Below are 72,089 nucleotides of genomic sequence, written 5' to 3'. Positions count from 1 at the left end.
AATGCTTTATCTGCATCTGTTCAGAAGATCATATGTTTCTTATCCTTTCTTTTGTTAATGCGGTGTATCTCATTGATTGATTTGCAGATGTTGAACCACTGTTGCAGGCCAGGAATAAATCCCACTTGGTTGTGGTGAATAATCCTTTTAATGTACTCTAGGATCCTATTAGCTAATCTTGGTGAGAATTTTTGCATCCATGTTATCAGGGATATTGACCTTTAATTCTTTTTTCTTTTTTTACCTTTTTTTTTCAAATTTTAATTTAAATTCCAGTTAGTTATTATGTTCCTTGATGAGCGAAACCATATGGTAATTGCCTTTCTCTGCTTGACTTATTTCACTTAGCGTTATCTCCTCCAGTGCCATCCATGTTGCAGCAAATGTTGAGAAATCGTTCTTTTTGATAGCTGAGTAATATTCCATTGTATATATGGACCACATCTTATTAATCCAGTCATCTCTTGAAGGGCATCTCGGTTCCTTCCACGATTTAGCTATTGTGGACAATGCTGCTATGAACATTGGGGTGCATATGACCCTTCTTTTCACTACGTCTGTATCTTTGGGGTAGATACCCAGTAGTGCAATGGCTGGATCATAGGGTAGCTCAATTTTTAACTTTTTAAGGGACTTCCACACTGTTTTCCAGAGTGGCTGTACCAACTTGCATTCCCACCAACAATGTAGGAGGGGTCCTCTTTCTCCACATCCTCTCCAACAATTGTTGTTTCTTGCCTTGTCAATTTTCTAAGTAAGGAGGGCACGTATTGCGTGGTGCACTGGGTGTTATACGCAACTAATGAATCATCGAACTGTACATCAAAAACCAGGGATGTACTGTATGTTGACTAACATAATATAATAAAAATATTATTATAAAAAATAAATTCCAATTAGTTAATAACATACACAGCAATATTGGTTTCAGGAATAGAATTTAGTGATTCATCACTTACATACAATACCCAGTGCTCATCAAAACAAGTGCCCTGTTTAATACCCATCACCCATCTAGTCCATCCCCCACTCACTTCCCTCCATCAACCTTCAGTTTATTCTCTATCTTTAAGAGTCTCTTGTGGCTTGTTTCAGTCTTTTTTCTTTCTTCCCTTCCCATGTGTTCGTCTGTATTCTTTCTTAAATTCTACATATGAATGAAATCATATGGTATGTCTTTCTCTGACTGACTTATTTCATTTAACATAATAGACTCTAGCTCTATCCATGTCATTGCAAATGGCAATTCTCTCTCTTTTTTTAAAAAAACTCATCATGGTTTTATTTTTTTATTTTTATAATAATATTTTTTATTATGTTAGTCACCATACAGTACATCCCTGGCTTTTGATATAAAGTTCCATGATTCATTAGTTGCGTATAACACCCAGTGCACCACGCAATACGTGCCCTCCTTACCACCCATCACCAGCCCATCCCATTCACCCACCACCCTCCCCTCTGAAGCCCTCAGTTTGTTTCTCAGAGTCCACAGTCTCTCATACTTCATTCCCCCTTCTGATTACCCCCTTCCTTTTTTTTATAATAACATTTTTTATTATATTATGTTAGTCACCATACAGTACATCCCTTGTTTTTGATGTAAAGTTCCATGATTCATTAGTTGCGTCTAACACCCAGTGCACCATGTAATATGTGCCCTCCTTACTACCCATCACCAGCCTATCCCATTCCCCCACCACCCTCCCCTCTGAAGCCCTCAGTTTGTTTCTCAGAGTCCATAGGCTATGGTATTTTGATAGGGATTGCACTGAATGTGTATATTGCTCTAGGTAGCATAGACATTTTGACAATATTTCTTCTTCCAATCCATGAGCATGGAACATTTTTCCATTTCTTTGTGTCTTCCTCCATTTCTTTCATGAGTGTTCTGTAGTTTTCTGAGTACAGATCCCTTGCCTCTTTGTTTAGGTTTATTCCTAGGTATCTTATGGTTATAGGTGCAATTGGAAATGAGATTGACTCCTTAATTTCTCTTTCTTTTGTCTCATTGTTTGTTTATAGGAATGCAACTGATTTCTGTGCATTGATTTTATATCCTACCATGTTGCTGAATTCCTGTATGAGTTCTAGGAATTTGGGGATGTAGTCTTTTGTGTTTTCCACATAAAATATCATGTGATCAGTGAAGAGTGAGAATTTGATGTCTTTGCCAGTTCTGATGCCTTCTATATTTTTAGTTGTCTGAGTGCTGAGGCTAGGACTTCTAGTACTGTATTGAACATCAGTCTATCATTTATTTCTGCTCTAGTCTATTATTTCCCTTCTTCTGCTGCCTGTAGGCTTCATTTGTTCTTTCTCTAGCTCCTTTGGGTGTAAGGTTAGGTTGTGTATTGGAGATTTTTCTTGCTTCCTGAGGTAGGCCTGTATTGCTATATACTTCCGTCTGATGATCACTTTCACTGCATCCCCCAAATTTTAGACCATTGTGTTTTCATTTTCATTTGTTTCCATGTATTTTTAAATTTCTTCTTTAATTTTCTGGTTAACCCATTCATTCCTTAGTAGGATGTTGTTTAATCTCCACGTATTTGTGATCTTTCCAAATTTTTTCTTGTAGTTGACTTCAAGTCTCATAGCGTTGTGGTCAGTAAATATGCATGAGATAATCTCAATATTTAAAAAAAATTCTTTAGCCAGCATATATAGTACATCATACATTTTTGTTGTAGTGTTCAATATTTTTTTTTGAGATTTCATTTATATATTTATTTTTGAGATTTTAAAAGGCCAAATATAAAGAAAGAGCCTAGAAGACGAGGGGTTGGGTGGGGAAAGGATTCCAAGAAATTGGACTAGCATAAGCAAAGGCTCAGAAACATAAAAGAACATAATATTTTTTATAAAAGTATTTTATTTACTCATTTGAGAGAGAGAGAGAGAGAGCATGAGCGGTGGGAGGGGCTAAAGGAGAGGGAGATGGAAAAGCAGACTCCTCACTGAGCGTGGAGCCCAACACAGGGATCAGACTTAGCCCCCTGAGAGCATTACCTGAGCTGAAGTCAGAGGCTTAACCAACTGAGCCACCCAGGCACCCCAAAAGAACATGGTATTTTAAGATACGTTTATAAATAAACTGTTGATCTGCAGCTTAAAGTGAAACATATCCAGAAAGCTTTTTGTTTGTCATATGTAGATGCCTGCACAAATGTCCACACTAAATGCTCACGATTCTTTCCACTATTTCACTTTAAGCCACAGATCTGTAGTGTTCAATGTTTCATTGGTTGCATGTAACACTGTACTATATGTTGGCTAACTGAACATAATAAATAAATAAATAAATAAATAAATAAATAAATAAATTTAGTTAACATATAGTGTATTAGTAGTTTCATAGGTAGAATTTAGTGATCCATCACTTGCATATAACACACAGTGCTTATTACATCAAGCACTGTCCTTAGTGCCTTTATCCAGTTACCCCGTACCCCCACCTACCTGTCCTCCAGAAAACCGCAATTTGTTTCCTGGAGTTCAGCATCTCTTATGGCATGCCTCCCTCTCAATTTTCATCTTATTTTATTTTCCCTTCCCTTCACTATATTCCTCTGTTATGTTTCTTAAGTTTCACAGATCATTGAAATCATATGGCATTTATCTTTCTCTGATTGACTTATTTCACTTAGCACAATACCCTCTAGTTCCATCTACGTCTTTTCAAATGGTACAAATTCATTATTTTTGATGGCTGAGTAATATTCCATTTTATATACATACCATGTCTTCTTTATCCATTCCTCTGTCAGTGGACATCTGGACTTTTTCCATATTTTGGCTATTTTAGACATTGCTGCTATAAACATTGAGGTGCATGTGCCCTTTGAATCACTATGTTTGTATCCTTTGGATAAATACCCTGTAGTGCACTTGATGGGTTGTAGGGTAGCTCTATTTTTAAATTTTTTAAAGTTTTATTTATTTATTTATTTATTTATTTATTTTATTTTTTTAATATAAAAATAACTTTAATATTTAAAACAACTCAACCTAACATTTGTAATCATAAAGGAAAATGAAAGAAAAAAGAGCTATTGTCTTTTGATTTTATACCACCATTTGTTCTATTTATTATGATAATAAAAAATAAATGTTTCATATTTATTTATTTATTTAATTATTTATTTTTTTGATGTAAAGTTCGATGATTCATTAGTTGCATATTACACCCAGTACAACATGAATACGTGCCCTCCTTACTACCCATCACCAGCCTATCCCATTCCCCCACCCCCTCCCCTCTTGATGTAGTGTTCCATGATTCATTATTCGCGTGTAACACCCAGTGCTCCTTACAATATATGCCTTCCTTAATACCCATCACTGGCCTATCACAATCCCCCAACCTCCTCCCCTCTGAAGCCCTCATTTTCTTTCCCAGAGTCCATTGTCTTTTGTGGTTCATTCGCCCTTCTGTTTACCCCACCCATTCTTCCCTTCCTTCTCCTACCGATCATCCTGCTATTTCTTATGCTCCATAAATGAGTGAAACCATATGATAATTGTCTTTCTCTGCTTCACTTATTTCACTTAGCATAGTCTCCTCCAGTCCCGTCCATGTTGCTGCAAATGTTGGGTAATCATTCTTTCTGATGGCTGAGTAATATTCCATTGTATATATGGACCACATCTTCTTAATCCAGTCATCTGTTGAAAGGGCATCTAGGATCCTTCCACAATTTAGCTTTTGTGGACAATGCTGCTATGAATATTGGGGTGCATGTGGCCCTTCTCTTCACTACATCTGTATCTTGGAGGTAAGTACCCAGTAGTGCAATGGCTGGATCATAGGGTAACTCAATTTTTAACTTTTTGAGGGACATCAACACTGTTTTCCAAAGTGGCTGTACCAGCCTGCATTCCCACAAACATGTAAGAGGGATCCCCTTTCTCCACATCCTCTCCAACATTTGTTGTTACCTGCCTTGTCAATTTTTGCCATTCTAGCTGGTATAAGGTGGTATCTCAATGTGGTTTTGATTTGAATTTCCCAGATGGCTAATGATTTTGAACATTTTTTTCATGTGTCTGTTAGCCATTTGTATGTCTTCATTGGAGAAGTGTCTGTTCATATCTTCTGCCCATTTCTTGATTTGATTACTTGTTTCTCGTGTATTGAGTTTGAGAAGTTCTTTGTAGATCTTGGATACCAGTCTTTTATATGTAGTGTCATTTGCAAATATCTTCTCCCATTCCGTGGGCTGCCGCTTAGTTTTTTTTGACAGTTTCCTTGGCTGTGCAGAGGCTTTTTATCTTGATGAAGTCCCACAAGTTCATTTTATCTTTTGTTTCTCTTGCTTTTGGCGATGTGTCATGAAAAAGTTGCTGTGGCCAAGTCAAAGAGGATACAGCCTATGTTCTCCTCTAGGATTTTGATGGATTCCTGTCTCACATCGAGGTTTTTCATCCATTTGGAGTTTATCTTCGTGTATGGTGTGAGAGAGTGGTCAAGTTTCATTCTTTTGCATATAGCAGTCCAATTTTCCCAGCACTATTTATTGAAGAGACTGTCTTTTTTCCACTGGATTTTTTTCTTGCTTTGTCAAAAATTATTTGCCCAAAGAGCCGAGGGTCCATTTCTGGGTTCTCTATTCTGTTCCATTGGTCTATGTGTCTGTTTTTGTGCCAGTACCATGCTGTCTTTGTGATCACAGCTTTGTAGTATAGCTTGAAATCAGGCAACGTGATGCTCCCAGCTTTGTTTTTCCTTTTCAACAATTCCTTGGCGATTCGAGGCCTTTTGTGGTTCCACACAAATTTAAGGACGTTCGTTCCAGCTCTTTGAAAAATGTCATTGGTATTTTGATCAGGATGGCATTGAAAGTGTAGATTACTCTGGGTAGCATGGACATTTTAACAATGTTTATTCTTCTGATCCATGAGCATGGAATATTTTTCGATATTTTTGCATCTTCCTCAATGTCTTTCAAGAGCGATCTGTAGTTTCTAGAATATAAATCCTTTACGTCTCTGGTTAAGTTAATTCCGAGATAACATATAATTTTTGGTGCTATTTTAAATGGAGAACTTCCATACTGTTTTCCAGAGTTCCTGCAACATTTTTTATTCCCACCAAAAGTGTAAGAGGATTGCCCCTTTTCCACATCCTCGCCAACATCTGTTGTTTCTTGTTTTTCTAAATTTAGCCATTGTGACAGGTGTGAGGTGGTTTGTCACTGTGGTTTTGATTTGTATTTCCCTAATGCTGCATGATGTTGAGCACTTTTTTGTGTGTTTCTTGTCCTTTCTTTTATTGATGTGGTGTGTTGCATGATTGATTTGTGGATGTTTAATCACCACTGCATCCCAGGAATAAATCCCACTTGATCATGAAGAATAATCCTTTTAATGTAGTGCTGGATCCTATTAGCTAGTATATTGGTGAGAATTTTTGCATCCATGTTCATCCTGGATATGAGTCTGTAATTCTTCTTTTTTTGGGGGGGCATTTTTGGGTGGTTTTGGGATCAATGTAATGCTGGCCTCATAGAAGGAGTTTGGAAGTTTTCATTCCATTTCTATATTGTGAAATAGTTTCAGAAGAAAAGGTATTAATTCTTTAAATGTTTGGTAGAATTCCCCTGGGAAGCCATCCAGACCTGGACTCTTGTTTTCTGGGACATTTTTAATTACTGATTCATTTTGTTTGATGGTTATGGGTCTTTTCAGGTCTTTTGTTTTTTCCTGTTTTAGTTTCTGTAGTTCATGTTTGTAGGAATGCGTCCATTTCTTCCAGATTGCCTAATTTGTTTGCATGTAATTGTTCACGATAACAAGATCCTAGCTAATAGAATCCAGCAGTACATTAAAAGGAATATCCATCAAGACCAAGTGGGATTCATCCCTGGGATGCAAGGGTGGTTCAACATTCACAAATCCATCAGTGTGATAGATCATATCAACAAGAAAAGAGTCAAGAACCATACGATCCTCTCAATTGATGCAGAAAAAGCATTTGACAAAATACAGCATCCTTTCCTGATTAAAACACTTCAGAATGTAGGGATAGAGGGTATATTCCTCAATCTCATAAAAACCATCTATGAAAAGCCTACAGCGAATATCATTCTCAATGGGGAATAGCTGGAAGCCTTTCCTTAAGATCAGGAACACGACAAGGATGTCCACTCTCGCCACTATTATTCAACATAGTACTAGAAGTCCTTGCAACAGTAATCAAACAACAAAAAGGGATAAAAGGTATCCAAATCGGCAAAGAAGAAGTCAAATTGTCTCTCTTTGCAGATGACATGATACTCTATATAGAAAACCCAACAGACTCTACCCCCAAAATACTAGAAGTTATAGAGCAATTCAGTAATGTGGTGGGATACAAAATCAATGCTCAGAAATTGGTTGCATTTCTATACACGAACAATAAGACTGAAGAAAGAGAAATTAGGGAATCCATTCCATTTACAGTAGCACCAAAAGTCAGACGTTATCTCGGAATTCACTTATCCAGAGACGTAAAGGATCTATATTCTAGAAACTACAAATCACTCTTGAAACACATTGAAAAAGACACAAAAAGATGGAAAAATATTCCATGCTTATGGATTCGAAGAATTAACATAGTTAAGATGTCCATGCAACCCAGAGCAATCTACACTTTCAATTCCATCCTGATCAAAATACCAATGACATTTTTCAAAGAGCTGGAACGAACAGCCCTTAAATTTGTGTGGAACCAGAAAAGGTCCTGAATCGCCAAAGAATTGTTGTAAAGGAAAAACAAAGCTGGGGGCATCACGTTGCCAGTTTTCAAGCTATACTACAAAGCTGTGATCACAAAGACAGCATGGTACTGGCACAAAAACAGAAATAGCTATATGCAAAAGAATGAAATTTGACCACTCTCTCACACCATACACAAAAATAAACTCCAAATGGATGAAAAACCTAGATGTGAGACAGGAATCCATCAAAATCCTAGAGGAGAACATAGGCTGTATCCTCTTTGACATTGGCCACAGCAACTTTTTTCATGACACATTGCCAAAGGCAAGAGAAACAAAAGATAAAATGAACTTGTGGGACTTCATCAAGATAAAAAGCTTCTGCACAGCCAAGGAAACTGTCAAAAAAAAAAAATTAGAGGCAGCCCATGGAATGGGAGAAGTTATTTGCAAATGACACTACATATAAAAGACTGGTATCCAAGATCTACAAAGAACTTCTCAAACTCAATACATGAGAAACAAGTAATCAAATCAAGAAATGGGCAGAAGATATGAACAGACACTTTTCCAATGAAGACATACAAATGGCTAACAGACACATGAAAAAATGTTCAAAGTCATTAGCCATCAGGGAAATTCTCAACATTTGCTGCAACATGGACGACACTGGAGGAGATAATGCTAAGTGAAATAAGTCAAGCAGAGAAAGAGAATTATCATATGGTTCCTCTCATCTATGGAACATAAGAACTAGGAAGATTGGTAGTAGAAGAAAGGGATAAAGAAAGGGGGATAATCAGAAGGGGGAACGACACATGAGAGACTATGGACTCTGAGAAACAAACTGATGGCTTCAGAGGGAGGGGGTGGGGGAATGGAATAGGCTGGTGATGGGTAGTAAGGAGGGCATGTATTGCATGGTGCACTGGGTGTTATATGCAACTAATGAATCATCGAACTTTACATCAAAAATAAATAAATAAATAAAAATAAGAAATTTTTAAAAAAGGGAAATTCAAATCAAAACCACATTGAGATACCACCTTACACCAGTTAGAATGGCAAAAATTGACAAGGCAGGAAACAACAAATTTTGGAGAGGATGTGGAGAAAGGGGATCTCTCTTACACTGTTGGTGGGAATGCAAGTTGGTATAGCCACTTTGTAAAGCACTGTGGAAGTCCCTCAAAACGTTAAAAATTGAGCCTCCCTATGATCCAGCAATTGCACTACTGGGTATTTACCTCAAAGATACAGACAAAGTGAAGAGAAGGGCCACATGCACCCCAATGTTCATAGCAGCATTGTCCACAAGAGCTAAATTGTGGAAGGAGCCTAGATGCCCTTCAACAGATGACTGGATTAAGAAGATGTGGTCCATATATACAATGGAATATTACTCAGCCATCAGAAATAATGATTACCCAACATTTGCAACAACATGGACGGGACTGGAGGAGATTATGCTAAGTGCAATAAGTGAAGCAGAGAAAGACAATTATCATATGGTTTCACTCATTTTTGGAACATAAGAAATAGGAAGATCTTTAGGAGAAGGAAGGGAAGAATGAAGGGGTGTGGTAAACAGAAGCAGAAATGAACCATGAGATACTGTGGACTCTGGGAAACAAACTGACAGGTTCAGAGGGAAGGGGTTTCGGGATTATGATAGCCCTGTGATGGGTATTAAGGAGGGCGCATACTGCATGGAGCAATGGGTGTATGCGCAAATAATGAATCATTGAACATTACATCAAAAACTAAGGATATACTGTTTGGTGACTAACATAACATAATAAAAATTATTATAAAACACACACACACACAAATAATTGTATTTCTATGGTGTTGGTTGTCATCTTTCTTCTATCATTCATGATTTTATTTATTTGCGTTATTTCTCTTCTTTCTGAGACGTCTGGCTAGATTTTGAACAATCTGCTTGTTTTTATTTTTAAGATTTATTTGAGAAGGAGAGAGAGAGAGAAAGAGATAGCGAGGGAGTCTACGATTGGGAAGTGGGGAGAGGGAGAAGCAGGCTCCTCACTGAGCAGGGAGCCTGATGCTGGCCTTGGTCCCCCAGGATCATGACCTGAGCTGAAGGCAGACACTTAACTGACTGAGGACCAAGGCTCCCTGGGTTTTCTCAATCTTACTAATTCTTACAAAGAACCATCCCCTAGTTTTGTTGATCTGTTGCACTGCTCTTTTCATTTCTCTATCATTGGTTTCTGTTCTAATTATTATTTCTCTTCTCCTAATGGACTTAGACTTTATTTCCTGTTCTTTTTCCAGCTCCTTTAGGTGTAAGTTTAGGTTGTATATTTGAAACTATTCTTGTTTCTTGAGAAAGGTACAGACATATATTGCTATATACTTCCTTCTTAGGACTGCCTTTGCTGCATCCCAAAGGTTCTGAACTATTGTTTTTTTTAATTTAATTGTTTAATAATATTTTTAATTATATTATGTTAGTCACTATACAGCACATCCCTAGTTTTTGATGTAAAGTTCCATGATTCATTACTTGTGTATTACACCCAGTGCACCATGCAATACGTGCCCTCCTTACTACCCATCACCAGCCTATCCCATTCCCCCACCCCCCCCTCCCCTCTGAAGCCCTCAGTTTGTTTCCCAGAGTCTGTAGTCTCTCATGGTTCATTTCCCCTTCTCTTTATCCCCCCCTTTTTTCTTCCCTTTCTTCTCCTACCAATCTTCCTACTTCTTATGTTCCATAAATGTGTGATACCATATGATAATTGTCTTTCTCTGCTTGACTTATTTTGCTTAGCATTATCTCCTCCACTTTCATTTGCTTCCATGTATTAATTTCCAAGTTGACCGATTCATTCTTTAGTAGGATGCTCTTTAACCACCTTGTATTTGTGTTCCTCCCCAATTTTTTTCTTGTGGTTGACTTCAAGTGGTGAAGCACTGTGGTCTGAAAATATGCATGGTATAATCTCAGTCTTTTTGTACTGGTTGAGGCCTTGTTTGTGACCCAGTATATGATCTACTATGGAGAATGTTCCATGTGGACTTGAGAAGAGTTTGTCTTCTGCTGCTTTAGGATGAAATACTCTAATATATCTGTTAAGTCTATCTGGTCCAGTTTGTCAAACTTTGTTTGCCAAACTTTATTTCCTTGTTGATCTGCTTAGATTGTTTGTCCATTGCTGGGATTTGGGTGTTAAAGTCCCCTTGTATTATTATATTATTTTAAATGAGTTTCTTTAGTTTTGTTATTAATTGGTGTATATATTTGTCTGCTCCCATGTTATGGGGCATAAATATTTACAGTTGTTAGGTATTCTTGTTGGATAGACCCTTTTATTATGATATTGTGTCCTTCTTCATCTCTCATTTCAGTCTTTTTAAAAAATCTAGTTTGTCTGATATAAGGATGGTTACTACAGCTTTCCCTTAAATGCCTCTTCACCCTCTCACTTTCAGTCTGGAGGTGGCTTTTTGTCTAAAATGAGTGTCTTATAGACAGCATATTGATGGGTCTTGTTTTTTTATCCAGTCTGATACCCTCTGTCTTCTGACTGGAACGTTTAGTCCATTTACATTCAGAGTAATTATCAAAAGATATGAATTTAGTGCCATTGATTTACCTTAAATTTGCTCTTTTTGTAGATTGTTCCTTTCTGGACTTTGTTACTTTTGGGCTTTCTCTTCACTCAAAGGAGCCCTTTTACTATTTCTTGCAGGGGTAGTTTAGTGTTCACAAATTCCTTTAGTTTTTGTTTGTCCTGGAAACTCTATCTCTCCTATTCTGAATGACGACTTTGCTGGATAAAGTATTCTTGGCTGCATATTTTCCCCACTTAGCACATTGAATATAACATGCCAGCCCTTTCTGGCCTGCCAGATTTGTGTGGACAGGTCTGCCAACCTTATGTCTATACGCTTGTAGGTTAAAGACCTCTTGTCCCGAGCTGCTTTCAGGATTTTCTCTTTATCTTTGTAATTTGCAAGCTTCTCTATAGCATGTTGAGATGCTGACCTATTTCTGTTGATTTTGATGGGGGTTCTCTGTGCCTGTTGGACTTGAATGCCTGTTTCCTCCCCTAGAATAAGGAAGTTCTAAGATATAATTTGTTCAACTATAGCCTCTGCCCCTCTTTCTCACTCTTCATCTTCTGGGACCCCTATTTTCCAGATATCACTTTACTTTATGGAATTGCTGATTTATCAAAGTTTTCCTTCATGATCCAGTAGTTGTCTTTCTCTCTTCTTTTCAGATTACCTTCCCCCTATCATTTTATCTTCTATTACTGACTCTCTCTTCTGCCTCTTCATCCTCATTTTCCTAGCCTCCATTTTGGGTGGCATCTCAGTAATAGAATTTTAAATTTTGGCCTGACTAGATTTTAGTTCTTTTATTTTTACAGTAAGGGATTCTCTAGTGTCTTCTATACTTTTTTCAAACCCAACTGGTATCCTTATAATCATCATTTTAAATTCTATTTCAGACATCTTACTTATATCTGTATTGATTAAATTCCTGGAAGTGAGTACTACCTCCTGTTTTTTTTTTTTTTGGGGTGAATTTTTCCATCTCATTATTTTGTCCAGAAAAGAACAGATGAAAGAGAAAAGACAATAATAGCAAAAATGACAACAGAAAAAAATGAAACCAGCCAGAAAAAAACAAAACAAAAACAAAACAAAAAACTAACAAAAAACAGAAGAAAAGGACAGCAAACTCAATCCCAAAGAAAGAAAGAAAGAAAGAAAGAAAGACACACACACACACACACACACACACACACACATACACAAAAATAAAATGCAATGGAAGGAAACAAAAATAAAAGAAATATATATATAATATATATAAAATATGGTGATGAGTAGTAAGGAGGGCACTTATTGCATGGTGCACTGGGTGTTATATGCAACTAATGAATCCTCGAACTTTACATCAGAAACCAGGGTGTACTGTATGGTGACTAACATAATATAATAAAAAAACATTAAAAAAAGAAATATATATAATATATATAAAATATAAATTGAAAAGAATAATTAAATATTTGAAAAAATAAGAAAATAACTGAAAAAGTAACACTGAAAGACTTATGAAGAAAAAAACCCATGAATGCTATATACTATTTTCCCCAAGAGCTTTATCTTTGCAGTCCCCTATGATCAGTAAACTTGGTGTGATCCAGGTTTTTTTGCTGGTCTTCTGGCAGAGGGCCTGTTGTGCTGATTCTCAGGTGCCCTTGCCATAGTGGAAATGCGCTGCCCTTGCCAGGGACCCCAGTCAGTGTAAGTGGCTCTGGATTCAACTATGTGAAGCTCTTTTGTTCTGTAGGTCTTCAGCACTGATGGGAGGGATGAAATGGTGGTGCCCTACTCTCTAGCCCCAGAGCTGAAATTTCACACTGCCCACTCTTCAGTGAGTACTCACAGAAAAGCAGTCAATCACTCTTGTCTCACCAGTCTCCGTCCGAACTCTATATTCACCCAATCCTGTGACTGAGCACTTTTATCTCAGGGATGCAACTGAGTTTCAGAACTCCAAATTTTATGGACTTCTGCAGCACAGATCTGCACTGTTACTCCTAGTGGACAGAAGGTGAGGTCTCGCCACACTTCTGCTTTTTTCTGGACCCTGCCAGTAAAGTAGTTGCACAACAATGCAGTAGATCACATTTTATGGCAACACAGAGCAGAAAGCTGACACCTAGACTCCCTGTTTTCACCTGGCTTCCTCACTTCTATGCCTGTGAACTCTGCCACTCAGGCACCCCTGTTCTTCTTGTGACCCTGGAGATCCTGAGACCACACTGTCCCACCTGGGCTTCCACCCTGCCTCATCACCTGAGCACCTTTATGCCAGGGACATACCCTACTGTAGCAGACTTCTAATAGTTCTGATTTTGTGCTCCGCTGCTTATAATACTTTGCGTTAGCTTCCTTAAGCAGACTCCCTGCCCTCTGCCATATCCTCCAATATATCACCTGGGATTCAAGTCTCCACATCTCCTACCTTCCAAAAAGTGGTCACTTTTCTATTTGTAGAATTGCAGCATTTCCTTTCTCAGATCTGTTGGCTAGGGTCTTGTTGACTATTTTGGCATCCATATTCATTAGGGTTATTGGTCTGTGATTCTCCTTTTTGATGGGGTCTTTGTCTGGTTTTGGGATCAGGGTAATTGGTGGCCTCATAGAAAGAGTTTGGAAGTTTTCCTTCCATTTCTATTTTTTGAAACAGCTTCAGCAGAATAGGTATGATTTTTTCTTTGAATGTTTGGTAGAATGCCCCTGGGAAGCCATCTGACCCTGGACTCTTGTTTTTTGGGAGGTTTTTGATTACTGTTTCAATTTCCCTGCTGGCTATTGGTCTGTTCAGATTGTTTATTTCTTCATGTTTCAGTCTGGGTAGTTTATAAGTGTCCAGGAATGCAACCATTTCTTTCAGATTGCCTAGTTCTTTGACATATAGCTGTTGGTAGTAAGTTCTAATAATTGCCTCTATTTCCTTGGTATTGGTCATGATTTTTCCCCTTTTATTAATAATTTTATTAATTTGGATCCCTGATCTTATTAATTCTTTCAAAGAACAGGCTTCTAGTTTCGTTGATCTGTTTTACTGTTCTAGTTTCTATTTCATTGATTTCTGCTCTAACCTTTATTATTTCTCTTCTCCTTCTTGGTTTAGGCCTTATTTGCTGTTGTTTCTCCAGATCTTTAAGGTGTAAGGTTAGCTTGTGTATTTTGGATTGTTCTAAATTTTTGAGAGAGGCTTGGATGGCTATGTACTTCCCTTTTAGGACCACCTTTGCAGTATCCCATAGGTTCTGGACTGATGTGTTTTCATTTTCATTGGTTTGCATGAACTGTTTAAGTTCCTCTTTAATATACTGGTTGATGCACCCATTCTTTTGCAGGATGCTTTTTAACCTACAAGTATTTGTGTTCCTTCCAAATTTTTCCTTGTGGTTGATTTCCAGTTTCAAAGCATTATAGTCTGAAAATATGCAGAGAATATTCTCATTCTTTTCATATTGGTTGAGATCTGATTTGTGGCCCAGTATGTGATCCATTTTGGAGAGAGTTCCATGTGCACTCCAGAAGAATGAGTATTCTGTTGTTTTAGGATGGAATGTTCTGTATGTATCTATGAAGTCCATCTGGTCCAGTGTGTCATTCAAAACTCTTCTTTGTTGATCTGCTTAGATCATCTGTCTATTGCTGTTAGTGGAGTGTCAAAGTCTCCTACTATTAATGTATTATTATCAGTATAATTTTTTATTTTGGTTAGTAGTTGGTTTTTGTAGTTGGATGCTTGCATGTTGGGAGCATAGATATTTAAAAGAATTAGATTTTCTTTTTAGATAGACCCTTTAAGTATGATACATTGTCCCTCTACATCTCTTACTACAGTCTTTGGTATAAACTCTAATTTGTCTGATATGAGAATTGCTACCCCAGCTTTCTTTTGAGGTCCATTGGCATGATATATGGTTTCCCATCCCTTCACTTTTAATGTGGAGGTGCCTTCAGGTTCAAAATGGATCTCCTGTAGACAGCATATGGATGGGTCCTGTTTTTTTTTATTCAATCTGAAACGCTGTGCCTTTTGATGGGAGCATTCATCCTGATCACGTTAAGAGTAACTATTGAAAGATATGAATTTAGTGCCATCATATTGCCTAAAAATTGCCTGTTTATATAGATTGTCTCCTTAAATTTCTGGTCTATATTACTCTTGGGGTCTTTCTTCTTTTATAGAACCCCCCTCAATATTTCTTGCAGGGCTGCCTTGGTGGCCACATGTTCCTTCAGTTACTGCTGGTCCTGGAAGCTCTTTATTTCTCTGTTCATGCTGAATGATAGCATCACTGGGTAAAGTATTCTTGGCTGCATGTTCTTCTCATTTAGTACCCTGAATGTGTCTTCCCAGCCCTTTCTCACTTTCCAGGTCTCTGTAGATAGGTCTGATATTATTCTGATGTTCCTTCCCTTACTTATGTAAGAAATCTCTTCCCCTTAGCTGCTTTCAGGATAGTTTCCTTGCCTCTAATATTTGCAAGTTTCACTCTTATTCTGGTTCTTGGTCTATTTTTATTGATCTTGAGAGGGGTCCTCTCTGCCTCTTGGACATGAATGCTTGTTTCATTCCCCAGATTAGGGAAGATCTCAGGTGTGATTTGCTCAAATATACCTGCTAGTCCTCTAACTCCACCTCCTCAGAGATCCCAATAATCCTGACATTGGAATGTTTCATGGTGTCATTGATCTCTCTGTATGTTCTCATTGGCTTCTAGCTGCCTATCCCTATCCTCCTCTGCTTCCTTCCTATCAGCTATCTTCTAGATCACTAATTTGTTCTTCTGCCTCATTTACCCAGACTGTTAGAATACCCAGATTAGACTGCAACTCATTCATAGCATTTTTGGGGGGTTTTATTTTATTATTTTACTTTATTTTCATTATGATATGTTATTGCCCAGCAGTACCTCATTAGTTCTTGATGTAGTGTTCCATGATTCATTGTTTGTGTATAACACCCAGCACTCCATGCAATATGTGCCCTCTGTAATATCCATCACCACGCCAGCCCATCGCCCCACTCCCCTCCCCTCTGAAATGCTAAGTTTGTTTCCCAGAGTTCATAGTCTCTCCTGGATCATTTCCCCTTGTTTTCCCCCCCTTCATTTTCCCCTTACTTCTACTACTGATCTCCCTGCTATTCCTTATGTTCCACAAATGAGTGAAAACGTATGATAATTGTCTTTCTCTGCTTGACTTATTTCACTTAGCGTTATCTCTTCCAGTCCCATCCATGTAGATGCAAATGTTGGGTGATCATTCTTTCTGATGGCTGAGTAATATTCCATTGTATATATGGACCACATCTTCTTAATCCAGTCATCTGTTGAAGGGCATCTCGGCTCCTTCCACAGTTTGGCTATTCTGGACATTGCTGTCACAAACATTGGGGTGCATATGGCCCTTCTCTTTACTATGTCTGTATCTTTGGGGTAAATACCCAGTAGTGCAATCGCTGGGTCATAGGGAAGCTCCATTTCTAACTTTTTGAGGGACATCCACACTGTTTTCCAAAGTGTCTGTACCAACTTGAATTCCCACCAACAGTGTTAGAGGGATCCCCTTTCTCCACATCCTCTCCAACATTTGTTGTTTCTTGCCTTGTCAATTTTTGCCATTCTAGTTGGTATAAGGTGGTATCTCAATGTGGTTTTGATTTGAATTTCCCTGATGGCTAATGATGTTGAACATTTTTTCATGTGTCTGTTAGCCATTCGTATGTCTTCATTGGAAGTGTCTGCTCACTATGGATTCTGGGAAACAAACTGAGGGCTTCAGAGGGGAGGGGGGTGGGGGAATGGGATAGGCTGGTGATGGGTATTAAGGAGGGCATGAACTGCACGGTGCACTGGGTGTTAGACGCAAGTAATGAATCATGGAACTTTACATCAAAAACTAGGGATGTACTGTATGGTGACTAACATAATGTAATAAAAATAAAGGAATTGTCTGTTCATATCTACTGCCCATTTTTAGATGTAATTATTTGTTTCTTGGATATTGAGCTTGAGAAGTTCTTTATAGATCTTGGATATCAGCCTTTTTTTTTTTTTTTTTTGGATATCAGCCTTTTATCTGTAGTGTCATTTGCAAATATCTTCTTCCATTCCGTGGGTTGCCTCTTTGTTTTGTTGACTGTTTTCTTTGCTGTGCAGAAGCATTTTATCTTATGAAGTCCCAAAAGTTCATTTTTGCTTTTGTTTCCCTTGCCTTTGGAGAAGTGTCATGAAAGAAATTGCTGTTGCTGATGTCGTATAGTTTGCTGCCTATGTTCTTCTCTAGGATTTTGATGGATTCCTGTCTCACATCAAGGTCTTTCATCCATTTGGAGTTTATCTTTGTGTATTCTGTGAGAGTGTGGTCATGTTTCATTCTTCTGTATATAGCTGTCCAATTTTCCCAGCACCATTTATTGAAAAGACTGTCTCTTTTCCACTGGATGTTTTTTCATGCTTTGTCAAAGATTAGTTCACCATAGAGTTGAGGGTCCATTTCTGGAGTCTTATCTGTTCCCTTGGTCTATGTGTCTGCTTGTGCCAGTATCATGCTGTCTTGCTGATCACAGCTTTGTAGTATAGCTTGAAATCAGGCAATATGATGCCCCCAGTGTTACTTTTCTTTTTTAACATTACCGTGGTGATTCAGAGTCTTTTCTGGTTCCAAACAAATTTTAGGATTGTTTGTTCCAGCACTTTGAAAAATATCATTGGTATTTTGATCAGGGTGGCGTTGAAAGTGTAGATTGCTCCAGGTAGCATAGACATTTTTTTTTAAGTTGACAGTAAATTTTATTGTCTTAACATAAATTTTATATTATGTGTACTTTACCACGATTTGAAAATTCTGAGAAACAAACTGAGGGCTTCAGAGGGGAGGGGGTGGGGGAATGGGATAGACTGGTGATGGGTAGTAAGGAGGGCATGTATTGCATGGTGCACTGGGTGTTATATGCAACTAATGAATCATCAAACTTTACATCAGAAACCAGGGATGTACTGTATGGTGACTAACATAATATAATAAAAAAACATTAAAAAAAAGAAAATGTTTTATTAGATTAAAAAAGAAAAAACACCTAAACGAGTTCAGGATCACATTAACTCTGACCAGTTCCAATAATCTGACCAAGAAACAACTATGTGATCACTCAGATCCTGCTACCTTGTTTGTCTGGTAAGAATACTGAAACTATAAACTATAAAACTTTTCCCAAGGGGAAAAGACCAAGGAAGAAAAACTGGGAAGGTATTAGAATATAAATACAGGACCAGGGGAGTTAAGATGGCGGAGGAGTAGGGGACCCCTTTTTCAGCCGGTCCCCTGAGTCGAGCTGGATAGGTACCAGACCAGCCTAAATAACCACGGAATCAGCCTGAGACGCAGGATGATGCATCTGGATCTCTACAAATGAACATCTCCAGCGCTGAGTATTGAGGTACGAAGAGGGGAGCTGTAAACCGTACACGGATATCGGAAGATAAAAGGAAGGGGGAGGGAGCCGCCGCGTTTGGGCTCCGGGAAGCGGCAGCCACCTGCACAGGGGAGCGGGCGGACTCACAGAGGGCACCCGCGAGAGAGCGGACTGAGACCGGTGAGCCGTGAACGCGCGCGCCACCAGGCATCTCCCGGAACACCGGAATCCCGGTGTGCTCACGGGATCCAGACTGAGACCAGGAACTCCCGGAGCGTGCACGGGGCGGCTGGCAGCTGGCGGGCCACCTGCACAGGGGAGCGGGCGGACTCGCGGTCGGCACCCGCGAAACAGCAGACTGAGACCCTGAACCGGGTGCGCGCGCCACCAGGCTTCTCACGAAACTCCGGAATCGAGGTGTGCTCACCGGGCATAGACTGAGACCGGGAGACCCGGGAGCGCGTGGGGCGGCCGGTGGCTGGCGGCATTAGAAACACAAAGACAGAGACGCGCCGGCCCTGGAAGTGAGGGCAGGGACGCCGGGTGTGGGGCGCACATCCCGGGATGCTGCAGGGTTGAGCAGCACCAACAGTAACAGAGTTAAAGTGGCCAGAACATCAGTGGAGAACGGGCCGCAATCCCTCTGTTCTGCCACAATGCAGCCTCTGCTGCTCTGACCCTCAGAAGAGGCATAGCCAGCCGCCAGGGAAAGCTGCCAGAGAACAAAAGCCTGGAAATACCGGCTCAGAGAGTGCCCATCCCCATCCTCCCTTGCAGGGGACACGGAAACTCTAACCAAACAGGGTTGCCTGAGTATCGGCGCGGCAGGCCCCTCCCCCAGAACACAGAAGGCAGGCTGAAAAATCAAGAAGCCCACAACCGGAGGCGCCTGGGTGGCGCCGTCATTGAGCGCTAGTCTTCGGCTTAGGGCGTGATCCCAGCGTTGCGGAAAGGAGTCCCTCATTGGGCTCCTCCGCTGGGAGCCTGCTTCTTCCTCTCTCACTCCCCTGCTTCTGTTTCGTTCTTGCTGACTGTCTGTCTCCCTCTCTCAGATAAGTAAATAAATAAAATCCTTAAAGAAGAAGCCCACATCTCTAAGATCCCTATAAAACAAGGGGCACGGCCTGGGACCCAGTCAATAATTTTGGGCTCTGGAAACCCCGCAACCTCTCTTCATCAGAATGACAAGAAGGAGAAGTCCCCCCCAGCAAAGAAAAGACAGTGAGTCAGTGGCCTCTGCAACAGAAGTAACGGATATGGATGTAACCAAATTATCAGAAATGGAATTCAGAATAACAATGGTCAAGATAATGAGTAGACTTGAAAAAAGTATTCAGGAAAATATTACTGAGAATATAGAATCCCTAAGGGCGGAAATGAGAGCGAATTTGACAGAAATTAAAAATTCTATGAGCCAAATGCAGGCAGAACTAGAGGCTCTGACGGCCAGGGTCACAGAAGCGGAGGAAAGGGTTAGTGAATTGGAGGATGGGTTAATAGAGGAAAAAATAAAAATAGAAGAAGGTCTTAAAAAAATCCACGCCCATGAATGTTGGCTACGGGAGATTACTGACTCAATGAAACGATCCAATGTTAGAATCATCGGCATCCCCGAGGGGGTGGAGAAAAACAGAGGTCTAGAAGAGATATTTGAACAAATTGTAGCTGAAAACTTCCCCAATCTAGCAAGGGAAACAAACATTCGTGTCCAAGAGGCAGAGAGGACCCCTCCCAAGCTCAACCATGACAGACCTACACCACGTCACGTCATAGTGCAATTCGCAAATATGAGATCCAAGGATACAGTATTGAAAGTGGCCAGGGCAAAGAAATTTCTCACGTACCAAGGCAAAGGCATCAGAATTACATCAGACCTGTCTACACAGACCTGGAATGAGAGAAAGGGTTGGGGGAGCATTTTTAAAGCTCTTTCAGAGAAAAACATGCAGCCAAGGATCCTTTATCCAGCAAGGCTGTCATTCAGAATTGATGGAGAAATAAAGACATTTCAGAATCGACAGTCACTAGCCAATTTCGTAACCACGAAACCAGCCCTACAGGAGGTATTACGGGGGGTTCTATAAAAGTAAAAAGGCCCCAAGAGTGATACAAAACAGAAAGTCACAGCCAGTACAAACAAAGACTTTACTGACAACATGGCAGAATTAAAAGCATATCTCTCAGTACTCAGCCTGAACATTAATGGTTTAAATTCTGGCTTCAAACGCCACAGGGTTGCAGATTGGATAAAAAGAAATGACCCATCCATTTGCTGTCTACAAGAGACTCATTTCGAACCCAAAGATGCATTCAGACTGAGAGTAAGGGGATGGAGTACCATCTTTCACGCAAATGGACCTCAAAAGAAAGCTGGGGTAGCAATTCTCATATCAGATAAACTGGATTTTAAACTACAGACTATAGTTAGAGATGCAGAAGGGCACTATATTATTCTTAAAGGAAGTATTCAACAAGTGGATACGACAATTATAAATATATATGCCCCCAACAGGGGAGCAGCAAGATACACAAGCCAACTCTTAACCAGAATAAAGAGACATATAGATAAAAATACATTAATAGTAGGGGACCTCAACACTCCACTCTCAGAAATAGACAGAACACCCTGGCAAAAACTAAGCAAAGAATCAAAGGCTTTGAATGCCATACTCGACGAGTTGGACCTCATAGATATATATAGAACACTACACCCCAGAACCAAAGAATACTCATTCTATTCTAATGCCCATGGAACATTTTCAAGAATAGACCATGTTCTGGGACACAAAACAGGTCTCAGCCGATACCAAAAGATTGAAATTATCCCCTGCATATTCTCAGACCACAACGCTCTGAAATTGGAACTCAACCACAAGGAAAAATTTGGAAGAAACTCAAACACTTGGAGACTAAGAACCATCCTGCTCAGGAATGACTCGATAAACCAGGAAATCAAAAATCAAATTAAACAATTTATGGAGACCAATGAGAATGAAAATAGAACAGTCCAAAACCTATGGGATACTGCAAAGGCAGTCCTAAGGGGGAAATACATAGCCATCCAAGCCTCACTCAAAAGAATAGAAAAATCTAAAATGCAGTTTTTATATTCTCACCTCAAGAAGCTGGAACAGCAACAGAGGGACAGGCCTAATCCACGCACAAGGAAGCAGTTGACCAAAATTAAAGCTGAAATCAATCAAGCAGAAACCAGAAGTACAGTAGAGCAGATCAACAGGACTAGAAGCTGGTTCTTGGAGAGAATCAATAAAATTGACAGACCACTGGCAAGACTTATCCAAAAGAAAAGAGAAAGGACCCAGATTATTAAAATTATGAATGAAAAAGGAGAGGTCACGACGAACACCATTGAAATTGGAAGGATTATTAGAAATTTTTATCAACAGCTATATGCCAATAAACTAAGCAATCTGGAAGAGATGGAATCCTTCCTGGAAACCTATAAACTACCAAGATTGAAAAAGGAAGAAATTGATTTCTTAAACAGGCCAATTAATTATGAAGAAATTGAGTCAGTGATAAACAACCTTCCAAATAACAAAACTCCAGGCCCGGACGGTTTTCCTGGGGAATTCTACCAAACATTCAAAGAAGAAATAATACTTATTCTCCTAAAGCTATTTCAAAAAATAGAAACAGAAGGAAAGCTACCAAACGCATTCTATGAGGCCAATATTACCTTGATCCCCAAACCAGGCAAAGACCCCCTCAAAAAGGAGAATTACAGACCGATTTCCCTAATGAATATGGACGCCAAAATCCTCAACAAGATACTTGCTAATAGAATCCAACAGTTCATTAAAAGGATTATCCACCACAATCAAGTGGGATTCATACCTGGGATGCAAGCGTGGTTCAATATTCGCAAATCAATCAGCGTGATACATCATATCAACAAGAAAAGACTCAAGAACCATATGATCCTCTCAATCGATGCCGAAAAAGCATTTGACAAAATACAGCATCCTTTCCTGATTAAAACCCTTCAGAGTGTAGGAATAGAAGGTACATTTCTCAATCTCATAAAAGCCATCTATGAAAAGCCTACTGCAAATATTATTCTCAATGGGGAAAAGCTGGAAGCCTTTCCCTTAAGATCAGGAACACGACAAGGATGCCCACTCTCGCCACTATTATTCAACATAGTACTAGAAGTCCTTGCAACAGCAATCAGACAACAAAAAGGGATCAAAGGTATTCAAATCTGCAAAGAAGAAGTCAAAATGTCTCTCTTCGCAGACGACATGATACTCTATATGGAAAACCCAAAAGAAGCCACTCCCAAACTATTAGAAGTTATAGAGCAATTCAGTAACGTGGCGGAATACAAAATCAATGCTCAGAAATCAGTTGCATTTCTGTACACGAATAACGAGAACGAAGAAAGAGAAATCAGGGAATCCATCCCATTTACAATAGCACCAAAAACCATACGTTACCTTGGAATTAACTTAACCAGAGACGTAAAGGACCTTTATTCTAGAAACTATAAATCACTCTTAAAAGACATTGAGGAAGACATAAAAAGATGGAAAGATATTCCATGCTCATGGATCGGAAGAATTAACATAGTTAAAATGTCCATGCTACCCAGAGCAATCTACACTTTCAATGCTATCCTGATCAAAATACCGAGAACGTTTTTCAAAGAACTGGAACAAGTAGTCCTTAAATTTGTATGGAACCTGAAAAGACCCCGAATCTCCAAGGAACTGTTGAAAAGGAAAAACAAAGCTGGGGGCATCACAATGCCGGATTTCTAGCTGTACTACAAAGCTGTGATCACAAAGACAGCATGGTACTGGCACAAAAACAGACACATAGACCAATGGAACAGAATAGAGAGCCCAGAAATGGACCCTCAGCTCTTTGGGCAACTAATATTTGATAAAGCAGGAAAAAACATCCGGTCTGAAAAACACAGTCTCTTCAATAAGTGGTGCTGGGAAAATTGGACAGCTACATGCAAAAGAATGAAACTTGACCACTATCTCACACCATACACAAAAATAAACTCCAAATGGATGAAAGACCTCGATGTGAGACAGGAATCCATCAAAATTCTAGAGGAGAACATAGGCAGCAACCTCTACGACATCAGCCAAAGCAACCTTTTTCATGACACATCCCCAAAGGCAAGAGAAACAAAAGATAAAATGAATTTATGGGACTTCATCAAGATTAAAAGTTTCTGCACATCCAAGGAAACAGTCAGAAAAACTAAGAGGCAGCCCACGGAATGGGAGAATATATTTGCAAATGACACTACAGACAAAGGACTGGTATCCAAGATCTACAAAGAACTTCTCAAACTCAATACACGAGAAACAAATAAACAAATCAAAAAATGGGCAGAAGATATGAACAGACACTTTTCCAATGAAGACATACAAATGGCTAACAGACACATGAAAAAATGTTCAAAATCATTAGCCATCAAGGAAATTCAAATCAAAACCACACTGAGATACCACCTTACGCCAGTTAGAATGGCAAAAATAGACAAGGCAAGAAACAACAATTGTTGGAGAGGATGTGGAGAAAGGGGATCCCTCCTACATTGTTGGTGGGAATGCAAGTTGGTACAGCCACTCTGGAAAACCGTGTGGAGGTCCCTTAAAAAGTTAAAAATAGAGCTACCCTATGATCCAGCCATTGCACTACTGGGTGTTTACCCCAAAGATACAGACGTAGTGAAGAGAAGGGCCATATGCACCCCAATGTTCATAGCAGCAATGTCCACAATAGCTAAATCGTGGAAGGAGCCGAGATGCCCTTCAACAGATGACTGGATTAAGAAGTTGTGGTCCATATATACAATGGAATATTACTCAGCAATCAGAAAGAATGAGTTCTCAACATTTGCTACAACATGGACGGCACTGGAGGAGATAATGCTTAGTGAAATAAGTCAAGCAGAGAAAGACAACTATCATATGATTTCTCTCATCTATGGAACATAAGAACTAGAATGATCAGTAGGGGAAGAAAGGGATAAAGAAAGGGGGGGTAATCAGAAGGGGGAATGAAACATGAGAGACTATGGACTATGAGAAACAAACTGAGGGCTACAGAGGGGAGGGGGGTGGGGGAATGGGATAGACCGGTGATGGGTAGTAAGGAGGGCACATATTGCATGAATCATCGAGCCTTACATCGAAAACCGGGGATGTATTGTATGGTGACTAACATAATATAATAAAAAATCATTATTAAAAAAAAAGAATATAAATACAATTCATAAGAATGGACAAAAAAATAATCAAATTTTAACTGTGTTTATTCTTCTGATCCATGAGCATGGAATGTTTTTCTATCTTTTTTTGTCTTCCTCAATGTCTTTCATCAGTGTTCTGTAGTTTTTAGAGTATAGGTCCTTTACCTCTCTGGTTAAGTTTATTCTGATATATTTTATTGTTTTTGGTGCTATAGTAAATGAAATTGATTCCCTAATTTCTGTTTCCTCAGTCCCATTGTTAGTGTATAGAAATGCAACTGATTTCTGAGCATTGACTTTGTATCCTGAGTCTTTTGGCTTTTCCATATAAAGTATCATGTCATCTGCGAAGAGAGAGTTAGACTTCTTTGCCAATTTGAATACCTTGTATTCTTTTTTGTTGTCTGATTGCTGTTGCTAGGTCCTCTAGTACTATGTTGACCAGTAACGGTGAGAGTGGGCATCCTTGTCGTGTTCCTAATCTTAAGGGAAAGGCTCTCAGCTTTCCCCATTGAGAATGATATTCACTGTAGGCTTTTCATAAATGGTTTTTATGAAATTGAGGAATGTACCCTCTATCCCTACACTCTGAAGGGTTTTAATCAGGAAAGAATGCTGTAATTTGTCAAATGCTTTCTCTGCATCAATTGAGAGGATCATATGGTTCTTGACTCTTTTCTTGTTGATATAATCTGTCACACTGATCAATTTGTGAATGTCGAACCACCCTTGCATCCCAGGGATGAATCCCACTTGGTCGTGATGGATAATCCTTTTAATGTACTGTTGGATCCTATTAGCCAGGATCTTGTTGAGAATTTTGGCATCCATATTCATCAGGGATATCAGTCTGTAATTCTCCTTTTTGATGGGGTCTTTGCCTGGTTTGGGGATCAAGGTAATGATGGTCTCATAGAATGAGCTTGGTAGTTTTCCTTCTGTTTCTATTTTTTGAAACAGCTTCAGGAGAATAGGTATTATCTCTTCTTTGAATGTTTGGTAGAATTCCCCAGGGAATCCATGAGGCCCTGGACTCTTGTTTTTTGGGAGGTTTTTGATCACTGCTTCAATCTCATCACTGTTAATAGGTCTATTTAGATTATCAATTTCTTCCTGTCTCAGTCCTGGTAGTTCATAGGTTTCCAGGAAGGCATCCATTTCTTCCAGGTTGCTTAGTTTATTGGCATATAGTTGTTGATAGTAGTTTCTAATGATTGTTTCTATTTTCTTGGTGTTAGTCGTGATCTCTCCCCTTTCATTCATAATTTTATTAATTTGGGTCCCTTCTCTATTCTTTTGAATAAGTCTGGCCAGTGGCTTATCAATCTTATTGATTCTTTCAAAGAACAAGCTTCTAATATTTTTTTAAAGATTTTATTTATTTATTTGACAGAGAGAGAGAGCCAGCGAGAGAGGGAACACAGGCAGGGGGAGTGGGAGAGGAAGAAGCAGGCTCCCAGCGAAGGAGCCTGATGTGGGGCTCGATCCCAGGTCCCTGGGATCACGCCCTGAGCCGAAGGCAGACGCTTAATGACTGAGCCACCCAGGCACCCCAAGCTTCTAATATTTTTGATCTGCTCTACTGTATTTCTGGTTTCTAATTCATTGAGCTCTGCTCAAATCTTAATCAGTTGTCTTTCGTGCATGGCTTAGGCCTGTTCTTCTGTTCCATCTCCAGCTTTTTAAGGTGTGAGTATAAGGACTGCATTTTAGATTTTTCTATTCTTTTGAGTGAGGCTTGGGGTTGCTATATATTTCCCCTTTAGGACCACCTTCACAGTGTCCCATAGGTTTTGGATTGATATGTTTTTGTTCTCATTGGTTTCCATAAATTGCTTAAGTTCTTTAATTTCCTGGTTTACCCAAACATTCTTAAGCAGGATGGTCCTTAGTTTCCAAGTGTTTGAGATTATTCCAAATTTTTTCTTGTGATTGAGTTCCAATTTCAAAGCATTGTGGCCTGAGAATATGCAGGGAATAATCTCAGTCTTTTGGTATCAGTTGAGACCTGTTTTGTGACCCGGTATATGGTCTATTCTGGAGAAAGTTCCATGTGCATTTGAAAAGAATGAGTATTATGTTGTTACAGGGTGGAGTGTTCTGTATATGTCTATGAGGTCCATCTGGTCCATCGTGTCATTCAAAGCTCTTGTTTCCTTATTGATTTTCTGTTTAGATGATCTGTCTATTGCTGAGAGTGAAGTGTTGAGGTCTTTAGCGTAAAATCTAATTTGTCTGATATGAGAATTGCTACCCCAGGTTTCTTTTGAGGTCTGTTGGCATGAAAAATGGTTCTCCATCCCTTCACTTTCAGTCTAGATGTATCTTTATGTTCAAAATGAGTCTCTTGTAGACAGCATATGGGTGGGTCATGTCGTTTTATCCAATCTGCAACCCTGTGGTGTTTTATGGGAGCATTTAGGCCATTCACGTTGAGAGTGATTATTGAGAGAGATGATTTTAATGTTGTCATGTTGCCTGTGAAGTCCTTGTTTCTATAGATTGTCTCTGTAAATATCTGTTCTGTATCACTCTTGGGGTCCTTCTTCTTTTATAGAACCCCCCTTAATATTTCTTGCAGGGCTGGCTTGGTGGTCATACATTCTTTCAGTTTCTGCCAGTCTTGGAAGCTCTTGTTTCTCCATCCATTCTGAATGACGGCCTTGCTGGATATAGTATCCTTGGCTGCATGTTATTCTCACTTAGTGTACTGAATAGGTCTTGCCAGCCCCTTCTGGCTTGCAAGGTCTCTGTAGACAGGTCTGATGTTATTCTGATGTTCCTCCCTCTGTACATAAGGAATCTCTTCTCCCTCACCCCTTTCAAGCTTGTTTTCTTGGATCTAAGATTTGTTAATTGAACTATTCTATGTCGTGGTGTTTGTCTGTTCTCATTGATCTTGAAAGGTCCTCTGTGCCTCTTGGACACGAATGCTTGTTTCCTTTGCTAGATTAGGGAAGTTTTCAGCTACAACTTGTTCAAATATCTCTTCTAGACCTCTCTTTTTCTCCACCACCTCAGGGATGCTGATAATTCTGACACTGGAACGTTTCATTGAGTCAGTAATCTCCTATATCTTTTTTTCATGAAGATGGAGTTTTTACCCCATGTTATCTCTCTTTCCTTCTCCTCTATCATCTCATCTTCTTTTTTAAAAATATTTTTTTATATGTTAGTCATGAGAGACTATGGACTCTGGGCATCATCTTATCTTCTACCTCACTGATTCGTTCTTCTGCCTAGTTTACCCTGTCAGTAAGAGCATCAAGTTTAGACTGCATTTCAATCATAGAATTCTTAATTTCTGCCAGATTCATTCTCATTTCAGCCCTTAGAGATTCTATATTTTCATTAATATTTTTCTCAAGCCTATACATCATCTTAATAATTGTTTCTCTGAAATCCATTTCTGACAGTTTGGTTATATCCATATCCATTAGTTCTGTGGCAGAGGCCACAGTCTCTGTTTCTTTCCTTTGTTGGGGGTTCCTCTTTCTTGTCATTCTGATGAGTTATGGTTGTGGGTATATACAGAGTCCAAATTCTTGACCAGGACCCAAGCAAGATGCACCTGTTTTATAGGGACCTTAGGCATATGGGCTTCTTCTCAGCCTTCCTTCTGGAGGCGTGGCCTGCCATGCTGATACTCAGGAACTCTACTTGGGTAGAGTTGCCCTGCCCCCTGTGTGTGCGTGGGGATCGGCATGGTGAGAACTGGTTTTTCCAGCCTTTGTTTTCTGGTGGCTTTCCCTGGTGGCTTTCTATGTCTCTTCTGAGAGTCAGAGCAGCAGTGATTGTATCCAAACTTCTGTCTCAGAACAGAGCGATTGCAGTCTGCTCTTCACTGAGCTCTCCAGGCCACACTGACTCCATTTCTGTCAGTTCTGCTAAAAACCTGTAGTGTCCTGGGTTGTGTGCCCCACAGCCACTCTCCCAGTCCTTGCTCCTGGGGCCAGCACGTCTCTGCTGTTTGTGCTTCTAAAACTGCCAGCTGCCCCTGGTTCGCATGTGCACTCCCAAGCTCCAGGTTTCAGCCTGGTTTCCCCGTTCCTACTGGTCTCCTAGTGTGCCCGCTCCCCAGTGTGGGAGGCTTCTGCCTTCCCAGCACCCAAGCGTGGTGGCTCCTTCCTCCTTCTGTTTATCTTCTGATATCTGTGTTCAGACTCTTGTCTCCCTGATTTATACCTTGAGACCAAGTGCTGGAGATGTTCTGTTTGTAGAGATCCAGATATATCTTCTTACATCTCAGGCTGATTTTGTGGGTATTCACTATGGTCTGGTAGATATCCAGCTCGATTCAGGGTACCAGCTGATATAGGGTCCCCTACTTCTCCCATCTTTCCCCTCCTCCATTCATAGAATTTTTAAGTTCAGCATGATTAAATCTCATTTCTGCCCTTAGAGATTCTATATTGTTGCTAATGCTTTTCTGAAGCCTAGCTATTGACTTCATGATTGCTGTCCTGAAGTCTATCTCTGACATCTTGTTTATCTCCATATCCATTATGTCTGTGGCAGCAGACATTTTCTCTGGTTCTTTTCTTTGTTTGGAGTTCCTCCTCCTTGTCATTCTGTTGAGGGATGGTTGAGGGAATGTATAGAGTCCAAAGTATCAACCACGACCTGGGGAAAATGCACCTACGAAAAAATCCGAACTGGTTGAAAGCAACCAGAGATATTCCATCAAAGCCAAGATGATCCAAAACAATAAAGGAGAAAAAAGGGGGGGGAGAGGAAAAAAAAGTGAGCTGGGGAGAGAGATTGTAATCCCTCAGGGTGGACACAGCAGGGTGATCTGCCTGTTCCTGCTTGGTTTTTGGTTGGTGTGTTAGAAGACACTATATCCCTAGATTGCAAGGAAATCAGAACTTACATATATAGCAAGATAAAATTGAATAGAGTGAAAAACGGGTTATTATGGGGAATAAATCTAGAAAACATATGTGAAAAAGAAAATAAAAGTTAAGAAGTGACCTAAAAACACAGGTGGGAAAATACTAATCTATTTGAAACAGGAGCCAGGTTTAAAAAAAAAAGAAAAAAGAAAAAGAATAGAAACTAAAAAAGAAATGTAAAATTTTAGCCTGAAGCATAAGAGAGTTGTGAGAGAACACCTGGAGCTCCCTATATTATTTTCCCCTACTGCTGGAGTTTTACTGTCCTGTGGGAAATAAGCTTAACATTCACCTATTCTTCCAGTCTGTCTTCTGTGGGAGGGGAGTGCTGCTGGGCTTCTCAGGCGTCTTTGCCTGGTTGTAGTTGCCCCACCCCTTGTCACAGGGATGGGCTTAGTGTGAGCTGTTTGGTTGTGGCACTTTTGAACCCTTGGTGTCTTTCCACTTCTCTTTAGAGGATCAGAACAAACACGACCCTGTGGGAATCTCTAGCCCAGGGCTGCAAGGTCTTGGACACCCCCCCAACCCCTCAGCAAATCCTCCATGTCAATCCATCTCCACCTCTGTGTGTACCAAACTCTATAGACTCACACAACTTGTGCCAGCCACCTGTCCTGAGCAAGTCATAGAGACCTGCCAGCATCTCTGTGCTTTGTGACTTTGCAATTGCTAGTGGTGGTGGACTTGCGTGTGCACCCCCTTTCACAGCTCCTAGGTCACACAGGGTGCTGCCCCAGCATCTCCTCATGGTCCATACTGCCCCGAGAGCTGTCCCTGTCATGGGCTCAAGCAGTTCTATATCTTCCCTAGGATGTTAGAGAGCCTGAACCTTCTAGTCCTTTTCAGGGTGGTCAGGCAGAGGGCAGTCTCCCTACCAGCTCAACTTGTGGTTTATGGTGTCTGGAGCTGAATCCCTTCTGAGCTCGCTGACCACAACCAGTCTCCCTGCTCCACTGCTTGAGCACTCTATCAGTTTGGGCCCTCCCATTCTTTCTGAATCTCCTGGAACCCTGAGATCTGTGGTCCTGAGACCACAATGACCTCCTAGAATTCTGCCATACTTGCCCCCTGTGCCCTTTTCAGAAGGGGGTGCCTCTCACTAGAGTAGGTTTTCAAGGGTCTCAAGTCTTTTGCTCTGGTGTTATATCCTTTTCTGGTGGCTGGCTCTTATGGAGGCTCCTTCAAAAAAAGTAGTGATTTTTCTGCTTGTGGAGATCCAGATAAATCTTTTTACATCTCAGGTTGAATTCATGTGTGTACAGAATGGTTTGATAGATATCCAGCTAAATTCAAGGGAACAGATGAAACGAGGTCTCCTACTCAGCTGCCATCTTGCCCCCCTCCCACCCTATGTCTTTTGATTGGAGCATTTAGTCCATTTACATTCAGAGTGATTATTGATATATATGAATTTAGTGCCATTTTGTAACTTGTTTTTTCTTTATTTCTGGAGATATTTTTCTGTTCCTTTCTAGGCTTTGTCACTTTTGGTCTTTCCTTCCCACTCATAGAGTCCCCTTTACGATTTCTTGTATTGCTTGTTTAGTGATCATGAACTCCTTTAGTTTTTGTTTGTCTGGGAATCTTATTTCTCCTTCTATTCTGAATGACAGCCTTCCTGGTTAGAATGTTCTTGGCTGCATATTTTCCCCATTCAGCACATTGAATGTATCATTCCACTGCCTTCTCTCCTGCAAGTTTCTATAGAGAGATGTGCTTCTAACATTGTCTTCCTTTATTGGTTTGGGATTTCTTCTCTCTTACTGCTTTTGGGTTTTTCCCCCTTTCTATATATTTTCTAAATGTAACTATGATATGTGTTATTGTTGGTGTGCTTTTGTTGATTTTGATGGAAGTTCTCCTTGTGTCCTGGATTTTGATGTCTTTTTCCTTCCCCAGATTAGGGAAGTTTTCAGCTATAATTTGCTCAAATAAACCTTCCGCATCCTTTCCCCTCTCTTCTACTTCTGGAATTTCTATGATATGTTATTATGCTTCTAGTCACTGATTTCCCTTAGTCTACATTCATGATCCAATATTTTTCTTTCCCTTTTCTTTTCAGCTCATTATTTTCCATAATTTTATCTTCTGTATTACTTATTCATTCCTCTATTTATTCCATCCTTCTGGTCATTAAATACAGTCAGTTTTGCATCTTGGTTATAGCATTTTTAATTCAGCTATATGCAAAAGAATGAAACTTGACCACTCTCTCACACCACACACAAAGATAAACTCCAAATGGATGAAAGACCTTGATGCGAGTCAGGAATCCATCAAAATCCTAGAGGAGAACATAGGCTGTATCCTCTTTGACATTGGCCACAGAAACTTTTTTCATGACACATCTCCAAAAGCAAGAGAAACAAAAGAAAAAATGAACTTGTGGGACTTCATCAAGATAAAAATCTTCTGCACAGCCAAGGAAACCATCAAAAAAAACTAAGAGGCAGCCCACGGAATGGGAAAAGATATTTGCAAATGACACTACAGATAAAAGATTAGTCTCCAAGATCTACAAAGAACTTCTCAAACTCAATACATGGGAAACAAATAATCAAATCAAGGAATGGGCAGAAGATATAAACAGCCATTTTTCCAATGAAGACATACAAATGGCTAACAGACACATGAAAAAATGTTCAAAATCATTAGCCATCAGGGAAATTCAAATCAAAACCACATTGAGATACCACCTTATGCCAGTTAGAATGGCAAAATTGACAAGGCAGGAAACAACAAATGTTGGAGAGGATGTGGAGAAAGGGGATCCCTCTTACATTGTTGGTGGGGATGCAAGTTGGTACAGCCACTTTGGAAAAAAGTGTGGAGGTCCCTCAAAAAGTTTAAAAAGAGCTACCCTCTGATCCAGCAATTGCACTACTGGGTATTTATCCCAAAGATACAGATGTAGTGAAGAGAAGGGCCACATGCACCCCAATGTTCATAGCAGTACTGTCCACCACAATAGCTAAATTGTGGAAGGAGCCAAGATGCCCTTTCAACATATGACTGGATTAAGAAGATGTGGTTCATATATACAATGGAATATTACTCAGCCATCAAAAAGAATGATTTCACAACATTTGCAGCAACATGGATGGGACTGGAGGAGATAATGCTAAGTGAAATAAGTCAAGCAAAGAAAGACAATTATTATATAATTTCACTCATTTATGGAACATAAGAAGTAGGAAGATCTTTAGGAGAAGAAAGGGAAGAAGGAAGGAGGGGTAAAAATAAGGGGGAATGAACCATGAGAGACTATGGACTCTGGGAAACAAACTGAGGGCTTTAGAGGGGAGGGCGGTGGGGGATCAGGATAGGCCAGTGATGGGTATTAAGGAGGGCATGTATTGTATGGTGCACTGGGTGTTATACGCAAATAATGGATCACGGAACTTTACATCAAAAACTAAGGATGTACTGTATGGTGACTAAGATAACATAATAAAAATTATTATAAATAAATAAATAAATAAAAAGGTTATTTGATTATCAGAAAAAAAAACCACATCGAGATACCACCTTATACCAGTTAGAATGGTAAAAATTGACAAGGCAAGCAACAACAAATGTTGGAAAGGATGTGGAGAAAGGGGAACCCTCCTACACTGTTGGTGGGAGTGCAAGTTGGTACAGCCACTTTGGAAAATGGTGTGGAGGTTCCTCAAAAAGTTAGAAATGGAGCTTCCCTATGACCCAGCGATTGCACTACTGGGTATTTACCCCAAAGATACAGATGTAGTGAAGAGAAGGGCCATATGCACCCCAATGTTCATAGCAGCATTGTCCACAATAACTAAATTGTGGACAGAGACGAGATACCCCTCAACAGATGAATGGATTAAGAAAATGTTGTCCATATGTACAATGGAATATTACTCAACCATCAGAAAGAAGGATTACCCAACATTTGCAGCAACATGGACGGGACTGGAGGAGATTATGCTAAGTGAAATAAGTCAAGCAGAGAAAGACAATTATCGTATGGTTTCTCTCATCTATGGAACATAAGAAGTAGGAAGATCGGTAGGAGAAGAAAGGGATAAAGAAAGGAGGGGGTAGTCAGAAGGGGGATGAAGCATGAGAGACTATGGACTCTGGGAAGCAAACTGAGGGCTTCAGAGGGGAGGGGGGTGGGGGAATGGGATAGGTCAGTCATGGGTATTAAGGAGGGCACGTATTGCATGGTGCACTGGGTGTTATACACAAATAATGAATCATGGAGCGTTACATCAAAAACTAAGGATATATTGTATGGTGACTAACATAACATAATAAAAAAGTATTATAAAAAATAATTTAGCCTGACTAGTTTTTAGGTCTTTTATCTCTGCAGTAAGCTACTCCCTGGTGTCTTGTATGCCTTTTTAAGCCCAGTTAGTATCCTTATGTTTTTTGCTTATATTCTGGATCAGGTATATTGCTTGTATCTGTTGATTAGATCCCTAGATATGACCTTTTTGCTCTTTCTTTTGCGATGAATTCCTCCATCTTGGCATTTTGTTTACGTCTCTGTGTTCTGTGTTTTAGGAAATCCTATTATGTTTCTGGCTTTATGAAGAAGAGGTCATATACTGGCTAGCACTTGGTGCCTCAGGAAAGGTCTCTGGTGTATGCTGTGCACACTGAGCTGGTGTGTTATGGCTTCTCTAGCCCTCAGGTCAGTCCTCTGCAGAGTGTCTCCTTGCTTGCAATGAGGAGTATTTGGATCTTGTCCAGAAAGTGGCAAGTTTAACTAGGTGTGCTCTGTTCTGCTTGTTAAAAGAGGCTTGATGCTTTCCCCCCTATACTTAAGCTTTGCAACAGTCTATGGTTAGTAGACTTGGGGGTTTGTGCTGGTCTTCTGAGGAGTGGCCCACTGTTCTGGTTCTCAGGCACACTTTCCCAAATAAAGAAGCAACTGCAGAGCACATGGTATTGGGGCTTGGTGTAAGCAGCTCATGCCTTCACCGTGGGCACTGTGCTGCTCACTGAAGTCAATAGTGCTGATGATTGAGAGAGGGAGAACAATGGTGCCAGCCTCTCTGTCATCCCCAGAGAGGAGAGTTTGTACCTGCTATTTGGGAAGCCCTCACAGGAGAGTGAACAATCTCCCCTTGTATGTCCCAGGTGCTCCTCAGATCTCTGCCTTCACCCTGTATGTGTCGTGGACATCTGCCTGCCTGGCAGTGCAGTGCGCCTGTTTTATCCCGGACAGGCCATCTGAGTTTCAAAACTCCAGAGTTTAGGAAAATTGCATGGCATGGACCCACACTGGTCCTCTTGGGGAGGGTCTTGCTGTGCAGGGTTGGTGTAGATTTGTTCCGGAAGGACAGTTGCACCAATATGCAGGGGCCCCGAGTTTAGAGTGAAGTGCAGCAAAAAGCCGGTGTCCGGGTTACCTGTCCTCAGCAGCTGAGTCTGACTTATGCTTTAAGGATGGGGGAACACAGTGTCAACTGCTGGCTCTTTTTTCCCCTGAGAGGCAATGCCACCTCTCCCAGATCACTCCAGGAAGGGGGAAACATCTCTTTCAGTGCAACCCAGGGGACCCTCAGATCATGCCATCTGCTCCCATGCCTTTGCCCTCCTTCTCCACAGGAGCACTGCAGGGCCTGCCAGACTCAATACCAGCCATGGCACAGACCTCTAAAACTCCAGCCTTTGAGCTCCACTGGTTGTAAAATCTCTTGATAATCAGCCCCTCTCATTTTTCCAGTCAATGGCTTTGGGGAAGTGTTTTCCTTATGTGAACTCCTGTGTGCTGCTGTCTGTCTCTCTGTCTCTGTCTCTCTATCACCTTTCTCCATGATCAGGACTCCCTCCCTTCCACAGTACCTGTGATCCTTTTCTCCACCAAATCACATCCCTGCACCTCCTACCTTCCATGATATGGTCTCTTCTCCCTCAAGTTGTGCACTTTGTTCTGTTAGTCCTCAGATTGATTTCTTAGGTGTTCAGAATGATTGTATATTTATTCAGCTGCCTTAAGGGATGTGGCAAGCATAGGGTCCTCCTACTACTCTGCCATTTTAGCTCCCCTTACCAATATTTCAATTACTATTGGTGGTTTTTTGTTTTTTAAAATTTTTGTTATTAATTAGTTAGTTATTTTAAATTCAATTAGCCAAGGTATAGTACATCATTAGTTTTTGATAAAATGTTCAATGATTCATTAGTTCAGTATAACACCCAGTGTTCATCATATCACATGCCCTCTTTAATGCCCATCACCCAGTTCAATTTAATTGATGTGTACTGTATTATTAGTTTCAGGGATACAATCCAGTGATTCATGAGTTGCATACAACACCCAGTGCTCATTACTTCAAGTGCCCTCCTTAATACTCATTGCCCAGTTATCCCATTCCCCCCCCACCCCTCCTCCAGCAACCCTCAGTTTGTTTTCCATAGTAAAGAGCCTCTTACGGTTTGCCTCCCTCTCTGTTTTCATCTGATTTTATTTTTCCTTCCCTTCCCCTATGATCCTCTTTCGTTTCTTAAATTCCACATATGAGTGAAATAATATGGTATTTGTCTTTTTCTAACTGACTTATTTTTCTTAGCATAGTTCCTCTAGTTTTATCCATGTCATTACAAATGGCAAGATTTCATTCTTTTTGGTGGCTGAGTAATAGTCCATTGTATATATATATATATGCCACATCTTCTTTATTGATTTATCTGTCAATGGATATCTGGGCTCTTTCCATATTTTGGTTATTGTGGACATTGGTGCTATTACACTACTATGTATTTACCCAAAGGATACAAATGTAGTGATTTGAAGTGGCACATGCACCCTAATGTTTATAGCAGCAATTTCTAATGATGCTTTGATAATTAGTGTTTATTCAGAGAATGAATGGTGATGGATAGATATGTATGAATTGATTACTATTTAGGGTTAACTACCACATATTCAGTTATTTTTTATGTGTACATTTATAGTATAACAATTATTTTCTTTTCTTTCACTAATTAACTAATATGACTAGTGTACTGTTGATCACATAGCACAGTGATCAAAGTTTGTATAGGCTTTCTTAAAATATTTAAAAGTAAATTGAATATATTCTGAGCCTAATCAGAAAATTCAGCTTGTGTTTTGTTTTTTCATAAAACTTCTGCCCCAAATAGGGGCTTGTGATCTTGAACACCCTTGATGAATTTCACTTTAATTTGAATTTCAAAAGTGAAAGTGGAAGAAAATGCAATATTTATAGCAGCAGTGTCCACAATAGCCAAAGTAAATAAAAAGCCCAGATTTCCATTGACAGATGAATCAATAAAGAAGATGTGGTATGTAAACACACACACACACACACACACACACACACACACACACACACACACACTGGAATATCACTCAGCCACCAAAAAGAATGAAATCTTGCCATTTGCAATGACATGGATGAAACTAGAAGGAATTATGCTAAGCAAAATAAGTCAGTTAGAGAAAGACAAATACCATATGATTTCACTCATATGTGGAATTTAGGAAACGAAAGAGGATCATAGGGGAAGGGAAGGAAAAATAAAATCAGATGAAAACTGAGAGGGAGGCAAACCATAAGAGACTCTTAACTATGGAAAACAAACTGAGGGTTGCTGTAGGGGAGGTAGGTGGGAGGATGGGTTAACTGAGTGACGGGCATTAAAAAGGACACGTGTGTAATAAACATTGGGCGTCATAATGCAACTGATGAATAACTGAACTTTATCTCTGAAACTAATGATACAGTATATGTGAATTAATTGAATTTAAATAAAATAAAATTAAAAAAGAAATGTTCATATGATCCCATGGCAGGGAGCTATGTTTGTTTGTGAAGACGAAAAAGAAGAGCAACTATACCTTGTTAGAAAGTTTATTGACAATTTTTATGCAATATAGGAGGTCATGACAATAAATTCAAAAGTAGTAATATGAAGTTCCAGTGGTGGCACAAAAGATGCAAATATTCTGACTCTTCAACTACTACAACATTCTTTGCTCAGGACATGGAATGTGTTACAATATTATTAGAGAAATTTTGGCTCCAAAATCATGTTCCTTAGCTCCCTGGATAGGTTTGTCAATGGTCAATTAAAATACAATCTGGAAAGTCCAAAATCTGAGTTTCAGACATTTTAAAAAAATGATTATTTTATCCCAAAGCACTCAAATCATTTTGTCATATAGTTCTGAATATAGTTCCAAGTGCTATTTACTTCTTCCATTCACTGTTTTCTATCCAAAGAGCTTAGTGATTATGGAGTCTTTTTTTTTTTTATGGAGACTTAAAAAAAAAAAAGAAAAACAACCCACACCGAATGAGAGGAATAGAGTACAGTGCTACAGTTAAATAAAAGAACAGGCATATGCCCCCACTAACAAAAGAAAGGATCACGGTAAATAATTTAATTCCATGTTGTATTTTCATTTCTTCTCGGGTTGGTTCTTATCTTGAGTTAGTTTGTTTTCTGTTGGCTTCAAATGATTATTCAAAGTAATAATACCTTTGTTCTTGGACATATTCATAGAGTGGAGTTTTGCTATCTAAGTGAAAGGAACCTGAGTCTGTTCTCTCCCTTTTATGGCAACCTCTGGCATCCATGTTTCTTGCCTGCTTATCATCCACATCCTGACTATATATTCTGGTGCTTCCTAACAAACTTGATTCAGGCCCTTGCTTTTGCTTTTCCCCCGTCCACATGATTGTACTGCTTGATGAATATTTATACCCACATTCTTCAGTTCCTGTAAGGTCTTGACTATCATGAGAGTGACTAGAAATGAATCCTTGACTTCTGCTTCTGCTGTCAATTGACTGCCCATAGCTGTCACTTGATAGTCCATGGCTATATACTTGTCTTTCATTAGTGCTGGATCCAGATTCACCTTGGATGTCTCCTGATTGTCTATTACTTAATCCCTGTCTTACTAAACTTGTGCTGGATCTTACCTGCTCATGAGAAGATGTATCTCCCAAATGCTGCTGGCTGGATCCATATATACCTATAGTATTGAATTCTGACTGTCCATGACTAGACCCTGATGGTTCATGAATCTGTTTCCCCCAATCTTCTGAATGTTCTTTATTATCACTATGGGATCCATGCCTTTGAGTTGAATTAGATTTTGAACAGCTGTGAGCTGATATGGACTGTCCATGGCTGGATATAGAATGGTTGCTTGACTGCTTATGAGTAATAGATCCCCATCTTCCAGATTGAACATGGGTGTCATTTGATTGTTCATGACTTACTACTGAATGCCCATGAATAGATCCCTGTCTTCTAGTTACATTGGATCCAGACTGATTATGGGAATCACTTGACTGTCCATGACTTGAACTTTGTCTTCCTATTATTTCAGTTGCTTTTGATCCTGTATGGTCAAATCGAGAAACTGATTGTCCGTGTGTAGACACTTGATTGTTTGCAGCTCTATCCAATGACCTCAAAGGGCTAGCATTGCGGCTGCTTGTTCTGCTGCCCCCAGAAGGTCCATACCCAGACTGCCCATAGTCATATTCTGCACTTCCATAACTGCCATGTTTCCAACCTTGACCTGATCCATGTTGTCTTCCACTAATCTGTGACTGAGAATGACTTACTCTAGATTGGTGATGACTGCTATGTGACTGTTTCCTTATGCTGTCCTTGGACTGCCCATGGGTATCATGTGACTGTGTATGGCTGGACCCATGTCTCTCTATTGTGCCAGTTCCTAATTGCCCATGGGAAGATGTGGTCTGCCCCTGGACAGAGCCTGAGTATGTAGATTTGTCTCCTGTCAGCTCATGGGAGGATCCAAAATTCTGTGAACTTCCAGAAACTGGTTGCTTCTGAATTGATGTCCACCCTTGATCTATGATAGAATGCTTAGAACTATCTCCTGACTGTTCAGTGCTAGATTCATACCTTCTAGTTGTATCAGTAACTGTGTGTTTGGGGACAGACCCGTAATGCCCATGACTAGAAACTGAGTGTCTTTGTGACACTCCTGAGGACCTTTCAGTGTCACTGGATTCACTGAGACTAGATCCCCTTATTCCGCTCCTACTAGATTCTGTCGTGGTGGCTTGTCCATGACCAGACTGGGCATGTCCACTGATGTCTCCTGAGTGTCCATGAGTAGTTCCCTGTCTCCCTTTAGCTGTGGATCGTGACTCTGCATGTTGAGATCCACTGTGGCCATGTGGGGATCCTGCATGTGTCTGTCCAACTCCAGAATGTCTTTCAGTGTCACTGGACTCATTGACACTAGATCCCCTTCTTGCAGTTCTACTGGATTGTATCCTGGTGGCTTGTCCATAACCAGACTGGGCATGTCTAGTGCTATCTCCTGACTGTTGATGAATAGTTCGCTGTCTACCTTTAGCTGTGGATCCTGACTCTCCATGTTGAGATCCAGTGTGAACATGAGACGATCCTGCCTGTGTCTGTGGGACTCCTGAGGGCCTTTCAGTGTCACTGGACTCACTGACACTGGATCCCCTTCCTGCAGTCCTACTGCTTTCTGTCCTGGTGGCTTGACTGTACCCAGACTCAGCATGTCCCCTGGCATCTCCTGACTGTCCGTGAGTAGTTCCCTGTCTCCCTAGAGCTATGGATCCTGAGTCTCCTTGCTGAGATCCGGTGTGGCCTAGAGAGGATCCTGTGTGTGTCTGTGGGATAACTGAGTGCCCCTCTGTGTCACTGGATGCACTGCCCCTGGATCTCCTACTTGTAGCCCTACTGGATGCTGTCCTGGTGGCTTGTCCATCACTGGTTTGGGAATGTCTACTGGTATCTCCTGGCTGTGCATGAGTAGTTCCCTGTCTCCCTGTAGCTGTTGTTCCCGACTCTCCTTGTTGAGATCCAGTGTGGCTATGAGAGGATCCTGTGTGTGTCTGTGGGACACCTGAGTGCCATTCAGTGTCACTGGACTCGCTGACACTGGATCTCCTTGTAGCCCTGCTGGACTGTGTCCTGGTGGCTTGTCCATGACCAGTTTGGGTATGTCTGCTGGTATCTTCTGACTGTGCATGAGGAGTTCCATGTCTCCCTTTAGCTGTGGATACTGAGTCTCCTTGTTGAGACCCAGTGTGGCCATGAGAGGATTCTGCATGTGTCTGTGAGACTCCTGAGTGACTTTCAGTGTCACTGGATTCACTGACACTGGATGTCCTTCTTGCATTCCTACTGGATCCTGTCCTGATGGTTTGTCCATAACCCGACTGGGCATGTCTACTGGTGTCTCCTGACTGTGCGTGACTAGTTCCCTGTCTCCCTTTAGCTGTGGATCTTGACTCTCCTTGTTGAGATCCAGTGTCGTCATGAGAGGATCCTGTGTGTGTCTGTGGGATGCCTGAGTGCCTTTCAGTGTCACTGGACTCACCGACACTAGATCCCCTTCTTGCAGTCCTACTGCTTTCTGTTCTGGTGGCTTGACCATGCCCAGACCCAGCATGTCCACTGATGTCTCCTGACTGTGCATGAGTAGTTCCCTGTCTCCCTTTAGCTATGGATCCTGACTCTCCATGTTGAGATCCAGTGTGGCCATGAGAGGATCCTGCGTGTGTCTGTGGGACTCCTGAGTGCTTTTCAGTGTCACTGGACTCACTGATACTAGATCCCCTTCTTGTAGTCCTACTGGATCCTGCCCTGGTGGTTTGTCCATGACCAGACTGGGCATGTCTACTGCTGTCCCGTGACTGTGCGTGAGTAGTTCCCTGTCTCCCTTTAGCTGTGGATCCTAACTCTCCATGTTGAGATCCAGTGTGGCCATGAGAGGATCCTGTGTGTGTCTGGGAGATTCCTGAGTGCCCCTCTGTGTCACTGGACTCACTGCCCGTAGATCTCCTACTTGTAGCCTTACTGGATGCTCTCCTGGTGGCTTGTCCATCACTGGTTTGGGAACGTCTACTGGTATCTCCTGACTGTGCATGAGTAGTTCCCTGTCTCCCTGTAGCTGTTGTTCCCGAATCTCCTTGTTGAGATCCAGTGTGGCCATGAGAGGATCCTGTGTGTGTCTGTGGGGCACCTGAGTGCCAATCAGTATCACTGGACTCACTGACACTGGATCTCCTTGTAGCCCTGCTGGACTGTGTCCCCGTGGCTTGTCCATGACCATTTTGTGTATGTCCACTGGTATATCCTGACTGTGCATGAGGAGTTCCATGTCTCCCTGTAGCTGATGATCCAGACTCTCGTTGTTGAGATCCAGACTGGTCATGAGAGGATCCTGCATGTGTCTGTGGGACTCCTGAGTGCCTTTCGGTGTCACTGGACTCACTGACACTGGATTTCCTTCTTGTAGCTCTACTGGACTGTGTCCCAGTGGCTTGTCCATGACTGGTGTTGATATGTCTGCTGGCATCTCCTGACTGTGCATGGGTAGATCCCCGTCTCCCTTTAGCTGTGGATACTGAGTCTCCTTGTTGAGATCCACTGTGACCATGAGAGGATCCTGCGTGTGTTTGTGAGACTCCTGAGTGACTTTCAGTGTCACTGGACTCACTCAGATTAGTACCCGTTCTTGCAGTCCTATTGGATCCAGCCCTGGTGGGTTGTCCATGAGCTGACTGAGCATATCTGTTGGTATCTCCTGACTGTTTATATGTAGTTCCCTGTCTTCCTAGAGCTGTGGATCTTGACTCTCCTTTTTGAGATCCAGTGTGGTCATGAGAGGATCTTGCATGTGTCTGTGGGACTCCTGAGTGTCTTTCAGTGTCACTGGACTCACTGACACTGGATCTCCTTCTTGTAGCTCTACTAGACTGTGTTCCAGTGGCTCGTCCATAACCAGTTTGGGTATGTCTACTGGTATCTCCTGACTGTGCATGTGTAGTTCTCTGTCTTCCTTTAGCTGTGGCTCCTGACTCTCCATGTTGAGATCCTGTGTGGCCATGAGAGGATTTTGTGTGTGTCTGGGAGACTCCTGAGTGCCTTTCAGTGTCACTGGACTCACTGACACTAGATCCCCTTCTTGCGGTGCTACTGGATTCTCTCCTGGTGGCTTCTCCATGATCCAACTGGACATTTCTACCGGTGTCTCGTGACTGTGCATTAGTAGTTCCCTGTCTCCCTTTAGTTATGGATCCTGACTCTCCTTGTAGAGATCCAGTGTGTTCATGAGAGGATCCTGCATCTGTCTGTGTGACTCCTGAGTGTCTTTCCGAGTCACTGGACTCACTGACACTAGATCCCCTTCTTGCTGTCCTACTGCTTTCTGTCCTGGTGGCTTGACCGTGCCCAGACCCAGCATGTCCACTGATGTCTCCTGACTGTGCATGAGTAGTTCCCTGTCTCCCTTTAGCTGTGGATACCGAGTCTCCTTGTTGAGATCCACTGTGGCCATGAGAGGATTCTGCGTGTGTCTGTGAGACCCCTGAGTGCTTTTCAGTGTCACTGGACTCACTGAGACTAGATCCTGTTCTTGCAGTCCTACTGGACCCTGCCCTTGTCGTTTGTCCATGACCCGACTGAGCATGTCTATTGGTATCTCCTGACTGTTCATGTGCACTTCCCTGTCGCCCTAGAACTGTGGATCCCGAGTCCCCTTGTTGAGATCCAGTGTGGCCATGAGAGGATCCTGTGTGTGCCTGTGAGAGTCCTGAGTGCCTTTCAGTGTCACTGGACTCGCTGACACTAGATCCCCGTCTTGCAGTGCTACTGGATTCTGTCCTGGATACTTGTCCATGACCTGACTGGACATTTCTACTGGTGTCTTGTGACTGTGAATGCATAGTTCCCTGTCTCCCTCGAACTGTGGATCCTGAGCCTCCTTGTTGAGATCCAGTGTGGCCATAAGAGGATCCTGTGTGTGTCTGTGGGACACCTGAGTGCTTTTCAGTGTCACTGGACTCACTGACACTGGATCTCCTTCTTGTAGCTCTGGTGGACTGTGTCCCAGTGGCTTGTCCATGACCAGTTTGGGTATGTCTGCTGGTATCTCTTGACTGTGCATGAGGAGTTCCATGTCTCCCTTTAGCTGTGGATACTGAATCTCCTCGTTGAGACCCAGTGTGACCATGAGAGGATTCTGCGTGTGTCTGTGAGACTCCTGAGTGACTTTCAGTGTCATTGGATTCACTGACACTGGGTGTCCTTCTTGCATTCCTACTGGATGCTGTCCTGATGGTTTGTCCATGACCCGACTGGGCACGTCTACCGGTGTCTCCTGACTGTGCGTGACTAGTTCCCTGTCTCCCTTTAGCTGTGGATCCTAACTCTCCATGTTGAGATCCTGTGTGGCCATGAGAGGATCCGGGGTGTGTCTGGGAGACTCCTGAGTGCCCCTCTGTGTCACTGGACTCACTGCCCGTAGATCTCCTACTTGTAGCCCTACTGGATGCTGTCCTGGTGGTTTGTCCATCACTGGTTTGGGAACATCTACTGGTATCTCCTGACTGTGCATGAGTAGTTCCCTGTCTCCCTGTAGTTGTTGTTCCCGACTCTCCTTGTAGAGATCCAGTGTGGCCATGAGAGGATCCTGTGTGTGCCTGTGGGACACCTGAGTGCCATTCAGTGTCACTGGACTCACTGACACTGGATCTCCTTGTAGCCCTGCTGGACTGTGTCCTGGTGGCTTGTCCATGACCAGTTTGGGTATGTCTGCTGGTATCTTCTGACTGTGCATGAGGAGTTCCATGTCTCCCTTTAGCTGCGGATACTGAGTCTCCTTGTTGAGACCCAGTGTGGCCATGAGAGGATTCTGCATGTGTCTGGGAGACTCCTGAGTGACTTTCAGTGTCACTGGACTCACTCAGATTAGATCCCGTTCTTGCAGTCCTACTGGAACCTGCCCTGGTGGTTTGTCCATGAGCTGACTGAGCATATCTGTTGGTATCTCCTGACTGTTCATATGTAGTTCCCTGTCTTCCTAGAGCTGTGGATCTTGACTCTCCTTGTTGAGATCCAGTGTGGTCATGAGAGGATCCTGCATGTGTCTGTGGGACTCCTGAGTGTCTTTCAGTGTCACTGGACTCACTGACACTGGATCTCCTTCTTGTAGCTCTACTAGACTGTGTCCCAGTGGCTTGTCCATGACCAGTTTGTGTATATCTACTGGTATCTCCTGACTGTGCATGTGTAGTTCTCTGTCTCCCTTTAGCTGTGGCTCCTGACTCTCCATGTAGAGATCCTGTGTGGCCATGAGAGGATCCTGTGTGTGTCTGTGGGACACCTGAGTGCCATTCAGTATCACTGGACTCACTGATACTGGATCTCCTTGTAGCCCTGCTGGACTGTGTCCCGGTGGCTTGTCCATGACCAGTTTGTGTATGTCCACTGGTATATCCTGACTGTGCATGAGGAGTTCCATGTCTCCCTGTAGTTGATGATCCAGACTCTCGTTGTTGAGATCCAGACTGGTCATGAGAGGATCCTGCATGTGTCTGTGGGACTCCTGAGTGCCTTTCGGTGTCACTGGACTCACTGGCACTGGATTTCCTTCTTGTAGCTCTACTAGACTGTGTCCCAGTGGCTTGTCCATGACTGGTGTTGATATGTCTGCTGGCATCTCCTGACTGTGTATGGGTAGATCCCCATCTCCCTTTAGCTGTGGATACTGAGTCTCCCTGTTGAGATCCACTGTGACCATGAGAGGATCCTGCCTGTGTTTGTGAGACTCCTGAGTGCCTTTCAGTGTCACTGGACTCACTCAGATTAGATCCCGTTCTTGCAGTCCTACTGGAACCTGCCCTGGTGGTTTGTCCATGAGCTGACTGAGCATATCTGTTGGTATCTCCTGACTGTTCATATGTAGTTCCCTGTCTTCCTAGAGCTGTGGATCTTGACTCTCCTTGTTGAGATCCAGTGTGGTCATGAGAGGATCCTGCATGTGTCTGTGGGACTCCTGAGTGTCTTTCAGTGTCACTGGACTCACTGACACTGGATCTCCTTCTTGTAGCTCTACTAGACTGTGTCCCAGTGGCTTGTCCATGACCAGTTTGTGTATATCTACTGGTATCTCCTGACTGTGCATGTGTAGTTCTCTGTCTCCCTTTAGCTGTGGCTCCTGACTCTCCATGTAGAGATCCTGTGTGGCCATGAGAGGATCCTGTGTGTGTCTGTGGGACACCTGAGTGCCATTCAGTATCACTGGACTCACTGATACTGGATCTCCTTGTAGCCCTGCTGGACTGTGTCCCGGTGGCTTGTCCATGACCAGTTTGTGTATGTCCACTGGTATATCCTGACTGTGCATGAGGAGTTCCATGTCTCCCTGTAGTTGATGATCCAGACTCTCGTTGTTGAGATCCAGACTGGTCATGAGAGGATCCTGCATGTGTCTGTGGGACTCCTGAGTGCCTTTCGGTGTCACTGGACTCACTGGCACTGGATTTCCTTCTTGTAGCTCTACTAGACTGTGTCCCAGTGGCTTGTCCATGACTGGTGTTGATATGTCTGCTGGCATCTCCTGACTGTGTATGGGTAGATCCCCATCTCCCTTTAGCTGTGGATACTGAGTCTCCCTGTTGAGATCCACTGTGACCATGAGAGGATCCTGCCTGTGTTTGTGAGACTCCTGAGTGCCTTTCAGTGTCACTGGACTCACTCAGATTAGATCCCGTTCTTGCAGTCCTACTGGAACCTGCCCTGGTGGTTTGTCCATGAGCTGACTGAGCATATCTGTTGGTATCTCCTGACTGTTCATATGTAGTTCCCTGTCTTCCTAGAGCTGTGGATCTTGACTCTCCTTGTTGAGATCCAGTGTGGTCATGAGAGGATCCTGCATGTGTCTGTGGGACTCCTGAGTGTCTTTCAGTGTCACTGGACTCACTGACACTGGATCTCCTTCTTGTAGCTCTACTAGACTGTGTCCCAGTGGCTTGTCCATGACCAGTTTGTGTATATCTACTGGTATCTCCTGACTGTGCATGTGTAGTTCTCTGTCTCCCTTTAGCTGTGGCTCCTGACTCTCCATGTAGAGATCCTGTGTGGCCATGAGAGGATCCTGTGTGTGTCTGTGGGACACCTGAGTGCCATTCAGTATCACTGGACTCACTGATACTGGATCTCCTTGTAGCCCTGCTGGACTGTGTCCCGGTGGCTTGTCCATGACCAGTTTGTGTATGTCCACTGGTATATCCTGACTGTGCATGAGGAGTTCCATGTCTCCCTGTAGTTGATGATCCAGACTCTCGTTGTTGAGATCCAGACTGGTCATGAGAGGATCCTGCATGTGTCTGTGGGACTCCTGAGTGCCTTTCGGTGTCACTGGACTCACTGGCACTGGATTTCCTTCTTGTAGCTCTACTAGACTGTGTCCCAGTGGCTTGTCCATGACTGGTGTTGATATGTCTGCTGGCATCTCCTGACTGTGTATGGGTAGATCCCCATCTCCCTTTAGCTGTGGATACTGAGTCTCCCTGTTGAGATCCACTGTGACCATGAGAGGATCCTGCCTGTGTTTGTGAGACTCCTGAGTGCCTTTCAGTGTCACTGGACTCACTCAGATTAGATCCCGTTCTTGCAGTCCTACTGGATCCTGCCCTGGTGGGTTGTCCATGAGCTGACTGAGCATATCTGTTGGTATCTTCTGACTGTTCATATGTAGTTCCCTGTCTTCCTAGAGCTGTGGATCTTGACTCTCCTTGTTGAGATCCAGTGTGGTCATGAGAGGATCCTGCATGTGTCTGTGGGACTCCTGAGTGTCTTTCAGTGTCACTGGACTCACTGACACTGGATCTCCTTCTTGTAGCTCTACTAGACTGTGTCCCAGTGGCTTGTCCATGACCAGTTTGGGTATGTCTACTGGTATATCCTGACTGTGCATGTGTAGTTCTCTGTCTCCCTTTAGCTGTGGCTCCTGACTCTCCATGTTGAGATCCTGTGTGGCCATGAGAGGATCCTGTGTGTGTCTGGGAGACTCCTGAGTGCCCCTCTGTGTCACTGGACTCACTGAGACTAGATCCTGTTCTTGCAGTCCTACTGGACCCTGCCCTTGTTGTTCGTCCATGACCTGACTGAGCATGTCTATTGGTATCTCCTGACTGTTCATGTGCACTTCCCTGTCTCCCTAGAACTGTGGATCCCGAGTCTCCTTGTTGAGATCCAGTGTGGCCATGAGAGGATCCTGTGTGTGCCTTTGAGAGTCCTGAGTGCCTTTCAGTGTCACTGGACTCACTGACACTAGATCCCCGTCTTGCAGTGCTACTGGATTCTGTCCTGGTTACTTGTCCATGACCTGACTGGACATTTCTACTGGTGTCTTGTGACTGTGCATGCGTAGTTCCCTGTCTCCCTCGAACTGTGGATCCTGAGTCTCCTTGTTGAGATCCAGTGTGGTCATGAGAGGATCTTGCATGTGTCTGTGGGACGCCTGTGTGCCTTTCTGTGTCAGTGGACTCACTACCACTGGATCTCCTTCTTGTAGCCCTACTGGATGCTGTCCTGGTGGCTTGTCCATCACTGGTTTGGGCATGTCTACTGGTGTCTCCTGACTGTCCGTGACTAATTCCCTGTCTCCCTACAGCTGTGGATCCCGACTCTGCATGATGAGATCCAGTGTGGCCATGAGAGGATCCTGTGTGTGTCTGTGAGACTCCTGAGTGCCTTTCAGTGTCACTGGACTCACTGACAGTAGACTCTCTTCTTACTGTCCTACTCGTTTCTGTACTGGTGGCTTGTCCACAACCCAACTGGCCATGTCTACTGGTGTCTCGTGACTGTGCATGAGTAGTTCCCTGTCTCCCTTTAGCTATGGATCCTGAGTCTCCTTGTAGAGATCCAGTGTGTCCATGAGAGGATCCTGCGTGTGTCTGCGGGACTCCTGAGTACCTTTCAATGTCACTGGACTCACTGAGACTAGACCTCCTTCTTGCAGTCCTACTGGTTCCTGCCCTGGTGGCTTGTCCATGACCCGACTGGGCACTTCTACTGTTGTCTTGTGACTGGTAATGAGTAGTTCCCTGTCTCCCTTTAGCTGAGGATCCTGAGTCTCCTTGTTGAGGTCCACTGTGGCCATGAGAGGATCCTGCATGTGTCTGTGGGACTTCTGAGTGCCATTCAGTGTCACTGGACTCACTGAGACCAGATCCCTTTCTTGCAGTCCTCCTGGATTCTGTCCTGGTGGCTTGACTGTGCCCAGACCCATCATGTCCACTGATGTCTCCCGACTGTGAATGAGTAGTTCTGTGTCTCCCTTTAGCTGTTTCCCTTGTCTGATTTTCAGGTGAATCTGATACAGGCCTTTCAGATTTTGGAGACCCTTTTCCAGAACAGGTCCCATAGCTTTCTTCTCCTCCTAGCCTACGGTCATATTTGTCATAGCCAGCTGATTGACCTGAGCTAATCTCATGTTGATCATAAGTAGAAGACTGTCTTGAGTTAGATTCACGTTGACTATGTTTAGAGGACTTGCCTGAGGAAGACCCAGACCCAAAACTGGCAGATTGCCCTGAGCTGGAACTATGTTGGCCATAGCTAGAGTGACCTGATCTAGACTCATGTTGTCCAAAGCCCAGTGAATGACCTGAGCCAGTCCCAGAGGTAGGGGACTGATGTTTGCTAGATCCATATCCAAAGCTGGAGGATTGACCTGAGCCATACCTATGTTGTCCAGAGCTAGAAGATTGATGTCCACCAAACCCATGTTGTCCATAACCAAAGGACTGTCCTGAGACAGACCCATGCTGACCAAAACCAGAGGAATGACCTGAGCCAGATCCCTGTTGTCCAAAGCTAGAGGACTGACCTGAGCTGGATCCGTGTTGTCCAAAGCCAGAGGACTGTCCTGAGCTGGACCCATGTTGGCCACAGCTAGAGGACTGACCTGAGCCAGATCCCTGTTGTCCAAAGCTAGAGGACTGACCTGAGCTGGATCCGTGTTGTCCAAAGCCAGAGGACTGTCCTGAGCTTGACCCATGTTGGCCACAGCCAGAGGACTGACCTGAGCCAGATCCCTGTTGTCCAAAGCTAGAGGACTGACCTGAGCTGGATCCATGTTGTCCAAAGCCAGAGGACTGTCCTGAGCCAAATTCATGTTGTCCAAATCCAGAGGACTGACATGAACCAGAGCCATATTCAAAGCCAGAGGATTGACCTGAGGCTGACCCATGTTTTCCAAAGCCAGAGGACTGTCCAGAGCCAGACCCATGTTGTCCACATTTAGAAAATTCATTTGAACCAGACCCTTTTTGATGAGATTTTGGAAAGTGTCCACAAGAACCAGATCCATATTGACCATAACTAGAAGACTGACTTGTTCCAGACCCATCCTGTTCACAGCAAGAGGACTGACTTGAACCTGTTCTCTGTTGTCTTCCACAGTTCTGTGTTTGACCACATGCTCTAGATCCATATTCTCTCTGACTAGAAGACTGGCTGCAGGAGCTAGGCTCATGTTGACCATATCCAGAAGACTGACCTCCTGAATTACATCCATGACCTAGTCCTCCACTACTTCCTGATTGATATCCTGACTGGGTACAGCTAGATTGATTTCCTTGCCCTCCAAATCTACCCTCCTGACAGGAAGTAGAAGCATTTTGTGGCCTTCCACACCCACCTGAATTGCTGGAACCACATGCATAGCTTTGCCTTCCATTGTCTCCTGACCCTCTAGAGCTAGATCCAAGCTTTTGTCCTCTACTCTCTCTTGACTGAGTAGAGTTTGATTCAAGTCCACTAGCATCCAATCCATGTGACAGACCACCATGACTCTTCCTTCCCCTACTCTTTGATCCAGATCCAGATCCAGATTCATATTCCTTTTCAGAATCCCTAGAGGGGCTAACATGTGACTTGTTTCTTCTTTCCCCCAGCTCTCCAGAGCTGGAACCATGTCTTTCTTTGCCACTATTCCATGAGTGACCAGAGCTAGACCCACGGCGTCTTTTCTCAAATTCCTCTTGGTTTCCTGAGCTAGATAAACCACCTTGCCTTCCCAGCCTCCTTGAGTTTGACCCATGTCTATGTTTCATTCTTCCCCTTAAGCCCTCAGAACCATAAACATGCTCCCCTCCTTCACTCCAACTTGAATATCTGTAACCTGATTTCTGTCCCAGTGTATCTTCTTCTTCCTCTTCTGTTTCACTTTCTTCCTTTTGGTGTCGATGACCACGCCTATGCTTCTTTGACCCTGAAGCTTTGCAGTATTCTTTGCTGAGAACCTTGTTGCAGGCCATAGCCAGCTTGAATACCATCAGAAGAAACTCAGTAAAGTCCAGTCTTCGGTCATGATCTCGATCTAGCATGTGCATGATAACATCCACTGTGTCTGGATCATCTGGGTTCTGTATACAAGTGACATACCAAAGGAGACCTATTCAGCCTAGCCCACATAGGCAGGTAAAATATTCAGGTAAAGCTGTGGAATTGTGGATGTTTAACATTAGGTATTTTAAATCCAGTCAAATGTTACTTTAAACTAAAGCAGCCTAATAGGACCCAGCAGGTGAGAAGAGGTAATAGAAAAGAATAATCTATTGGGAACCCCAGCAGAATACAATTCAAGGACCTAGCTAGGGTATTAGGTACTCAGGTATAGCATACAGAAAAGAGTTGAATAATGCAAGTTCGGTACCTGGTATATTTTAGTTTTACATGCATTTTAAACATTACATGCTAATATATTCTATGTTAGGATCTATAATTTTAAAGGTAATAGTTAAGTATTTCCCAAATAGATGGAAGAAATGCTTGTTTTTTGTTGGCAGTTTTTAGTCATCCTGGATATTTGGCCAGCTCTCCCTGTAGACATTTCCCTCTCTATACTTTTTCTTCCATATTTAATAGGGCAATCTTTTAACTTATGTTTTAGCACACATTTATTTTCTGTTTTTTCAGAAGGAGAAACCTGGGGGCATAAAAATGTCTGAGGGTCTACATAATGGGTGAACACAGGAAAATGAAAAAACGTTCCCCTTTCTAAAAATAAATAATGCCCCAGAAGACTTTCTGATTTCCCCAAAAAGTACACTCATAGAGTTTGTCCAAAGACCATTGAGAGTGTGCACTTTTTAGCTAATCTTTGGTCACATAACAGAGAATTTACAAGACCCTAGCAGCCTTCAGTCCTGGTGTATGGGTTCTTACCTTCATAATTGGACGAAACTCTTTCTCCAGAAGTTCCTTTAGTTCATCCTTGCTCAGTGTGCGACATTCCCCATCTTGCTTGGTGTATTTGTAGAAAACGTCAATGACCGTGACAACACTTCTCAAGAGGTCAGTCATCTTTTTGCAAGTTTAAGTGAACCTGAAGAAAAAAGAAACAAAAGACCCTATTATTCATGTTGTTTTCCTTTAATCTATAAGCAAGAGATTTTTCAAATCTCCTGTCTCTTTTAAACCTAAAATACTTCAACAAGTAAGGATGGGTTAGGGATCTTTCAATACAGTGAAAACTTTGTTAATTTTGGGTTACTTTGCTAGGATCAAGTCATTGCATGTTGCTGACTGAACTAGGATTAGAGCTCAGATCTCCATGTCTTGGATGAATATATTCCTTACATAATGTCTCTACACTTTGTGTACTTTGGTGTTCTGGGTGTTGTCCTGAAGCTTCCCAGTTTCCAGAACCACCCAGATGTATTGTCCCAGTCTCTCTGGTGTTTCACTGTTTCTCTTGAGTCAAAAGTGACATACCTTCTATCATACCTATTTCTCCTCTGGGCACTAGATGCTAAACAGGATGGTTAAGGCCTTCAGCAAATAAAAAATGGGCATTCAGAAGCATGGTGATTCAAAAGCATGAGATAGCCCTCAGCAGTGCTCAGGAACTATCCTAATCTCAGCTTCAACCAAATACTTCAATCTTATTCTTACTCAATAACTAGGGAGAAAGGCTCAGCAATGCAGGCAGTAGTTTGTCTACTGTGGATAACTCGATCTTGGAGTCCCAGGCACTGACACTGAACAGGGAAGGTACTCTACACCAGCGCAGGCCACCTCTCTATTTCAGCTGGCCAACCCAGAAAAAAAATGGCATGCAAAAGACTAGGAAGGGAGTGTGGAATGGCCTAGAAGAAGGCAAACTTCTTGGATTATTCATCTTGACAATAACAAATTTATTCTAAAAAGACCCCAGGATAAACAAAACTAACCAACCAAATAAATAAACAAAAAGAAAAGAAAAAGAAACAGAATGAAATGGCCAAATATATATTAAATTCTGACTTAGCTCTTACTCCTGAATTTCTAATGTGGACAATAATCAAATATCCATCCATGTAGCTGGATGAATTTTCTCTCACCTGGTTCACCAAAGGAACACGTAGGATAAAGCCTGATGCAGCTTGCAGGGTGACCAGTGGATCGAGATAGTGGCCTTTATATAGCTAAAACTGTGTGGGTGCTGTCCTCTGTGGGATGGACTACTGATTCATTTCTAATCAAATCTAACCCCACCTCTGTCCATGTTTATCTTCCTACTTCTTCGCATTCTTATCTTTGAGATGATTGCAAAAAGGACAGTGCTGGTCCAGCTTCCAGTGTGAGGACATGTTGTAGGACACTTTTTTCAGGGTCATACACTTGTGAAAAGCAGAGAATATGTTTTAGAGGACTTGCATAGTTCATTACTTTCATTTAGTGCCCACAATAAGTAGCAAAGTGTAAGAAAGGGATAAAGAAAGGGGGGTAATCAGAAGGGGGAATGAAGCATGAGAGACTATGGACTCTGAGAAACAAACTGAGGGCTTCAGAGGGGAGGGGCGTGGGAGAATGGGATAGATTGGTGATGGGTAGTAAAGAGGGCACGTATTGCATGGTGCACTGGGTGTTATACGCAACTAATGAATCATCGAACTTTACATCAGAAACCAGGGATGTACTGTATGGTGACTAACATAATATAATAAAAAAACATTAAAAAAAAGAAATAGAATATCTGTACCCTGAAAGGCCATGTTTCTTTTTATAATGTAACCATATTTAAGACAACTTGGAAATAAAGAAATAAAAATAACCCAGAAAAAAAAGTAGCAAAGTGTAAGATACTTGACAGGTGTGCAGTAAATGCATATTCAATTGAAAATGAACATAGGTCATGAGGCTTACCCAATTCATATCTTTTTGCAATAATAATAACTACCAGTTATTAAGAATTTACTATGTGCTGGAAATTATGATGAATATTTTTCATATATCTTCATATATCATTTAATCTTTATAAGATTTTTATGAGATTTGTTTGTTCATCCCGTGAAAAATCGTTCAGGGAGCATGAGTCCTCATAAAGGTCACACAGCCTGTAGGCGGAGAAACCAGGGTTTGAACCTGTAGCTACCTTATTATAAGGTCCTTTCTCTTAACCATTATACTAGCTTACCTCTGTATATCTATCACATACACCTATTATGTGGAAAAGTACACACTCTTTTAGGAACGTCAGGCCCAGCCAAACACAAAAAATAGGAAAGAGTGATATAAGGAGTACTATCAGCCAGGAAGACAAGAAATATTCTTTGGCCCCATGAAGGTCTTCTCTAAGCTACAAAAGTATACATTAATAGGCTGTACACAAAGTGATGTTTTAAGAACTCTTCAGGGTGAATCTAGAGTGAGCTTTCTTCTTGGGATTTTTTTCCTGGCATCCTGCTATCCATTGGTTATCTGGCAGCTTTGGGCCTAGGCCCTTGGACAAATGTCATTTATATACAGAAAGTCTATCAAATATAATACCTTACAGAAGTGAAAATAATCAGAGAGTTGTATTAGGCATGGAGAGGCAGCTCTTCTGTACTTTGCCACCAGGTGATGATGCTTCTTCTGATGCTGAAGATAGCAGCTGTCATTAATTGTTTACTATCTTCTAGGCATGCTGGCTTTTCATTTATCTATCTATCTATCCTTTTTTAAAGTTTTTAAAAAGAATTTACTTATTCGAGAGAGAGATAGAGAGAAAGAGAGAGAGAGTGTGTGCACAAGCAGGGAGAGCAGCAGGCAGAAGGAGAAGCAGGGTCCCTGCTGAGCAAGGAGGCTGACATGGGACTTGATCCTAGGACACTGGGATCATGACCTGAGCTGAAGGCAGATTCTTAACCAATGAGCCACCCAGGGGCCCCTTATCTATTTATTCTTGACAGTAACTCTGTAAGGTCAATATTAATGCCACTCTCATTTTACAAATAAGGAAATGAAAGCATAGAGAAATTTACTAATATGTCAAAAATCACAGCTAGTAAGTGGCAGCTCTGAGACAGAAACCCATGCTGTCCAATGTGAGAGTTGGGCACATCTATAACCACATCTATAGCACATACTTGGGGGTGGGGAGGGTTAATTCCTATCTGGGTGTTCCTCCAGGGAAGTCATCTTAAATTACTCACCCCACCATCTAGACAGTGCCTAGAACTTAGTAAATACTTAGAACAGGTGTCTGTTCACAAAATAATGGTTACACCACTGAGATACACCCATTGCTCTTGTAGCCATGGAGCCGTAAACCAAAATGGCCACACAGAAAGTTGTGTTGTCCCCTCGATATTGTAGTCATTTTCAATAGTAGGCATCTTTTGGAACTGTGCTTGTTTTTTGCTGAGATGACTGCAAATGTCAGGAAGATTTTCAGAGTCTGACTCCAAACCAAGACAGGTTTTAAAGCCTCCCTTGCATAGCAACTCCAGTTTAGAATTTTGAAGCCAGTTCCATTGCTTGCCTCTTCAGAACTCCAGTATGCACTCTTGCATGCTGTGTGTGTTCAGGTCTTTCTTCCTCTTCTGACTTGCTCACAGAGAAAAGAAAAGGAGTGAGAATGATTTTGAGCTCCAGTCTGAGCTCTATCTTTTCCTGGCTATGTTCCTTAGGAAGTTCTCTAATCCTCTAAGCCTCAGTTTTCCAACTTTATAAAAGTGGGAATAATAACACCGACCTCACTAGGGGAGATTACTTAAGATAATATCACATATAAGAGGCACTCAATCATGTTAGATAAAATTAAGTTAGGAGCCAACAGTAGGCCTTTAAAAGCAGAAATACTACATCTCTGTCAAAAGCATGATAACTCATGATTCTTTTTATTTAAAAAAATAACAATTTCATTGAGCTATAATTTATATACCATAAAATTCAACCTTTTAAATTGTACAATTCAGTGATTTTTAGTATAGTCATGGAGTTGTGCAACTAAGTCAGGCTTGTCATGGTATCTGTGTCCTTAAGTAATTTACCTCACTTGTTAGTGCTTCAGTTTTCCCTCTGTAATAACCACAAAGGGGTGTTAGTGTCAGGGTGCAAGTGGACTCAAGTCAGACTATTTTAGCTGCAATTATCAGGAATAGTTAGGGTTCTACCAGAGCTCCACTTTTTGGAAAGGAACCAAAGTGATGGTCTCTAAGGGTTGATTGGATGACCTGCAGAGATTTTTGCCTTCCTGGGTTCTGAAAGGCAGTTTATTCCAGTGAAGGAGAATCCTGGAGCCTGGAGATAGGGTGTAGTCTCAGCTACACCATTTCTCTGGGTCTGGATTTCCTTTCTGCCCTATACTACCTATCTCATCACCCTCTGCTCATTCCACATTTACACTATTCTGGGCTTTCTTCGATTTTAGGCCGATTTGGTGAAGCTGGTGCATTATTGGCCACTGAATTGTCTTGAGGCAGAAGCAATAACTTGGAGTGTTAAGAATAACTGTAATTATAACAGCTTTTGTTTTTTCTTCACTGAATGTTGGCTGAATTTTGTTTCCGTGGCTCATCTTGTTCCGAGGTGGGGGCACACTTCTTTAAGTTAAAGTACTTCTGCTTTGGCTTCGTATCATGTTCAAATGGAATCCCTTAAGGACTTGTCTTGGGGCCTAAGTGGGGCCATGCCTGTCATAACAGCCAAGCACTTTCTCTATGCTGGGACTCTTAGGAGCACCAATTTTTGGGGTTTCTCAATGAACTCACCTTAGAGCTGATACCTGGGTGCTGCTCTAGCAGACTAGAGCATATTAAATGCTTCTTTTCTCTAAAAGTGGTTTAGGGAGCTGTTCTTAACTCATGGTATGATGTGGTAGAAAGAACATTGACTTTGTAGTAAAACAGACTGTTTCTGTACACAAGCTCCAACAAACTCCTATAATACCTTGGGCAAGTTTTTAAATCTGTGACTCTGTTTCTGCACCTGTGGGATAATGAAGATAATATCAGACATGTGGGAATTAGATGAGATAATATTAAGATACTGTTGAGTACCTCATAGGAATTTAACACATTTTCTTTTCTTTTCCTTCTTATTCTCAGGGTTAATCTGATTAGTAGTTTATCAATAGCATTTGGGGGGTGATGGTTCCTGGATATGATTCTTAACCTCTTCCCTCCTGGTAGCCACTCTTCCAAAGTGAAATCAGAGGCCAATTGTGTTGAACTGTTGGAACCCAACCTTCAAATGAGTTTTGTTTTCTGTTATGAAAAATCCATGGGATGGGACTGGAGGAGATTATGCTAAGTGAAATAAGTCAAGCAGAGAAAGAGAATTATCATATGGTTTCACTCATTTATGGAACATAAGAAATAGCAGGAAGATCAGTAGGAGAAGGAAGGGAAGAATGAAGGGGGGGTAAACAGAAGGGGAATGAACCACAAGAGACTATGGACTCTGGGAAACAAACTGAGGGCTTCAGAGGGGAGGGGAGTAGGGGATTGGGATTGGCTGGTGATGGGTATTAAGGAGGACACATATTGCATGGAGCACTGGGTGTTATATGCAAATAATGAATCATGGAACACTACATCAAAAATAATGATGTACTGTATGGTGACTAACATAACATATAAAAAATTATTATTAAAAAATGAAAAATCCATGAGGAATGTGCAACCACTAGCTTCACCAGATAAGAATGCCCCACTCCTTTACGTCTCTGGTTAAGTTAATTCCAAGGTAACGTATGGTTTTTGGGGCTATTGTAAATGGGATGGATTCCCTAATTTCTCTTTCTTCAGTCTCATTATTCGTGTCTAGAAATGCAACTGATTTCTGAGCATTGATTTTGTATCCCGCCACATTACTGAATTGCTCTGTAACTTCTAATAGTTTGGGCGTGGATTCTTTTGGGTTTTCCATATAGAGTATAATGTCATCTGCAAAGATAGACATTTTGACTTTGGATACCTTTGATCCCTTTTTGTTGTCTGATTGCTGTTGCAAGGACTTCTAGTACTATGTTGAATAATAGTGGTGAGAGTGGGCATCCTTGTCGTGTTCCTGATCTTAAGGAAAAGGCTTCCAGCTTTTCCCCATTGAGAATGATATTTGCTGTAGGCTTTTCATAGATGGTTTTTATGAGATTGAGGAATGTACCCTCTATCCCTACACTCTGAAGTGTTTTAATCAGGAAAGGATGCTGTATTTTGTCAAATGCTTTTTCTGCATCTATTGAGAGGATCATATGGTTCCTGAGTCTTTTCTTGTTGATTTGATATATCACGCTGATCGATTTGTGAATGTTGAACCACGCTTGCATCCCAGGTATGAATCTATATTCTAGAAACTATAAATCACTATTGAAAGACATTGAGGAAAACACAAAAAGATGGAAAAATATTCCATGCTCATGGATCAGAAGAATTAACATAGTTAAAATGTCCATGCTACCCAGAGCAATCTACACTTTCAATGCTATCCTGATCAAAATACCGATGACATTTTCAAAGAACTGGAACAAATAGTCCTTAAATTTGTATGGAACCAGAAAAGGCCTCGAATATCCAAGGAACTGTTGAAAAGGAAAAACAAAGCTGGGGGCATCACAATGCCAGATTTCGAGCTGTACTACAAAGCTGTGATCACAAAGACAGCATGGTACTGGCACAAAAACAGACACATAGACCAATGGAACAGAATAGAGAACCCAGAAATGGACCCTCGGCTCTTTGGGCAACTAATATTTGATAAAGAAGGAAAAAACATCTAGTGGAAAAATGACAGTCTCTTCAATAAATGGTGCTTAGAAAATTGGACAGCTACATGCAAAAGAATGAAACTTGACCACTCTCTCACACCATACACACAGATAAACTCCCAATGGATGAAAGACCTCGATGTGAGACAGGAATCCATCAAAATTCTAGAGGAGAACATAGGCAGCAACCTCTATGACATCGGCCAAAGCAACCTATTTCATGACACATCCCCAAAGGCAAGAGAAACAAAAGATAAAATGAATTTATGGGACTTCATCAAGATTAAAAGTTTCTGCACAGCCAAGGAAACAGTCAGAAAAACTAAGAGGCAGCCCACGGAATGGGAGAAGATATTTGCAAATGACACTACAGATAAAGGACTGGTATCCAAGATCTACAAAGAACTTCTCGAACTCAATACACGAGAAACAAATAAACAAATCAAAAAATGGGCAGAAGATATGAACAGACACTTTTCCAATGAAGACATACAAATGGCTAACGGACACATGAAAAAATGTTCAAAATCATTAGCCATCAGGGAAATTCAAATCAAAACCACACTGAGATACCACCTTACGCCAGTTAGAATGGCAAAAATAGACAAGGCAAGAAACAACAATTGTTGGAGAGGATGTGGAGAAAGGGGATCCCTCCTACACTGTTGGTGGGAATGCAAGTTGGTACAGCCACTCTGGAAAACAGTGTGGAGGTCCCTTAAAAAGTTAAAAATTGAGCTACCCTATGATCCAGCCATTGCACTACTGGGTATTTACCCCAAAGATACAGACGTAGTGAAGAGAAGGGCCATATGCACCCCAGTGTTCATAGCACCATTGTCCACAATAGCCAAATTGTTGAAGGAACCGAGATGCCCTTCAACAGATCACTGGATTAAGAAGATGTGGTCCATATATACAATGGAATATTACTCAGCTATCAGAAAGAAGGATTTCTCAACATTTGCTGCAACATGGACGGCACTGGAGGAGATAATGCTAAGTGAAATAAGTCAAGCAGAGAAAGACAATTATCTATATGATTTCTCTCATCTATGGAACATAAGAACTAGGAAGATCGGTAGGGGAAGAAAGGGATAAAGAAAGGGGGGTATCAGAAGGGGGAATGAAGCATGAGAGACTATGGACTCTGAGAAACAAACTGAGGGCTTCAGAGGGGAGTGGGGTGGGGGAATGGGATAGACTGGAGATGGGTAGTAAGGAGGGCACGTATTGCATGGTGCTCTGGGTGTTATACGCAACTAATGAATCATCAAACTTTACATCAGATACCAGGGATGTACTGTATGGTGGCTAACATAATATAATAAAAAAATTAAAAAAAAAAGAATGTCCCACTCCCAGATTCCTTTCTTATTTTACCACATTTTGTTAATATCTCAAGACTCATGTGCTGGAGCAATAGTCTCACAAAGAGATGCTGCTGACAGACACACCCTGGCTTTCAGCCTGGAATAGGAGGCTTCAGCAGCTTCTTCTGTCCAGATCTGAGATGTACCATCTGGGACCTCTAGATGCTCTTGAATTTTACTTGGGGCCATTTCTGAAGGCTGTGTCTCAGATGCTTAAATGGTCCTTGTGCCCACAATATCAATAACCTGGGATGGCAGTATTTATTTTGGAAACTTCCTGGATACATAAACCTAAATTGAAACGGGAAGAACTTGGATTAGCACTGGAATGCTAGGACTCACTAGATGATCTAGAATTTGTATTTTGACAAGTAAGGCAGCTGATCTTTTTTTTTTTCTTAAAATAGTCTAGAACATGTACCAAAGTAAGTTCCCTGAAAGGCTGTAAGTATGTTGGGGGGAGCTCCTTCTTCAAAGCATTTAGAGCAGTATATCATTTTAAATATAATTTGGTATGTGAAAATATTGGCATCTTAATCATGAATTTGATTTTGGAATCATTTAGAAGCATTTGGAACCATGTTTGGTAAATAAAGAGAATAATGCATGAAGTTAAAAAAATAGAGTCCGTGTTCAGTGTGATGAGCACTGGGTGATATACTCAACTAATGAATGAATCATTGAACATTATATCAAAAACTAATGATGTACTATACCTTGGCTAATTGAATTTAATAAAAAAATAATAATAAATAAATAAAATGTAAAAATATATAGTAACCAGACTAATTTTTTTCTATTCACTTGCTCTTAGCAATTCATTTTACTTCAGCAAGCATTTTCTGACGACTTTCTATGCTCCCATGACCCTTTTCTTTGTGGGAATATGCTTCCAAAGGTGAAGCAGTCCAAGATTATGTGCAACGGTATAATGAAGCTAGATCAGCGTTGGGGCTTGGCTTGGGCTTTGGTCATCAGGAAAACTGTTGAAGATTTAAGTATGTCTTCCAGGAACTTACATTTTTGGGGGATTATTTATGAGATTGAAATTTTCCATCACTCCCTTTCATTGATATTGGTACTATCTTGTTTGAAAAAGTATTGAGGATTTGCCATTTGGCATTTCCCAGGATGCATTGTGCATACATGCGCATGTGAACACACAAATATATAGATGTGAATATGCACCTGTCCATCCCTAAATCACCATAAAGTTTAATGAGAGAGAGACTTGCTCTAGAATATCCAATGAGGCTGATTTTTCATGGTTATGGATAGAAGAAATTGACAAAAATTATATCTGAGGCTGCTGGGGATGGTATCTTTGAATATCCCTGGAGAAAACAAATCTAGGACCTCTATGAGTTATAGCTATCGGGTTCATATTTTGTTAATTTTGGATTAATTTCATTGATTGTTACCATTAACTACAATCATTTCATTTGTTTCCCTTTAAAATTAGTGATGCTTATTTTACTTATTATAAATAAAGTCACTCCACCCATGTGCTAATTCCTTGCTTCTGGCACTGACTACTACACTTTAGGGCTTGAGTCTTCTGGGATTATTCAGTTTAAATCACCTCTGAGCATCTGGACTCCAAAAAGAAGGATAACAAAGTGGGATTTGTGAAAAACCATATCTGCAGTGTCTCATTTTTTTATGTTGATAAATTTGTTTATTTTTTTAATTTAATTTTTTTATTATGTTCAGTTAGCCAGCATATAGTACATCATTAGTTTTTGATGTAGTGTTCAACGATTCATTAGTTGCATGTAACACCCAGTGCTCATCACAACACATGTTGTGATGTGCAGTGTCCCATTTTTATTTTAGTAGGAGGTTTTCTTCCTTGGGGACTGGAGTCTTAAATTAGGGACACTAGATCACCAGCTTAGCAAGGTAATAGCAAAAGGCAGAGAGAGTAATTATTTTGTGTTAACTATTAAAAGATGACTAAGGTCTCAGAGATTGATCTCTAATCCAGTTGCTTCACCCACTGCCCCTAGTTTTGTGCAGGTCAAAGACATGTGGAACAGAACTGTTCCTTGAAGGTCCAGGACCCCTTGTCTAGGGAGACAAATACTTAGCTTTTTAAGATGTTCAAAGATGACATTCTACTCATTTTTGAGATGGTTATGGCTTGAGAGGCAGATGGACCCATGAAGAGTGGGGCCTGGGGCCTTTGCCACAAGGGGAGAGGCTATTAGCCTAGGTCTCTGCGAGGGCCTTATTCACACACATTTCCTAAGTCTGGTCTATGTAGAATAATTCAGGGCAAACACAGGGTAGGACTCTTGAAAGAATGTTTCTTGGGTTCTGCGTAAATACTAAAACAAAATTCTATTAGCAAACTTGTTTAACCTAGTGATTGAGAGCATAAACTTTGGAATCTGACAAATCTGGGTTGGAATCCTGCTTCTGACACTCATTAGTTATGTGACTTAATATTTCTGTAAATATGGGGAATTTCCTTCAGAGGGTAGTTATAAGATTTAAAAGAATTAATTCAAATGCCTGGAACAAAAGAACCATTCAGTAAGAGGCAAAGAGGGCACGTGGTATGAAGAGCACTGGGTGTTATATTCAACTAATGAATCATTGAACATTTTATCAAAACCTAATGATGTACTATACCTTGGCTAATTGAATTTAAATAAAAAAAGAGGCAGAAATTGCTATTTTTTAACTAAAAAACCCCCAAACCCACCTATCTTTTTTTTTTTTTTTTGCATTTGCTTGAAATATTGATATTTTTTGTGTCCACTTTGTGGATGATATCATCAACATGAATGTTACTTTTACCAGGTTTTGTTTTGTTTTGTTTTTGTTTGTTTGTTTTTTTGAGAGCCAAAATCATATGTCAGACATTGTGCTCTGGATTAATCAACTTCTCTGGGCATCAAATACTATACAAGGTGACCTGTGATTAGTCTGCTAGGAAGAAGGCCTTGGTTCTGCTTAGTTGGCTAGTGGGTCACATTGATTAAAGGTAATTATAATGCCAATAATTTTGATGCTGTTTGTGGTGGTGATGATGATGACACAAACTCTATTCATAATTAGGATAGAATCCTCAGATCAGACCTATTTATTTTTGCAGCAGATCAAAGAACAGGATTGAGATTTGCCTTCAGGGTACATAGATTGTTTTCTTTTTCTTTCATTCACTCTATGACTGATCTACTGTGGGGGGTAAGGGGTTATGGTGCATTTATCTTGCTTTTCTAATGTATAACCTCTCTTTCTCTGGTTATGCTATAGCCCCTGGAAGCCCCTTCCCTGTCGGTTGTCTATGGTTCTTAGCCACCTCATCTTCACCAGAAAGGTTTTCTCTCCCCAAATCTAGAGACGAGGGATTCTTTGGGCGCTTTATAAGTAGAAAAATCTTTCTGTCCCTTTTCTCATAAAAAAGCCAGATTTCTAGCAGTCTGTAATGGATTATGGATTTATGGATTCCTGCACTGCCTCTTACCCTCCAACTCCCATAGAATTCTTTTTTTTAAGGTTTTGTTTATTTATTTGACAGAGAGAGCACACAAGCAGGGGGAGCAGCAGAGGGAGAGGGAGAATCAGACTCTCTGCTGAGCAGGGAGCCCAATGTGGGACTCAATCCCAGGACTCTGGGATCATGACCTGAGCTGAAGGGAGACACTTAACAACTGAACCACCCAGATGCCCACATGGCAAGAGTCCTTTTTTTTAAAAAATAGATCCTTAGTTTTTGTTATATATTCAATGATTCATTAATTGCATATAACACCCAGTGCTCATCCCATTGCATGCCCTCCTTAATGCCCAACACCCAGTTAATCCATTCAGAAGACTTCTGATAAAGAAGTAGTTTTGTGTAATTTGGATTGGTCTAAATGTCAGGAGACATTTGCTGACTGGGTCATATTTTGCAGCTTTAGAAACTTCCTCTACCTACATGTAAAGCTGAGCTATCAAGTCCAGCCACTTCTTTGTTCAGCAAGCTGCTCAAGCCTGCTAGTGCCTGAAGTTCAGCTGAAGAAAAACCCAACCCAATTTAGGTCTTTAAGTAAAGCCAGAGGCAAGTTGAGTCAGGTACATACCAGCCAAGTTCAGATCCTGCCTGCTGTAGGACTGGTTCTCTCATCTGTTAGTTCCACAGCCCAGCAATCCAGGGCCTAGGCTGGGCTATTTGTCAAACAGCATTGTGAATGATAAGGCAGACTGCATCTCTATTTTGAGAATGGTAGTAAAGGGAAGGTCTTTTGTATATTAATTTAAATATAAATTCTATGCCCCTGCCCTAAGAAATGCAGAGATTGGCTGTCCTGAACCACACCTGTGTCAAGTCCATGGCAGAGGACTGTACTTCAACCCTTGGCCAATTTGAAATGAGAGTCAGTCCCATATGCTTTATTCTTATACCCAAGAAATATTCACAGGAGCAGATATTTGCTGGGTCATTGGAAAAGGAATAGGAGGAAAAGTACCAAATATACACCAGTACTCATCCTCTAGATACAGTCACAATAATAGGAGAGCCAACTCCCAAACCTTTCTGTGAAAATATAAAAGATAAATATGATACAGTATAATGCAAAGAATTCTAGATCATTCCTGACTTCTTTCTTTCTTTCATACCTCAAAGGCACACTGTCAACAAATCTTACTGATTCTACCTTCAGATTATAACCAGAATCTGCACAATTCTCACCACCACCGCTGCTACTACCCAGGTTCAACTGCCACCATTTCTTGTGGGTACTCTCAGCCTCCTAACTGATATGCTGCTCCCACTCTTAACAGTGGACAGTGCGAATATTTCTTTTTTTTTAAGATTTATTTATTTATTTATTTATTTATTTATTTGACAGAGATAGAGACAGCCAGTGAGAGAGGGAACACAAGCAGGGGAAGTGGGAGAGGAAGAAGCAGGCTCATAACAGAGGAGCATGATGTGGGGCTCGATCCCAGATCGCCAGGATCACGCCCTGAGCCAAAGGCAGACGCTTAACCGCTGTGCCACCCAGGCGCCCCAGTGAGAATATTTCAAAACAGAGGCCTGACCAAGTCCCTCCTCTGCTTAACACTCTGGAGTGTCTCCTGTCTTGCTCAGAGTAAACCAGAGGCCTGAGAGGGACTATAAGGTCTCTGACCTCACCCTGCTACTCCCCTTATTCTCTTTTCAGCACCACACTGGTCTCTCATCTGAGTTTCCTCTCTCTGAAGTGTTCTTTCACAGCTATTTTTCCTTTGTCTCCTTTAAGTCTCTGCTCAGTTATTACCTTTGGGATTTTCACTTCTGACCAAGATGGAATAATATGGATTGGACTTTACTCTGCTACTTTTGTCAGCTACAATCTAGTTAAAAAAATGAAACAAATATTTTCATGAATTGGACAGCATGCAACATGGGGAAAATAAATGAATTGAACCCCAGTTTGAAGCCTAGAGAGAGTTTCCAGGCCTCAACATGAGAGGAAACCTAGGTGGGGTCAATCCGTCAAAAGGACATTACTTTTGTAAGTGTAATATGAACCAAAACTGAATAGAACTGCAAGAATAAATAATCATTTATAGTCAGAGATTTCAAAACTCCCTCAATAGTGGGTAATATGTAGACACAAAATCAGTAAGTGCATAGAAGTCTTGAAGAACACTATCATTTGCAGCAACATGGATGGGACTGGAGGAGATTATGTTAAGTGAAATAAGTCAAGCAGAGAAAGACAATTATCATATGGTTTCACTCATTTATGGAACATAAGAAATAGCAGGAAGACCGGTAGGAGAAGGAAGGGAAGAATGAAGGGGGGGTAAACAGAAGGGGGAATGAACCACGAGAGGCTATGGACTCTGGGAAACAAACTGAGGGCTTCAGAGGGGAGTGGGTGGGGGATTGGGATAGGCTGGTTATGGGTATTAAGTAGGGCACATATTGCATGGTGCACTGGGTGTTATACACAAATAATGAATCATGGAACATTGCATCAAAAACTGGGGATGTACTGCATGGTGACTAATATAACAAAATAAAAAATATTATTTTTTGAACATTTTTATATTATATTTTATTTTTTAATAATAATTTTTTATTATATTATGTTAGTCACCATACAGTACATCCCTAGTTTTTGATGTAAAGTTCAATGATTCATTACTTGTGTACACTGGGTGTTATACAAAATAAAATGGAACATAAGAACTAGGAAGATCAGTAGAAGAAGAAAGGGATAAAGAAAGGGGGGTAATCAGAAGGGGGAATGAAGCATGAGAGACTATGGACTCTGAGAAACAAACTGAGGGCTTCAGAGGGGAGGGGGGTGGGGGAATGGGATAGGCTGGTGATGGGTAGTAAGGAGGGCACATATTGTATGGCGAGCACTGGGTGTTATATGCAACTAATGAATCATGGAACTTTACATCAAAAAAATTATTAAAACAATAAAGTGCATTTGGGACATTTATCTAGAATGACTGAATTCTGGGCCATAAAACAATTCTCAATAGATTCAAATGATTCAAATGCTACAGACTATGTTTTCTAATTACAATGGAATTAGGAATTAACAGATAGATATCTGGGAATTCTCAAATATCCAGAAACTAAAATAGACTTCAAATTAGGTTAGGGGGAAGAGTTAAGATGGCGGAGGAGTAGGGGTCCCCTTTTTCAGCTGGTCCTCTGAGTCGAGCTGCATAGGTACCAGACCATCCTGAATACCCACGGATTCAGTCTGAGACATAGAAAGATACACCAGGACCTATACAAATGAACATCTCCAGCACTGAGTATTGAGGTACAAAGTGGGGAGCCGTAAATCCATGCACAGATATCGGAAGATAAATGGAAAGGGGAGGGGGCCTCCGCATTCAGGTGCCGGAAAGCGGCAGTCACCTGCACCAGGGAACAGGCTGACTCACAGACCAGCACCTGCAAGAGAGCAGACTGAGACCGTGAGCCTGGGAACGCGCACTACCAGTCTGAAAACCAGTGCTCCAGGGTGTGCACAAACAACACTGAAACAGGGAGCTCACGAACGTGTGCAGGGGTGGCTGGAGGCTGGAGGTGTTAGAAACACAAAGGACAGGGGCACCTGGGTGGCACAGTTGTTAAGCATCTGTCTAGGGCTCAGGACGTGATCCCGGCATTCTGGGATCAAGCCCCACATCAGACTCCTCTGCTGGAAGCCTGCTTCTTCCTCTCCCACTCCCCCTGCTTGTGTTCTCTCTCGCTGGCTGTCTGTTTCTGTCAAATAAATAAATAAAAATTTTTTAAAAAAATGAAACACAAAGGACAGAGATGTGCCAGCCCTGGAAGTGAGGGCTGGGATGCTGGCTGTAGGGCACACATCCCGGGATGCTGCAGGGTTTACCAGCACCAACAGAAACAGAGTTAAAGAGGCCAGAAGAGCTCAGTGGAGAGAGGACTGCGATCTCTCTGTTCTGGGACAACTCTGGAATTCGGCCACTGCTGCTCTGACTCTCAGAAGAGGCACAGCAAACCACCAGGGAAAGCCGCCAGAGAACAAAAGCTTGGAAATACCGGCTCACATTGTGCTCATCCCCATTCCCTTCGCAGGGGACAGGGAGACTCTACCCAAACAGGGTTGCCTCAGTATCAGCGTGGCAGGCCTGTCCCCCAGAAAGCTGGCTGAAAAATCAAGAAGCCCACATCCCTAAGGTCCCTATAAAACAAGTGCACACTCTCTGGGTCCTGGTCAATAATTTGGTCCCGCAACCTCTCCTCATCAGAATGACGAGAAGGAGAAATACCCTCCAGCAAAGAAAAGACAATGAGTCTGTGGCCTCTGCCACAGAGCTGATGGATATGGATATAACCAAATTATCAGAAATGGAGTTCAGAGTAACAGTCATCAAGATGATGTGTAGACTTGAAAAAAATATTAACAAAAATATTAACAAGAATATAGAATCTCTAAGGGTGGAAATGAGAGTGAACCTGGCAGAAATTAAAAATGCTATGAATCAAATGTAGTCAAAACCAGATGCTCTGACGGCCAGGGCAAATGAGGCAGAAGAACGAATTAGTGATTTGGAGGATGGGATGGTAGAAGAGAAAGCTAAAACAGAAACTTGGGTAAAAAAATTCCAATCTCAAGAATGTTGGTTATGGGAGATTACTGACTCAATGAAACGTTCCAATGTCAGAATCATCTGCATCCCCGAGGGAGTGGAGAAAAACAGAGGTCTAGAAGAGATAATTGAACAAACTGTAGCTGAAAACTTCCCTAATCTAGCAAAGGAAACAAGCATTCGTGTGCAAGAGGCAGAGAGGACCCCTCCCAAATTCAACCATGAAAACCCTATGCCACGTCACATCATAGTGCGTTTCGCAAATATTAGATCCAAGGATACAGTATTGAAAGCAGCCAAGGCAAAGAAATTTCTCACGTACCAAGGCAAAAGTATCAGGATTACGTCAGACCTATCTACACAGACCTGGAATGAGAGAAAGGGTTGGGGGGGCATTTTTAAAGCACTTTCAGAGAAAAACATGCATCCAAGGATCCTTTATCCAGCAAGATCGTCATACGGAATTGATGGAGAGATAAGGACCTTCCAGAATTGCCAGTCACTGACCAATTTCGTATAAAGAAACCAGCCCTACAGGAGATATTAAGAGGGGTTCTATTAAAAGTAAAAGTCCCCAAGAGTGATTACAGAACAGAAAGTCACAATCTATAGAAACGAAGAATTTACAGGAAACATGGCATCATTAAAATCATATCTCTCAATAATCACTCTCAATGTGAATGGCCTAAATGCTCCCATAAAACACCACAGGGTGGCAGATTGGATAAAAAGACATGACCCATCCATTTGCTGTCTACAAGAGACTCATTTTGAACCTAAAGATACATCCAGACTGAAAGTAGAGGGATGGAAAACCATTTTTCATGCCAATGGACCTCGAAAGAAAGCTAGGGTAGCAATTCTCGTATCAGACAGATTGGATTTTAAACTAAAGACTGTAGTTAGAGATACAAAATGACACTATACTATTCTTAAGGGATGTATCCAAGAAGTGGATATGACAATTATAAATATATATGCCCCCAACAGGGGAGCAGCAAAATACAAAAGCCAACTCTTACCGAGAATAAAGAGACATATAGATAAAAATACATTAATACTAGGGGACCTCAACACTCCACTATCAGCAATAGATGATAGATCACCTAAGCAGAAAATCAACAAAGAAACAAGAGCTTTGAATGCCATACTATACCAGATGGACCTCATAGGTATATAGAGAACACTACACCCCGGAACAAAGGAATACTCATTCTATTCGAATGCACATGGAACATTCACCAAATAGATCATGTGCTGGGTCACAAAACAGGTCTCAAACGATACAAAAGGCTGAAATTATTCCCTGCATATTCTCTGACCACGATGCTTTGAAATTGGAACTCAATCACAAGGAAAAATTTGGAAGAAAGTCAAACACTTGGAAACTAAGAACCATCCTGCTCAAGAATGATTCTATAAACCAGGGAATTAAAAATCAATTTAAACAATTTATGGAGACCAACAAGAATGAAAACACAACAGTCCAAAACCTATGGGACACTGCAAAAGCAGTCCTAAGGGGAAAATACATAGCCATTCAAGCCTCCTCAAGAGAATAGAAAAATCTACAATACAGTTTTTATATTCTCACCTCAAGAAGCTGGAACGGCAACAGAAGAACAGGCCTAATCCATGCACAAGAAAGCAGTTGATCAAGATTAGAGCAGAGATCAATGAATTAGAAACCAGGAGCATAATAGAGCAGATCAACAGAACTAGAAGCTGGTTCTTTGAAAGAATAAATAAAATAGATAAGCCACTGGCAAGACTTATCCAAAAGAATAGAGAAAGGACCCAAATTAATAAAATTATGAATGAAAGGAGAGATCACAACAAACACCAATGAAATAGAAAGGATCATAAGGAACTTTTATCAACAGCTTTATGCAAATAAATTAAGCAACCTGGAAGAGTTTGATGCCTTCCTGGAAACCTATGAACTACCAAGACTGAAACAGGAAGAAATGGATTTTTTAAACAGACCAAATAATTATGAAAATATTGAAGTGGTGATTAAAAACCTTCCAAAAAACAAAACTACAGGGCCTGATGGATGCCCCGGGAAATTCTACCTAACATTCAAAGAAGAAATAATACCTATTCTCCTGAAGCTGTTTCAAAAAAATAGAAACAGAAGGAAACTACCAAACTCATTCTATGAGGCCAGTATTAACTTGATCCCCAAACCAGGCAAAGACCCCATCAAAAAGGAGAATTACAGACCGATATCCCTGATGAATATAGACACCAAAATTCTCAACATTCCTTGCTAATAGGATCCAACAGTACATTAAAAGGATTATTCATCATGACCAAGTGGGATTCATCCCTGGAATGCAAGGGCGGTTCAACATTTGCAAATCTATCAGTGTGATAGATTATATCAACAAGAAAAAAGTGAAAAATCATATGAGCCTCTCGATAGATGTAGATAAAGCATTTGACAAAATACAGCATCCTTTCCTGATTAAAACACTTCAGAGTGTAGGGATAGAGGGTAAATTCCTCAATCTCAAAAACCATCTATGAAAATCCTACAGCAAATATTATTCTCAATGGGGAAAAGCTGGAAGCCTTTCCCTTAAGATCAGGAACATGACAAGGATGCCCAATCTCCCCATTATTATTCAACATAGTACTTGAAGTCCTTGCAACAGCAATCAGACAACAAAAAGGGATAAAAAGTATCCAAATCGACAAAGAAGAAGTCAAACTGTGTCTTTTCGCAGATGACATGATACTCTATATGGAAAACCCAAAAGAATCCATGCCCAAACTACTAGAAGTTATAGAGCAATTCAGTAATGTGACGAGATACAAAATCAATGCTCGGATATCAGTTGCATTTCTATACACGAATAATGAGACTGAAGAAAAAGAAATTAGGGAATCCATTCCATTTACATTAGCACCAAAAATCATATGTTAGGGGAGGGAGTTAAGATGGCGGAGGAGTAGGGGACCCCTTTTTCAATTGGTCCCCTGAGTCGAATTGGATAGGTACCAGACCAGCCTGAACATCCACACAATCAGCATGAGATGCAGGAAGATACATCTGGATCTCTACAAATGAACATCTCCAGTGCTCAGTATTGAGGTACCAAGCGGGGAGCCCATGAAACCACGCACAGATATCGGAAGATAAACGGAAGGGGGAGGGAGCCACTGTGTTCGGGTGCCAGGAAGCAGTAGCCACCTGCACAGGGGAGCGGGCGGACTCTCGGACCAGCACCCGTGAGAGAGCAGACTGAGACCGTGAGCTGCGGAACGTGTGCCACCAGACTGAAATGGAGCTCCGGTGTGCTCACTGGAACCAGACTGAGACCGGGAGCTCTGGGAGCGCGGGGGCAGCTGGCAGCTGGCGTTGTTAGAAACACAAAGGACAGAGACGCGCCAGCCCTGGAAGTGAGGGCTGGGACGCTGGCTGTGGGGCGCACACACCGGGACACTGCAGGGTTGAGCAGCACTAACAGAAACAGAGTTAAAGTGGCCAGAATATCAGTGGAGAACGGTCAGCGATCCCTCTGTTCCAAGACACAGGCTGAGATTTGGCCACTGCTGCTCTGACTCTCAGAAGAGGAACAGCAAAACGCCAGGGAAAGCCGCTAGAGAACAAAAGCCTGGAAAGACCGGCTCACAGTGTGCCCGCCCCCATCCCCCTTCGCAGGGGACACGGAGACTCTACCCAAACAGGGTTGCCTGAGTGTCGGTGCGGCAGGCCCCTCCCCCAGAAGACAGCCTGAAAAATCAAGAAGCCCACATCCCTAAGATCCCTATAAAACAAGGGCGCACGGCTTGGGTCCCAGTCAATAATTTGGGCTCTGGACAACCCCACAACCGCTCCTCATCAGAATGATGAGAAGGAGAAATCCCCCCCAGCAAAGAAAAGACAATGAGTCTGTGGCCTCTGCCACAGAACTAATGGATATGGCTATAACCAAATTATCAGAAATGGAATTCAGAGTAACAATGGTCAAGATGATGTGTAGACTTGAAAAAGTATTAATGAAAATGTTAATGAGAATATAGAATCT

At 41.6% G+C, this 72,089-nt stretch overlaps 1 protein-coding gene across 1 annotated transcript; it reads right to left on the bottom strand.

Annotated features, from left to right (window-relative positions):
- Positions 1 to 37,668: 37,668 nt before the first annotated feature.
- Positions 37,669 to 53,022, bottom strand: LOC123000357 (filaggrin-2-like). The gene is made up of 3 exons (XM_048220469.2): positions 52,977 to 53,022; positions 51,820 to 51,979; positions 37,669 to 51,017 (listed from the first exon to the last, which is right to left on the bottom strand). Exons 2-3 carry the CDS (start codon positions 51,955 to 51,957, stop codon positions 38,289 to 38,291), a joined length of 12,867 nt encoding a protein of 4,288 aa, XP_048076426.2. The 5' UTR covers positions 51,958 to 51,979; positions 52,977 to 53,022; the 3' UTR covers positions 37,669 to 38,288.
- Positions 53,023 to 72,089: the final 19,067 nt, after the last annotated feature.

This window comes from Ursus arctos, unplaced genomic scaffold (genome assembly GCF_023065955.2).
Source record: "Ursus arctos isolate Adak ecotype North America unplaced genomic scaffold, UrsArc2.0 scaffold_12, whole genome shotgun sequence".
In the NCBI taxonomy this organism is placed as follows: domain Eukaryota; kingdom Metazoa; phylum Chordata; class Mammalia; order Carnivora; family Ursidae; genus Ursus; species Ursus arctos.
Note: the sequence above shows the minus strand (reverse complement) of the source record. Positions and strands in the feature narration are given on the sequence as shown.

Coding starts and splice junctions, on each gene's coding strand:
- LOC123000357 (XM_048220469.2), bottom strand. CDS start 51,957: ATGACTGACCTCTTGAGAAGTGTTGTCACGGTCATTGACGTTTTCTAC. Junction 51,018..51,819: donor AGTTTCGTCCAATTATGAAG/GTAAGAACCCAT, acceptor ACTTGTATACAG/AACCCAGATGATCCAGACAC.